Source organism: Dipodomys merriami, unplaced genomic scaffold (assembly GCF_024711535.1).
Source record: "Dipodomys merriami isolate MVZ:Mamm:240054 unplaced genomic scaffold, mDipMer1.0.p SCAF_141, whole genome shotgun sequence".
In the NCBI taxonomy this organism is placed as follows: Eukaryota; Metazoa; Chordata; class Mammalia; order Rodentia; family Heteromyidae; genus Dipodomys; species Dipodomys merriami.
In genome coordinates, this window is record NW_027202727.1 from 2,807,165 (window position 1) to 2,879,253 (window position 72,089).

The 72,089-nt window shown below is 50.0% G+C and overlaps 1 non-coding gene and 1 pseudogene across 1 annotated transcript; both read right to left on the minus strand.

Annotated features, from left to right (window-relative positions):
• Positions 1 to 14,610: 14,610 nt before the first annotated feature.
• On the minus strand, positions 14,611 to 14,717 carry LOC138826316 (U6 spliceosomal RNA). Its single transcript, XR_011371652.1, has one exon. It is a non-coding gene; the product is annotated as a U6 spliceosomal RNA (small nuclear RNA).
• A 22,707-nt stretch (positions 14,718 to 37,424) lies between these two features.
• LOC138826296 (arylsulfatase L-like) lies at positions 37,425 to 44,879 on the minus strand (annotated as a pseudogene).
• Positions 44,880 to 72,089: the final 27,210 nt, after the last annotated feature.

The following is a 72,089-nucleotide window of genomic DNA, read 5'->3' on the forward strand; positions in this document are numbered from 1 at the left end:
AATCCTAATCACAGTCTGATTTAACACCAAATGGTTAATGTAAGGAAAATTGTCTAGATTCTATTCAATCACACATTTTTTTTGCTTCTACTTCTTAGTGGAAAACTAAAAGTTACCTTAAAGCTTATCCTTCCCTAACCCTAATTAGAACAAAAAAGTATCTCACACTTTATCTGAATGTTTAAAGTAACATAAACACTGGTTTACATTCATTCTAACTTTGATACCATTCATTCTTCTTAAAATATGTGGCAGTTTTACACAATATCTTACATCTTTTTCTCATCCTAACCCCAGCTCTAACTGGAACACCTTGCCTAAGCCTAAGCCTACATATAACTGAATCATCATGTTAATAGCAAGCCTCTTTTTTCACATTTATCCTAACTCTTGCTCAGCGTGTATGTCTAATTATTACTTGCATTTTGAACCTAAATTTCTAAGTGTTTTCATATTTCCTAACAGGTTTTATTTTTCATTATTTTTTGAAAATTTTATTTTGTTGTAAGGATGCTTTAAAGAGTGAATAACTATATCTGTAATATAAAGAGTACATTTCTTGTTGAGCATTGTTACCCCCTTCTGTCTTGTTCTCCTACTATCCCATCCCTCCCCACTTCCCTTACTCCTCCCTCCCCATGGTGTAAACTTCATTTACAACATAGTGTCTTTTGAGTATCATTGTTGCAATGGGTCACCCTGTGTTGAAGCTAAAATTTCTATTTCTCTAATTCTAATTCTAATTCTGCCTGGGGTCCCAACCCTAGCCATAATAATAATGATAACTCAATTCAGAAGTTAACAAAAAATATTCAAGTTTTTATTCATCTTATTAATCCACTGTACATCTTGAATTAAGTTGCAGTGTAGCTTAAATCTTCCAAATTAGTTTATATGCACACATACAAAGATGTAATTTTATGTGAAAAACAGAAGATCTTTGGAGAAAGGAGTAATGAAAAAGAAATAGAGGGAGTATAATCAAATGCTTTAAATATGTTATAGAATTGCCACTTCTGATAATTAATAACCATTAAGAAAATAACTAAAAATTAATAAAGAACACACTGCATTCTAGTGTTCTTTAAGAGAGCCATGATATGTCTTGTGAAAGAAATACTTGTGTTAGATAAACTTTGTTCATGCATAATTTATATTGTTATTGGCCAATTACTTAACTTAATGAATAAAAAAGTCAAATAAGATTCCATGACAAAAAATATAAAACAATTATTTAGCAATTGTTTGAGAAAAAGTTATAGTCATGAGTTTTAGGAAACTGAATTTCTATTTCCCAGAAAGCAATGAATTAGGTTTACTAATCTAGTATTTGTAGTAAGTTTAGAGAACACAATTGGCATGAAAAACAAGTAACTGTACATCTTCTTTCTTGAATGAGTGATATTTTAAACATTATCTTTTATTCAAATGAATACTTAGGTTTACATTTCAAAATATATGTAATTTTATCTCCTTTCAGAACAAGTACTTACCCTGCAAATAAATGTACTAGCATATTCAGGTATTTAAAAGCTAAATTTTCTGTTTGAAATGTAGCTCTACATATTCAGAATGACATGATTTTTTATTTATAAATGTCTAACCTCGGATTTTTGCTTCATCAATATAAATTGTCTTATGAGGTTGTAGTGAAGGCTCCAGTTACCAGAGTGGTCAAAACCATTTCCTGAATTGTAAATTTTAAATCTAATCATTTTTAGCCTTTGATTATATCATTTATTGTCTCTTCAGAGCAATTAAGCTAAAATAAATACTACTTTTTAAACATTTCACTCACATTGTAAATAATATTAACATAGGTTAAAAAGACACTAATCATTTCAGACTCATATTTGGTGGTCTTAGTGTGAAGAATGTAGAGAGTAGAAGGACTTTACACTCAATAAATATTTTTGGTTAAATTAAATCATATATCTGGATTTCTAATTTGAAAGTTAATCACATGGAAACTGGAAAACAATAAAAAATTACTTTGGGATCATTTTTCTTCTTAAAATTATGAAGCAAAAATGTCTCTAAGAAATATATTTTTCAGGGGCTGGGAAGGTGACTATGTGGTAGAGTGCTTGCCTTGCATGCATGAGGCCCGGGGATCGATTCCTCAGCACCACATAAGCAGAAAAAAATAAGCTGGAAGTGGCACTGTGGCTCAAGTGGTAGAGTAATAGCCTTGAGCTGAAGAGCTGAAGGACAGCGCCCAGGCCCAGAGTTTAGGCCCTACGACCGGACCCACCCCCCAAAATATATATATTTTTTCAATAAAATGTTTCAATCCTTAGTAAAGTACATTATACTTTAATATAAAGTTTTTCTCAAAATAGAAATTCTGCAACTAATCTAATGTATGTATTTATGCACAAAATGCTGTGACTTCTAGTTGTTATGTGATTTTATTTTTATTTTTTAGTTGTGACATGATCCCTACATACTTTTATTACAAACATCTGTAATTATACAAATCAAGCCTATACACACTAATTTATGTAAGATAATATTCAAACAAAATTATCTTTTTCCTGTCTCCAACAGGGAAGGATGATGAGCTGAAGTATATTAAATGAAAGTACTCTAATGAAGAGTCTTTATGGAATGGAAATTTGCAACATGAGGATGGGATAATGAGCATTTCTACTTGGCTGAACAGGAATTCTTGCTTCTACTTTCTTACCATTTAATCACACAAGGAAAGCCACAAAATTTGAAGTTTATATGAAGGAATTGCATTCCTAAATGATGTGGCAACTCTGCTCAAAAGTTTGATCTTATAACTAGTTCTTTGTGCTTGCAGGCTGATCTACTTCTGTATCGTATGTTTCATACTATTAAGCATATTAGTAATTCAGCCATGAGCACATTGCAAGAGACTTCTGAAAATCACAGCTTTTGCTGTGTAATAATCAGAAGAGAGGAAGAAGATTATATTAATCTCCAATTCCTCCTTTTGGCCTTTAATATACCAATTATTTGTCAAAACAATCATGTAAGATGTTAGTTTATTTTTCCCTTTTTAATTAGAGATTAAGCAAGTGCTTTTAGCAGTTAAAAGTGATGACAGTGGTATCAGAGCTCTGATATGAGCACCTTCTTCATAACAAGTAATGCTCTATAGACTGTAAATATGGAAGATACACTAAAATTCTCTCTCTCTCACACACACACACACACACACACACACACACACACACACACACACACACACACACACACACAAAGAGCTGCCAGCAGACACATCAGAGATCAGTTCCATTTGTGATAATAGTTGATTGATGTTTGCTCCATTGTTTTATCTCGGCTTCAAGATCTTGCCTGGACCTTTATCTTTCTCTGAGATCAAGTCCCTAGATCTTAGTATACTGTGTGTCTCTGTATTCAAAATATGTTCCTGGCTGCTTCAGGCCAATTCACAATACCCTGAAAGCAGTATACTCAAACTTGACATTCAAAATAAACTACATGAATTTATACTACTATTCCAAAATACTAAAATTTATTTGATCTAGAAATGAAAATAAAACTCCCACCTTGTTACTTTAGTAGCAATTGACATCATGAAAGTAGAAGAATAATGATCAGAAACTGAGGTAAGAGAATTGGAGTATGTCTAAAATGTAGAATATAGGATCTGTATTACAGATACAAAATCTTGTTCAATACGCTCACGAATTGAAAACCTGTAATCCTATATTGAAAGCAAAATTTACATATACAGTTTTCCAGTTATTTTGCTTACCTATCACTTCTGATCACATATCTTCTTATGAATGTTTATCATATCTTTGAATAAATCACGATTTGCATGTACTTATCACCTTAAGGAAAGACAGTCTGATTTTATATCTTTCATTCTATGTGACAAATCCTTATTTTTTGTTTCCCTGTTTGCTGAAAAAAAATGTATCCCTGGAAACAGGATATTGACAGAAAATCTGGGTGTAATTTTCATTTTTTAAATTTCAAAAATAAACTTGGTTTTGACTAGTCATTTTCTAACAATGAGTGATATTCATGAACACTAATATTTTGGTGCCTTTAAGTAAATTGAGACTTGATGTGGTATGGTAGTTCTTGGGTCTAATTGACTTAATCATTAGACCATTCATGTATAAACATTTGCATTGAACTTTTTTATTTTTATATATAAAATAGTCCCCAAAGTTTTACTTTAAAGTGATAATGGGAGGAAGTGTCTTCATGTTCAAAACTTTATATTTATTTCAATTAAAGTACTGAAAGTACACGATGTTCACTGGAGCAATATGATGAGAAACATGAGAAAGATGAGAAAAATATTTCTAGAAAAAGATGAGAACGTATTTCTAAAGAGAATGGATATATTGATTAAAACATAGAAAAGAGTAAAATAGGATTCTTGCTTGAGACTGCATAAATTTCATATGAATGTAGCTCAAGATGAGACTGAGAGATAAATTCATACTTATATTACTGAGATTTACATCACAATATAAGAAATATAGGTATTTTAAGGAATTGGTCATTCAAAGCACTAGATACCTAATGGATGAAGAATGGAATTGAAAATTTCAGATGAAAACAAATCAACATGCAGGTATTATGATTTTATAATATTATATGAAAGAACTGAAGCTTTTATCTTCTGAAAAAGAATGTTTAGCCTGTAATTTCAATGTAAATGTAATGAGTCTAATATGTTTCCTCCAAGATATCCAAGAGTACTATGCTCATTCTCTAAAGAGTAAATAAGTAATTATTTTCATTAGTTTTGCTTAATATTTATTTACTTGTAGCAAAAGGTTAAAATGTCTGCTCTCTTTCTTTCAATGTAATAACATATATTTCATATTATTACTGTCTCTTCAGAGAAGCCTGAAATCACTATTTCAAAGTAACACAAACAGAAAAACAAAAATAACCAGATACAACCATCACAAATGCTAAATTATGTGAAAAAATCCACAATATCAAAAATAAACCTGAGGAAGTAGAAAGACAATGGCAGAATAAGAACAGAAAATTACCCTAGCTCTAGCTAATGAAACAGAGATTTAGAGTCCTAGCAGGTATTCCACTTCTAGCAGGTCAAACAAGTCAGTTATAATTATATATAAATATATAATTCAAAAGAACATTTTATTCTGTCTTTACAAGAAAACAAAAATCTATGAAAAGTTACCCAGCCTGGCAGGTGACTGTTGTGACTGTGTTGGACAACATACTCAAAAGCACAGCTGCACTGTGGAAACAAAAGGGCTACATGGGAAAAAAGCAGGAACAGAGAAAGCCACATCCAAACACAGACACTATTCACCTTACCACTGGACAGTTCGAATTGTCATTGGAACCATCAGTACTAACATGACAACATCTCACCACAAATGATCTCTAATCCTACACTTAATCGTCTAGACAAAAACCAAATTCCAGAAAAACAAATAACAACAGAAGACCTGAAAAATCAACCAAGAACATAGAGAGTCACCTATTAAGATCATAGATTCCCCAAATGAAAGCCAAGAAATCCACCAAATGGACAGAACAAATAAGAAAAATACAAGAAAACTGATGCCAAGGTAGTATAATTCACACAGGAACTGACCAGACATTAGAACAGACAATTAAGGAGCTAGAAGAGAGAATTCAAAATACATCACAAATACTGCTGAAAAATGTGATTAACGAAAAGATACAAAATCTTTACAAGGAAATTTGTCAAAAAAGATGAAACCAATCAAAGATTAGCAAAATAATTCATGAAGACTACAAACAGAAAGATAAATAAAGTCTGAGAAGGCAAAGGAGTCCAAGGAAAAAATAGTTAAGTAATTAAATAGTTAAAAGGTATGAGAAGACACAGCTAAAAAAACAGCCCCTCCAACTCCCTTACCCAAAGAAAAGATGTAAAGAAAGTCCACACAAGACCTAAAATAAAGCTTTAGTTAAGATAGAAGCCCTAAAAAAAATGACCAATTAGAAGACAGAGAAATCAAAACCAAAGTAGAAAGTCTCCACAGCTAATAGATGACATAGAAGATAATGTTAGGCATCAAAGACAGACTAGGTCTAATAGAAAAGAGGAGTTAATCATGTAGAACAATTCCAAGAAATAAGAAACGATCTCGCTGGAAGTTCAAGATTCAGTTAGAAGATCAAACTTGGGGGAGATAGGTATCAAGAAGGAGAAGAGCAAGAAACAAAATGGATGGGAAACATATTACAAAATTCTAGCAGAGAACATGCCAAACATCCAAACACATAGGCTCATTCAGAGAAGAGAAGCCTTTAGAACACCAAACGGAGAATACCAGAACAGAACAACCCACCACCACATCATAATCCATTAGAGGATCATTAGAGATCAAGGAAAGGATTCTTAAGCTGTCAGGAGAAAAGACCGATTATTTATAAAGGATATACAGTCAGAAAAAATAATGATTTCTTAGCTGATATGGTAAAAAGGAGAGCCTGGCATGATATATGGCAAACATTAAAGACAAACAACTACCAACTGTGAATACTCTCCCAAGCCAAACTCTCCTTTATATTTAAAGGATATATAAAAATATTTCATGACAAAGAGAACTTGAAAATTTTATCTCCACCAAATCAACAAGATAGAAATTAATCAAATATATCCTACATAGAGAAGGTCAAAAAGAACAGGAAATGGTTATATAAAATGCTCCCTACCAGAGAACAATGTAAATATATTAAGAATAGATGAGGGGCTGGGAAGGTGGCTCAGTGGTAGAGCACTTGCCTTGCATGCATGAGGCTCTGGGTTCGATTCCTCAGCACCACATAAGCAAAAAGAAAAAAGCCAGAAGTGGCACTGTGGCTCAAGTGGTAGAGTGCTAGCCTTGAGCTGAAGAGCTGAGGGACAGCACCCAGGCCCAGAGTTCAGGCCCCACGACTGGACCCCCCCCAAAAAAAAAAAAAGAATAGATGAGGCACAGCTCCTAACAGCAGGTGTATAACAGCAGGAATTATTAAATATTTCCCAGCCGTAACTCTCAATATCAATGGACTTAAATTTCCAATTAGAAAACACAGGTTAGATAGTATTATGAAAAAACAAGACACATCCATCCAGTGTCCACTAGAGATACATTTCATTGACCAAAACAAACACATACTCGAACTGAAAGGCTGGAAGGAAATTTTTCAAGTAAATGGATACCATAAACAGGCCACAGTAGAATTACTAACATAAAATATTAGAGAATTAAAATTAAAATTAGTAGGAAGGGATATTATATATTGATAAAGGCAGTTCTCCATTAGGAGGATACAACAAGTGTAAATATCAATGCCGTGAATCTTGGACCACCCCACATCATCAACCAAATTCTACATAACCTAAAAATACATCTCAACCCATAATTGTCACGCATGGATTGGTTATCCAGGAAAAACTCAACCAAGAAACTGAAGACCTAAATAAATAACTGCATTGACCATCTTGCCCTAACAGACATCTACAGAATATACATTCAGTGTCAGTATATACATTCTTTGCAGCAGGTCATGGAAAATTCTCCAAAACAGAACCCATCCTATGTCATACAGAAATTCTGTCCAAATCAAAAGAAAAATTAATTGAATTCCCATAGCTTGTCAGACCACAGCAGAATAAACTTACAATTAAACAGCTAAAGCAAAAAAAATTGTCAAACCTATGAAGACTGAACAACACATTGCTGAATGACCAGTGGGGCACTGAAGAGATTAGAATGGAAATCTGAAAGTTTCTGGTATTCAACAAAAATGAACACACAAAATACCAGCTCCTCTGGGACACATTAAATGCAGTACTTACAGGAAAATTTATAGCTTTGAATGCCTACATCAAGCAATTGGGGAAATCTCAAATCAGTATTTTTATCATGTACCTAAAGCTCCTTGAAGAGAGGAACAAGTCCAAATGTAAGTAGGCTGAAACATATAAAACATTAAATCAGAAATAACTAAATAAAGACAAAATAAAACATAGAAAGATCAACAAAACAGAGCTGGTTCTTTCAATAAATTAACAGACTTGACAGACCCTTACCAAATCTGACTAAAAAGAGAACTTATATAGATAGAAAGACAAGTAGAAAACTAACAGAGTGGGAGAAGGTCTTTATTTGCTCTGCAACATACAATGTCCTCATATCGCAAATATTCTTAGAGCCCCAAAATTAACGCCCCCCCAAAAAACAAATCCTCATAGAAACAACAACCCTCATAATATAATTGAACTTAAGATTTAAGGACAGACCTCTCTGAAGAAGAAATATGAATGGCCAATAGACACATGAAGAAATATGCAACATTTCTGGCCATAAAAGAAATGCAAATCAAAGCAAAATTGAGATTCCACCTAACCCCAGTTTGAATGCAGAAAACTAATAATAACAGATGCTGGGCTGGTGGGGATGTGGCCAAAAAGGAACATTACTACACTACTGGTGGAAATGTAAACTTGTTCAAATACTCTGTAAAGAAGTATAGAGGTTCCTCACTAGAGCTCCCCTATGACCCAGCAACGATGGATCAAGAAAATGTTGTATATATTCACAACAAAATTCTATGCTTCCATCAGAATGATTGACATTGTCCCATTTGTAAGAAAATGGAATCATTTGGGAACATAATAATTCAAACAAGCCAGACCCAAAGAATCAGAGGCTACATGTTTTCACTCATTTGGAAAAACTAGAATATTTCTAGGATATTCACAGTAGCTCAATAGCAATACACATATCACCATAAAATGATGCTTATCAAAATGAGCTCCAAGAAATGGATAGAAGATTATTGTATAGTGAATTGTTTTTAGTTATTTCTATTTAGTTTTTCCCCTTTGGTTTATTCCCTGTACTCACTGTTTTTGATTTCTGTACCCTTTGTCTTATTCATAAGTTAATCTGACTTGGGGAAAGGAAGGGAAATCACAGAAATGGTGGGACAAAGATTAACCAAAGCAAGAGTGATATTCACTAGACACTATGTTAGAAATAAACTTTACAACTTTGTGGGAGTGGGATGTCAGTGTTGGGGGAAGAAGAAAAAAATGTACTCATTATTTATGTAACTGTAACCCACCTCTCTGTATATCACCTCATAATAAAAAAGACAAAACAATAAGAGAACTCATGCAAATACAGAAAATTAGAGACAAAAATGAGACCACAACAGATATAAGCAAAATTGAGAATGTTATAAGACAGCACTTTGAAAATCTGATGCCAATCACCTGAAGAATCCTGGAGAAATTGATGCGTTCCTATACTGGATCTGAAGCAAGAAGTAACACATAAGAAGAAATGAAAATGAAATGTCAATAAACCACTTCCCATTTCAGAAAAATCTATGACTCAATAAATTTACCATGAAATTAAGGCCTGCAAAGAACTTACAATATATAGATGTAACTCTTCAATGGAATAGAAAGGGAAATGGAATTATCGAACACATTGTATGATGCAGAATTAGACTCTTCCCCAAATTATATAGGGACTCTCCAAAGAAAGAGAACTATGAACCCAATTCTTTGATAAGCAATGATGCAGAACTTCTTAATAAAATTCTCACCAACTAATTTCAGCAACAAAAAATAATATTGTATGATCAAATAGGATTCATCTTAGGATACAATTGGATTCAATATTCTTGTCAATAATCATAATACAAAACATCAGCAGAAGCAGGTAAAAGAAAAACATGATTGTCTATAGGGATGTAATAATAGCTTTTAACAAGCTCCAATACCCCTTTATGATTGTCTGAGAAGCTAGAAATGCATGGAACATACCTCAATATAATTCAGAGTATATATATGACAGATAATTAGCATTTACCCAGTGGAAGCATGAAGACATTAAAATCAGGAATGAGACAATGATGTTCACTCTCTCTACTACTCTTCAATAAGGTAGTGGACTTTCTAGCAAGAGCAATAAGCAAGAGAAAAACATAAAGGGGATCCAAATAGGGAAGACATAAAACTATCCCTTTTTACAGATGAAATGATCCTGTATTTAAAGGACCCTATAGCTTCCTCCTTCAAGTTACTAAAGGTGATGCTAACCTTCAGCAATGTAGCAGGGTATAAAAACCACAAGAATCAGTAGTTTTTGTGTTACCAAGAATGGAAATATCCAGGCTGAAATTCAGAAAACAACTTCATATGGATTAGCCTCTAAACCAAATCAAATCTAAACTAAACAACAACAACAAAACTAGGAATTAATGTAACTAAAAATGTGAAGGACCTCTACTGTGAAAACTTTAAAAATCTAAAAAGGGAAATTGAAGGAGACTCAAGAAAATGGAAAATATTTTAATGCTCCTGGTTGGAAGAATTTACATGATGAAACTGCAATATGGCCGACAAAAAATTGACAATGCAATACTCATCAAAATCCCAACTATATTTTTCAATGCAGTAGAGAAAGCAATCCAAATTTAATATGGAATTACAAAATTACAGATGAAACAGAAGGCTTATGGGCCTATCATGATCTTACACACACACACACACACACACAAACAAACACAGTGGAATTCTATTCACCCATCAGAGAGGATGACTTTTCACCAGTATTAATGAAAATGAAAGGCTTGGTAAAATTATACTAAGAGCAAAGAGAACAGAATGCAGACTCAGAGCAATATAAGTTTCATGGATTCATTCATTTATGGTAGCTAGAAGGTGCCCACAAATCTACAAGTAAACAAGACTGATTCTACCTCATCCGTTAGAATGGTCATTATCAAGAAGACTAACAATAGCAAATGCTGACATGGATGTAGCCAATTGGGAACTCTATTACACTGTTGGTGGGACTTAAAGAAACATAGCTCCCATGGTTTCCCTTATTTGTAATAATTAGTTCACACCAAGGATAATCTCATGTATTTTAATTTGATATTTTGTCCTATGTTGAGCATACAATATTATTGCTATATTGTTTGTTATTATTTCTGCTAACAGGCAGATATATTTAAAGAATTATGTTCATCTTATCCATTACTGGAGGAAGAGCATCCAAAAGAGCAACATTTACTAGGAAGAACAACTCCTACTTATTTAGCTTCATTCCTATGTAAGGCCAGTGTTGTCCCCTGTATCCTCATGTTGTACATTGTAACTCTATACCAGTTCATCCTGTATATCTACTATCTTCTACATTGTGACCTAAATGCCCCAGCAATTCCACTTTGCTTTACTTTTCAAAAAATTTCACTCTTAATGTTTGAGGTTGGTGTGTGTGTGTGTGTGTGTGTGTGTGTGTGTGTGTGTGTGTGTGTGTGTGTGTGTGTGTGTGTTTACAAATATCAGAAGTAAACATTTTTCCTCATTTAGAATACATCTTTCAAGTGATTGTAAGTTGTGGCTAATGGGAGAAATCTCTTGCTATTTTAAGGATGAAACAGAAAAATATATTTGTGCATGCACCACAGTTGTTTAATAGTCTGTAGTTGAACACTGAACTTCGATTTATATCTTGGCTGTTGTTGTGAATAATGTGAATAACAATGAACTACAGATATATTTATGAGTTACTCAGAGAGAAATAATCACATGATTGGTGGGTCAGTTGATATTTCATCTTTGAATTTCTTTAGAAAACTGCATACTACTTTCTACAATGAGAGTACTAACCTTTATTTTGACCAAGAGTGAAGAAATTTTCCTTTTCTCCACACTCTCACCAGCCAACATTATTACTTTTTTTTAAAGTTTTTTTAAAGGGCAGTTTTTTACTGTGTGCAATACCCAAGATGACCTCAGACCCAAATCCTTTTACTCCAACCTCCTAAAAGCTTCGAATTACAAGCCTTTACCATCACACCTGGTTCCTTTGATTTTTTTGATAAGAGTTATAGTAGTTATGAAGTAGTATCATAGTAATTTTGAATTGCATTTCTCTAATGACTTTTTCTTACAAAACATTAAACCAGTATAGAAGTTGTATTAAACACAACTTTGTAAACCCACTGGCAATTTTCAGGGCTTTTTGGAAAACATGTCTATTCAGAAATTTTGTCCATTTTTAATCAAGTTTCTTGTTAATCTCATCTTTAATCTCTCTATACAAAAGCAATAATTTATTCAAGGTAGTAGAAAGGAAAAAATTAAGCAACTCCTAACATTTTTTAGTTTTCAATAACATGATATTGATTAAATCATTTTCTGTTAATGCTTGAGACTATATAACTCAATTTAGTTAGACCTTATACAAGACTATATGTATTTTATTTTACGTTGATTTTTCTTTCCAAAGCCTGTGTGACTAATTTCCCTTCGTTTCTTTCTGTCTCATGTAGTTCAGATTTCAAACAAAAGAATAAATGGAAGGAAGCGAACAAAAAAAAAATACATTTCCTCTCATCTGATGATGCCTCTACAAGAATGAGGAAAGACCTATGATAAAATATCAAAAAGACAATTTATTCTTCTGGGTTTTCCTTATCTTTGTTATTTAACTTAAATGATGTAAAACACACTATACTGCTCAGATACTTTTATGTTTTCTCAGTTTTGTACATTTTCTTTTTTTTGGGGGGGGGATCCGGTCAAGGGGCCTGAACTCTGGGCCTGGGCGCTGTCCCTCAGCTCTTCAGCTCAAGGCTAGTGCTCTACCACTTGAGCCACAGCACCACTTCCGGCTTTTTTTTCTTTTTGCTTATGTGGTACTGGGGAATAGAACCCAGGGCCTCAGACATGCAAGGCAAGTGGTCTACCACTGAGCTACCTTCCCAGCCCTGTACATTTTCTTTTGGACTTCATCTCAGTCTACAACATTCCTTCATTATTATGTCCCTGATATTTTTACACTAACAAGACTGAAGATAACCAGTTTGATTTACAGCATGAGAAGTTATCCACCTGGCTTCCCTGGAAGCAGAGCATGATCAATAGATAACATTACTTCTGGTTGCTCACTACATGTAATGGTTTCCGTAATACTTATGACATTCTATTTAGTATTTTAAAAAAAACTTCTGGCTAAACTCAAAGCTCATTCATGGAAGTTTATGTTAAGTATTTTACAAGTTTTATTTCTCTTAATTCTTAAGATAACATTTGCAATAATGCTAATGTTATTACCATTTTAGTGTTGGGAAAAATTGTAATTAAAGGCACTAAGTGCATGGCCCAAAGACACACAGTGAGGAAGGAAATGAGTCAAAGTTTCCAAAAGTCTTTCCGCAATACACAAAAGGTAGGTAAATTCTCTCCATTCTCTTACACTCTCAATTCAATATTCATATTTTCCAAGAAATAATAGCATAGCAAATATTGCCCATGGTGATTGTTTTCTGTCACATTTTGTCTTCAACACAGACTGTGTTGGTGACATTGGGTTATCATGCACAGAGCTGAGCTTCTAAATTGAGGTCCAAAGAGAGGCAAATTTCTTCTGTCCCACAGTTCCAGTTTTTGTAAAAAGTACCAAAACTTTTAAATATCACTTACTCTCTTTTAAGAATCCAAAAATGAAATAAATTCACATTTAATCAATGCAAAATATTTTAAAAGTAGGAGACAATAAAACAGGCCCCCATGAAGTAAATTTTCTTCTACTTTTAAAATTATTCTGAAAGCCTTGTATTGGTTAGTCACACTTATAATCCTATCTACTTGGGATATCTACTCAGGAGCCTGAGATCTGTGGATAACCATTGGAACCCAATCAGGGCTTCCAAAACAAACAAAAAAATTCATGAAATTATTTTTCAAAATTTTTAATGAACTAGCAAAGACCCAGGAAAGAAAATGTAGTTCATATAGTACCTCACCAACCTAGAGAGGAAAGACCTAGCATGGCCTTTAAGCCCTGATTTCAAACTCTGAGCACGCCAACACACATGCATGCACATGCGTTTGCATGCATGCATCTTTTCCCTTCCCCTCCCCAAATTAGAGAAGCGTACATACAAGAGGCACATGCACCAACTTCAAATACAGTGAAAACAAGGGTTATAGCATGGGGGAGGAACATACAAAGAAACAAAAATTCACATCACACATTATAAGTACGTTAGAAACAATAGCAAGAAACAAACAAAAAAATACTTGTTTCCCTATCTTGGAGTTCAATTCCCTTAACATCATCATATCTGTTCATATGAACATAGTTTTTGACATTGTCTGCTTGCCCTAGACATATATTCGTTATTGAAAATAAGGGAAACCATGGGACCTGTTTCTTTGGACTTGGCTTACTTCACATAATAAATTTTTTCCCAAGTCTTTCCATTTCCTAACAAATTGGGTGATGTCATTCTTTCTGATGGAGGCATAGAATTCCCTTGTGTATATACACCACATTTTCTTGATCCATTCATGTAGTGGGGATAGCTGGGTTGGTTCCATATCTTAGCTATGGTAAATAATGCTGCAATAAACATAGTTGAGCTGGTAGTTTTAGTATGGTCTTTTTGTGATCATTTAGTAAATCCCCAAAAGTGGGGTTGCTGGGTCAAAGGGGAGCTTTATGTGGAATCGTTTGAGGAACCTCCATAATGCTTTCCAAAGTGGTTGAACAAGTTTACACTCCCACCAAGAATGCTGTATGGTTCCCTTGTGGCCACATCCCCTCCAGCATCTGTTGTTGTAAAAATATGGAACGCTCCACGAATTTGCATGTCGTCCTTGCACAGGTGCCATGCTAATCTTCTCTGTATCGTTCCAATGTTAGTGTATGTGATTCTGAATTGAGCACAAAATATTTTTATATCAAAAGTGCAATTGGATTTTATTAAACTAGACGATTCAACAAAAAGGAAGTTCAAAAGAATTGTCATGAAATTTTACAACCATATATTTCTTACATAAGCACACATTTAAGAATAAAGTCAAGATTGACATGTCAAAAACAAAATAATTCCAGATATTTGTTGTTCAAGAAATGTGTAGGAGGAGGAATTCAATTATTCTATACAAGGCACCTGTCATAATGAACACTGCAGCAAGTGTTAAGGTTCGTTCAAAGTTTTAATGTTTTAAATATATTCAATTTTGGGAATTGTTTCAATTTTGGGAACACAAGCCTCAACAATATGTCAATACTATCCTCTTATTTATCTCTAAAGGTTTATGCTTCTGGTCTTTTAATATTAAAACTTCAAAAAAATTATCTTTAGCAAGTTGTGCAAAGGGGTTTTGCTTCATCATGTCAGTGTTGAATAGAGTGTATGTGCATTTCAATGTTCAGTGCATCTGGATCATTGTCAAATTTTCCTTTTTTCTTCCTTCCCTTACCCCAACCCCACCTATCCCTTCAAGTTTCCTACTTATATTCTCACATATGTACATTGAGTGTTATGACTGTATTAGTCCACCATTTCCCTCTCCATCCTTCTGCCCTATTTCCTCTAAGCCTAGCTCCCCTTTTAAGACTTGTTTCAAATTCATGGTGTTTTGTTAAATATCTCTACCTTTGGCATTTGGCTATGGGCTTGCCACATCCTCTCTTCCATGTTTGACCACATAAATGAATATATTTCTCCACATTTCTAATCTCTGAATGGCTGAGATAGGTCTATTTTACTATTCACCTTCTGTCCTAAATTTAGAATTGCACCTTCAGGACCATCCTATAGAGCTTTTTTCTTCTCTACACACTGAAGATGGAAAGGAAATAATTTCCATGCTCTCAGCATTATGCTATCCATCATGAATTTCCATCGCTTATCACTTCAGCAGTCTATGTTTAGGGACAATCTTCAATTTCTGATGATAGGAGCACGAGTCAGTTTTACCTATGCAGATTCCACTATGTAGTGAGCCCTGTAGTCTTAAAATTTCAATAAGTTTCGAGTAACTTTTTATTAATAATTTAAAAAGTTTTATTTCAGTATTTGAAATACTGCCCCAATTATTTTAAAAGTTTCACAATAAGTTAGACTGAACTTTTCCCCCCATTTTCCCCATTAGTTCAGGTTAAGTCTCCATTGGCTTTATTGTTTGAGAGGCCAAGGGATGAGGTTAAACTGAGAGATGATCATTACTCAGATATCTCCTTCCTCTTCTGGTTTTGCTATTCTTGTTGAGAGGAAGACTGTAGCAGGGAAAAGAGTGATGCTTGACTTCACCATACAAGGGAACATTCTTAGTATGTCAATTATTGTTTCTCAGAATAACTTAAACTGCTTACTCTTGCCTTATCTGTAACAGTAACCTAACTGTGGCTTCCTTGGTGCAGGAGGAAGCACACTAACAGGTTACTACCTGTAAATTGGTATTTTATATATCAACTTACTACCAAAAATATAAAGCTTTGGCTACATAAATGCAACGGCATTGATTGTCCAACAATACCTTAGTGAGCAGTAGACAATTCTACCCAGCTACCCTCTCCTCTCATATCCTCCCTTTCACTCCCCTCCACTCATTTACCCTCCCATCCCTTCTTTCTTTGTGTCTCTCTCCTCCATATTAATCTCTATCTTCTCTCTTTTTCTTTTCCAGTAGCAAGTGATTTGGCTTATCAGTCAACACATACATAATTGAACAAATATTTATTGCACCTCTTTTTGTGATTATTTATTCTTAAGAAGTGAGTTCTAGCACAGCACCAGTGGCTTACACCTAGATACTCAGTAGGTTCAAATTTGACAATTGCAACTCCAAGCTATTTTAAGTAGATAAACCTAAGAGATTCTTTTCTGCACTTGTGGTAAAAGGAAGAAGTGAAGGTGTGGCTCAGGTGGTATAGAGCAAACATTGAGAATTAAAGCCCAGATAGAGCTCAAGGCCAGGAGTTCAAACCCCAGTACCAGCACAATATAAAAAAAAACTGAGTCCTTTGTCTTAGAAGGGATATTTCTCCAAAAATTCATACCCAGGGCAATTTTCAAGGTCCAAGACTCTTTGTAAGGTTCTTTCACATCTTAAATTGATTCCTCTGCTTGATTCACATTATGGAAAATAGGAGTCACACTTCACATTAAAAAGTATGCACATTGCTGTACAGTTCTTACCATTTTTAAAGTAAAGGAAGCATGACAGAGGAATTCACCTCACTTGGGTGAGTTAGGTTTGACTCACTGACAGACTTTTGCAAGTAAATGAGGGTCTGTTTACATGTAAAGAAGTCTATGCAGATGGTTTTCTAGGAGAGAGAACAAGGTAGCTGTTGTCCAAGTTTGAATCAGAGTAAGTTTATTCCTATGATATGGTAAAGAGAAGCTCATCTCATAGAACACTATGCAGACAGTAATTTCAAGGATTAAAAACTCATGTCTATATAGTGAACAGCTATGTTTTCACAAACAAAAAACAGTTTCCTAAGCCATGAAAATATAAGTTAGAGCAAAAGGAACTATGTTAAATATAGTTAATGGCTGAGTGACATGTATAAAAGAGTTCTATAATCACAATTAAACTATAAATTTTTCATCATGTCCCTAACAAGAATCTCTAAGATAGAACTGGCTAAATCTGTCATAGAGGACTGGGTTCATGCAATTGTCAGTTTTGTTTAGGGTGCAATATCTTCTACAGTCGCTTGGGTTGCAAAGAGCTCACACCACATGCAGTGTCTGGAAAAACGTACTGTCTTGTTAGGCACCTAAGGGATTTTTGTGCCACTGTGAATATTTATCGTTTTTCTTCTTATAATTATACCTGTAAGTGTGAAGTCATTTTGTGATAAGAATAATAGTTTCTGTACCCTTTATTCCACTAACTAATCTCGGATGTAAATATAGCCCGGAGCCCTTGGCTCATGCCTATAATCCTAGCTACTCAGGAGGCTGAGATCTGAGGGTCACAGTTCAATGCCAGCCCAGGCAGGAAATTCCAAAGATTCTTATCTCCAATAAACCACCAGAAAACTGTAACTGGCAAAATGTCTCAAGTGGTAGAGCTCTTGCCTTGAGCTGAAGAGCACAGGGACAGCACTCAAGCCCAGAGTTCAAGACCCACAACTGACCAAAAAAAAAGTATGCATATATATATATATATATATATATATATATATATATGTATAAATGATGAGATGAATTACATTTAAATATAAGTCAATATTTATGGTACACATTTAAAATATAACAATATATGATATATTTATAATATATACATATATTTATGTATAAGATCATATTATATCAATGTTTATAAATACATTTGTAATTAATATCCAAAGAGTACATCTGAAGATTTGGGGGAAAATGTAGAGTGTCTAAAGGCTTACTATTGACCCATCATACTTTCAATCATTTTTTCCACTTATGACAATGTCTGGAATACTAAGACAATGATTATTTTATTCCTTAAGATTTGGGGTTAGAAACATCTACTTACTTGGTATGAAATCTACCAAAATGTGATCTTGAAATCACACACCACAAACTGGACATATACATCAATTTAGCAACTTACAGGTCTCAAACTTTTATTTGAATCCTGTATCTCACATACATTGTTTCCTTTGAGTCAGCTACGTATACAAACATTCCTAGATTTTCATCTTCACATACATCCCCATACTCACATGACATAGTAAACATAACATTATAATAAAAATATTATAGGTACTGAAAAAAACATCTTTGCAAAAGTAGATAAATTTTATTCTTTTAATTCAATTCACTATTAAAATACTGATGAAAGAGTAGCTGAGAGGATGTTTCAAATATGAGAGTGCCTGCTTAAAGAGAATGTTTCTCATTCCAAGCATCATTATATGCATCCTTCCTTCTCTCACATAAAAAAATAAGTAACTACAGAATCAACCTACATTTTCCCTAATCACTCATTGAAGAAAGAAATTGTAATACATATATGCATATACACAATGATATACTATTTAGCCACACATAATTATGAAATAATATCATCTTCAAGAAAATAGATAGAACTTTGGAAAGTAGTATGGAAGTTCCTCAAAAGACTCCACATAGAGCTCCCCTATGACACAGCAATCCCACTTTTGGGTATTTACCCAAATGTTTACCAATAAGACCACACTAAAGCTACCAGCACGATTATATTTATTGCAGCATTAATTACTATAGCTAAGATATGGAACTAACCCAGGTGCCCCTCAGTAGATGAATGCATCAAGAAAATGTGGTATATATACACAATGAAATTCTATGCATCCATCAGAAAGAATGACATTGCCCCATTTGTTAGGAAATGGAAAGGCTTGGAAAAAATTATATTAAGTGAAGTAAGCCAGGCCCAAAGAAACATAGGTCCCATGCAATATCTAGTATATGTCTGAGTCAAGCAGAAAAGGTCAGATAAGGTGATGTTAGGGAAATGAACCCTAAGATATGTATTCAAATGTTTTTTTTTTCTTTCATGCGATTGTTTCTTACACATTTATAAGATTATTTCTTTGTTGCTTTGTATGTCCCTCCCCCACAGTATAACCCCTGCTTTCACTGTATCTGATGTCGGTATAATTTGTGGAGGGGAAGGGGAAAAACAAATCGTTTAAATAGGGATACAGGGGGACCCATTGCAACAATGAGATGTACAAGTCGTTATGTCGAAAACGAACTTTACAACTTTCGTGCGGGAAAGGGGGGCGGGGAGGATTGGGTGGGGGGGTGGGGGAAGGATGGGAAGGGATGGGAAGGGGAAACAAAGGAGGAGGGTACAATGCTTGATAAGAAATATACTCATTATCTTGTCCATGTAAATTGAACCCCTCTGTACAGTATTTTCAAAATAAAAAAATAGAACTGGAAACATTCATATTAAAGAAATTATCCATACTGTAAAAAACAAATACTAGATTTCTCATATGAAAATATGAATAACCCAGAAAATAAAATGAATAACCCAGGTGTAAAAGATAGAGCTGATTTAATTTGGAAAAAAGTAAGAGAGGAGATGAATAGAAATACTGTGCAGTAAATATGTTCAAATATTCAATATGTTGGTATGACATAATAAAACATAAGTATAAAAATAGGCTAATGAAATTAATAAAAGGAATAAAATTTAGCAAGCTACATTATATGGACATATGTGTATAACACAATAAAATACTGTGTAAAGTTAATGTTTGCTAATAAAAAGGCAAAAATTCATTCCAGTTGTTATAGAGTCATATGTTTATTTCCATTTTTTGCTCAGATATTTCCCTGATAAAGTAAAAGGAGAAATAGGTTTTGTTTATTTAGAAAGACAAACTTGTCCAATTAGCATTAAATTATTCTAGTTAATTACTGTCAATGTGAAATTGCTCAACTTAATTATTATATTTAGAATATTTCCAATGCACTCTTCAAAATATTACCCTATAGGCATATACTTTTTGCTGGGGCCAGCTGCTCCATGTCCCGGTGGAAGACGTTGGGAGGGTTGCTGATAACCGGGCCCAGGGGTGCCCATGGCAGAAGGAGTATCCAGCTCCCCTCTGTCAAAGGAGACACAAAGCATGGATGGACCTACTGAGAGCTTCAGGGCATAGCCATCCAACTGTCACAAAGGTCCCTGGGAGAACTGTTTTATGGTGACAGCCCTAGGGCCTGACATCAGGGCCCCAGCGCTGTCCCCGACTTTCTTTGTCTCTAGGGGAGCACTCTTTCACCTGAGCCATGGTGCCACGTCCACCTTTTTCTGTGTATGCAAGACCTAGGAATCCAACCCATGCTTTCTTGCATGCTAGGTGAGCCCTCTACCTCTAAGACACAATCTCAGCCCTGGATAGCTGTTCTTCTATGACCCCTCAGGCTGTCTCAGGACAGTCTCCAACATCTATACCAAGTCACACATCTATACCGAGTCTCTCAACAGCAGCCCTGGCTAGAAATGAACATACTCTGCTGTGTTGCCCATCATATTCAGCACCTTTGTACTCTGTGCTTCCTGTCAGATACTCCTTGTTAAGCAAGACCCCCTTTTCAAGTGCTGCCTCCAAGAAGACCATTCCGATCACCTTGGCAGAGCAGGAGCCTCTCCACTCTGCAGGCTGCTGGCTTGTCAGGCTCTGCATTCCAGCCAGTGTGGGTTGAGAGTGCATGAAGGGAAAGGCCTGGATTCCACCACCAGATCTCTGGAGGCCCTGATACACCACCCAGGGACAGGTGTTGTATCACACCCCATGAGAGGGGGCTTGAGGCCCTGGCAATGTGTGGGCAACAAGATGGGGCCATTTCTTTGTGTGGGCTTGAACTGAGGATCTGGGAGCTGCTCTCTGAGTTTTATTGCTCAAGGCTGGTGCTCTACCACTTGAGCCACAGCTCCACTTCTAGCTTTTTGGTGGTTCCATGGAGAGTAGTCTCCTCACGGGCTGTCCAGCTTATAGCTGGCTTCAAACTGTGATCCTCAGATCTCAGCATCTGGAGTAGCCAGTATGACAGGCATGAGCCTGAGCACCAGGTGATGGGCACCAAATGTTGTTTTTTTTTTTTTTTTTTGCTCCTGTTTATCTCCTGTCATCTAGCAAGCCCAAGTTAAAATAATCAATTACAGGGGATCAAAATTCTCTCTTAGGTCAGTTAATCCAAGGAGATAAAGTGTCTTTGGAAAAGGCTAGTCTGAGTTGGCTTAGGGGTATTTGTGTTTGTGTGTGTGTGTGTGTGTGTGTGTGTGTGTGTGAGAGAGAGAGAGAGAGAGAGAGAGAGAGAGAGAGAGAGAGAGAGAGAGAGAGAGAGTGTTGGGGATACCTACCCTCATCTCTGCAGTGCCTCATCCTCCCAGCAGGGAGTGTATCCAGGATCCTGACCCCAAGGAAGGTGTTTGGGGAAGGGTAGCTAAGGTCACATCCAGGGGGATGATCCGAATTCTGTCCTGCAACCTAAGCCTGGACATATAAAGAAGAAGAGAGGTTTAGGGGAACATCAAGGGGAGCCCCTTACCTTTGGCTACAAGTACAGAAGAAAACTGTATCCATCTTTCTTGGTAGTCAGATAAAAGTTGTACACTGTTCATTTATTTTATGATTGTGTTAGTCTTAGGACTTGGATTCAGGGTCTGGGTGTTATCCCTGAGATTCTTTTTTCAAGGCTGTGGCTCTACCACTTGAGCCACAGCACATCTGGCTTGTGTGTGGGTTTGGGGAGGGAGGTAGTTTATGGGAGATAAGAATCTCCTGGACTTTCCTGCCCGGCCTGGCTCTGAGTCATGACCATCAAACCTCAGCCTCCCGAACAGCCAGGATGATGGGTGGGAGCCATGAGCTTCTGACCACCACCATGCGGCTTCCTCCTTATCCATAGCAATGACTTGGCTCTGTCACAAGAACAAATGTCCTCCGGGAGGTGTCAGGTCTGGGCACTTTCCTCTGCACCCCACTCGCCTAACCAAAACTACACTCGCCAGCAAAGGGTAGTAGACAAGGAGTGTTTTCATTGTCTTATAGCCAGGCCCTGACCAGATAGGTGGGGGTATGGGTCAGAGTCCCGGGATCGTGCTGGGCAGGGGGACAAGGCAACATCTCCTCATCCACTTTCCTTCAACGGTGTAGCAGAGGGATGTGAGGAAGGAATCAAGGGATGGACAATGAATAGCCATCAAAGTCTAGCCGGGGTACAGAGGGGCTTACCTCATGAAGCTAGTTCAACAGGCTGAGCAAAACAGCTCCTGACCCTCAGCCCACCTCCAGAATCAGAGGGACACCTTGGGTTCCAGCCACATGGGGATGCTGGGCCACCTCCTCCAGCACCTATTCAACCAGTTCCTGAAAGAGAAAGAGAGAGGGATAGAGAGAGAGGGAAAGAGTGGGGAGAGAAAAAGAGAGGGAGAGAGGAGAGGGGGAGGAGGGGGTGAGAGAGAAAGAAAGAGGAAGAGAGGGCCAGAATTACACTTAAGCCAGGTGCTGGTGGCTCAGACCTATAATCGTAACTACAAAGGAGGCTGAGATATGAAGATCATGGTTCACAGCTATCCCAGACCGGAATGTCTGTGAGACTCTTATACTCAAAGAACCAACAGAAAACCGGAAGTGATGCTGTGGCTCATGTGGTAGAGCGCTAGCCTTGATCTAAGGAGCTCAGGCACAGCATCCAGGCCTCAAATTCAAGCCTCAAAAATGAAAAAGTGGAAGTCCCACCACAAGAAGTGGACTGAATAACACCCACTGTCCTAGGAAGTATGGCAGAGAAGTCAGGCTGAGCTTCCTGTCAGCTGGAAGTCAAGAGTAGGTCACTTGGCTTCTCAATGCCTCATTTTCCCCAGCTGCAAGACTGAATACAGTGAAGGATCCCCTTCCTCATGGGGATAGGTTAATGATGAAAGAAAGCCTTGTTTTGTTTCATAATCCTACACTTGTTGCACGATTTCTTCATGTGCTGTGGAACCAGCACTGGAACCTTTCATCGTGTATGACCCCCTCCTCTTCCCCCACCAAGACCTGGCACACACTGTAACGGTTTGTTGGATAAACGAATGAGCATCTGTCTATGACAATACTACAGAAAAGTCCCATCCAATTCAGGTAAGCATCCTGGGTGAGGGCAAAGCCTGATGTAGCTCTCCAACAGTTCTACCTCCTCCCTCTTCCCACCCTCCTGGTGCCACCGCACTTAACTGTTTTGGTTCCAAGGATGTGAGCCATGATGTTCTCACTGTATTTTGGGGCCTCTGGGATGCCTATCTTCTCAAAGATCTCTGTCCGGCCACTGACCAGCTGTGTGGCACTCAATTCCCCACTCAGCTGTGAACAAGGTTGCCCTGAGGTGAAAGCCTGGCTCAAGGGGCCTCCTCTCCACTCCCTGGGGCCAGACAGGATGGTCCACCATATCTGGCCCCCAAGTTTCATGTTCCAGAGATAGGACCCCTGAGGCATCCCAGGTCTCTGAATCTCCCAGAGTCCAGTACAGTTCCTGGGAATTGTCTCTACTCACAGCTAGTAGGCTGCAGATAACAAGGTCACAATCTCTGCTCCCCATGACATCCTCGACTGTAGTGATCACCCTAGAGAGAGGTTGAGAAGTATCGGCAGCTGTCAGAGAAAGGCAGTCAAGGCACGACGTTCATAGCAGGAGACCATCTGGCTTGGGAACTCTGCTTGTGCTGCTTTGAACGTCATTGTTTGGTGGCTGAAATGGTCCATCTAATTTGACCCAGAATCCCAAGCATTAGTAGAAATTGCCAGCTTCAAGGAAAAACCCTGGAAAACCTGGCATTTCACATGTCCCAATCAAACTTAAAGGGTTCCAAAGTCAGTGGTCCCCTTTTCCTTCCAGACAGCCTACAGCAGGTTATAGAAAATGGCATTCAGAGAGCCTCAGGTAACTGCCATGTCCTGATCCCAAGTAGGCTCCAGCAGAGGGAACACACTTGCCTACCATTGCGCAGCTGGAAACAGCCCAGGAGGGACACAGATTGGAGTCTGCAGAACTCCAGGGAGGACTGCCCACCAGTGCACTGCCCCTGGAGGGAATCCATGCCACCATTGGGGGCCTGGAGCCCCCTGCCAAGATGTACACCGCCAATACCCTGGGTAAGATTCCCCTCTCATCCTTGGTCGTGGTGAACCATCTGCCATGTCACACCGATCGTCACTTCCCAGACCCTCCTAGATTCACAGCCCCTGCCCTACTATCCCCATCTCGTTCCCTATTTATGTTTGGCAGACTCATTCCCAACCTTGAATTAGCTCCAACTATACACACCAGAGCAGACTGTCTGGCTGGAAGAGTGCGGCTGTTGTCACAGTAGCCTCATGAGCCTTCTGGCTGAAGACAGAAGAGCAGGTGTCCACACTGGTCTGGTTCACACAGGCCTCCTAGGGGAGACCCATTCAGGCCCAGGAGTTACTGTGGGCTGCAGGAAAGGGGAAGAAAGAGGTGGAAAGGAACATCTACTGAAACCTTCCCTAAAGGAGCCATGAAACGGTGAAAGAGAAAACAAAAATTGTGGCTGGTCTCCTAATGGGCATTAATGAAAAAAGAACAACAAATAAAATGCTTTTGCTCTTTCTAGACCCAGTGACTTAAATATATTTTCATTGTTCTCATCCTCCCTGCTCTCCCAACAAACACACACACACACACACACACACACACACACACACACACACACACTCACACACACACACACACAGAAACACAAACACAAATCTAAATCAGTGACAGAAGACTCATCTCTCTCTCTTACACACACACACACACACACACACACACACACACACACACACACACACACACACAAACACATAAACACAGACTCAGAGCAGTGCCTTTCTGGAGTTTGTTACTTTCTCATCTGAGCAATGTACCAGCTTGAGCAGAGGGGTTCCCTTGTCAGAACCAGGGGCAACCACCCAAGGGGAACAATGCTCTAATTATGCAGAACCATCCTGCCTCCCCCTTTCTCCATTGCCAGACCCTTCCTCTTGGGAACATCCAGCTTTGACTCCTCATTCACCAAAACCCTAGGCCAGGACGCTGGGTGAAGGAGTCCCGAGACACATGGCTCCTCAGAGCCTGGACAGAATACAAAGCAGGGGGTCATGGTGCCTCCAGAGTGGTGTATGACCTGGGGTGGGGGCGTTGTTGGGGACTTTGATGGGGTCCTAAAGTCTATATACATGGATAGAGTCCCTACTTTCAGCCTACATACTTTGGGGCGACTTGGCAGATTCTTGGGGAGGACAAGGAGACCAGATGGACTGGGAGCACTACCAGAAGCTGGCAGAGCTGGGAAATGTGATCACCCAGTCAGAACTGTTGACAGCTGGGGTTGGGGGTACAGGCTGGTGTATGTCTCTCAGAGGGGGTGTGTGTTTCTCCCAAATATCCACTTTCTATCTGACCCCAGTGCCCTCACCTCTCTAGTGGGCTCTTCTGGGAATGTCCTCAGGTGAAAGGGTGACTGAGCACAGAAAACAAGGGCTCACACAGCAAGGGGGCCTATCTTCTGTATCCAACACCCCCCTCCCCAGCAAAAAGGAAAAGATCTAAGAAGGCAGGTGTGGAGGTGCTACTCCCCATCTCTGACTAAAGGCAGCAGGTTCCCACCAGGGAGAGGAAGGGTGCAGATGCATGGCTGTGTGGCTCCCACTGCTCCAGACCAGGGGCTCTGTGGTGCCCCTGGATGGGTGCTCCTCACCCATCCCTGCAGCTCCCATTTTCCTGGGACACTGGATGCTAGGGATGGGGTTGGGATCCCCAGGTCAACACCCAGCTCCAACCCCCACCCCTGGGGTGCATTTGTGGCAGAGCCAGGGCGGACTGTGGGGTGCTGGGGAGATGCAGGTAGGACAGGAGAGGGGAGGCGAGAGGTAAGGTTCAGGGTCCGCGGGGATGGGGTGGAAGGGGTAGAGTGGTGGAGTCACAAGGTGCAGGGGTCACGCCAGGTGCTGGCCTGCAGGGCGGCCACTCACGTGAGCTGCTGGGAGAAGCTGTAGGCTGCGACTCTGGGTGCGCGACCTGAGTCTGAGGACCCGGGGCGGGGACCAAGTCAAGGCCACAAGCCCCACAGGGGTGCGCCATCTCCGCCAGGTGACTGCAAGAGGCTCCACCAGTCTGAGCCTGCAGCACCATGTTTGAAAGGCAGCGCTGTTGGGAAGGAGCGGGGGTGTCCGCTGGTGCATGGCCGGGCAGCGCTCAGCCTCTTCTCCTTCTCCTCAGCCGCTGTCGCCCCCTCAATGGCCTCCTCCCCTGTGGCCGCCGTCTCTGCCTCAGCAGCTGCTCACTCTCCCGTGCTCCCCTAACCGGGACCTCAGACTCAAGGCTGCCATGGCTGCTATGTCTCCGAGGGGCTACACGCGGCCATAGCCTGCCATGCAGGCTCTGCATGCTCTATGCAACCAGCCAGGACCCACGCTATGATCGGAGCAGCCGCCAGCCACTGAAGCCGTTTCCACTGGTGCTTGTGCTCATGCTCGCTCTTCTCCCAGCTCTGTTTCTGCCCCACACTCCTCTCCTGGGCCAACCCGCCCCTGCTGCGCACACACCCCTACCCCCTTGGGCCCCTGGCCATTGCTGCCACCAAAGTGTGCCCCTGGGCCCTGCCCCTCCTCCCCTGGGCCCAGCCCCCCAGCCCTGGCCACAAGTGCAGCCCTGACTGGGCCCTGAGGCTTCCAGACCATGGCAATTGCAGCCTTACCTCAGCTCAGCACTACACCCCACCCCCAGTACTGGTCCGGGAGATCGAATCTCCCCTCAGCCCCACCCCTGGAGGAGACTCTCCTCCATCCCCCTCCACTCCACACGCCAAGCAGGTGCATAGTGAAACTTGTGTGTGTATGTGTGTTTGTGTGTGTGTGTGTGTGAGTGTTGGGGATAACTACCTCTCAAGGACTCAGAAAATAGCACCCTTTGGGATGACTCAACACACAGCACACTTCCAAAAACAGCACAAAGCACCCTGTGTAAAGGACTCAGCACACAGCTCCCTTTGAGGACTCAGCATGTAGTATGCTGGGTAGAGTACTCGGCAAACAGCACCCTTTGAAGGGCTGAGTATAAAGCACCCTGTGTAAAACATCCAGTGCACAGCACCCTTCGAAAAAATCAGCACATAGAACAATTTTGAAGGGCTCAGCACATACCATACTGTGGAAGCAATCAGCAAACAGCACCATTTGAAGTACAGTACACAGCCCCCTGTGTAAAGGACTCGGCGCACAGCACTCAAAAAACTCACCTCATCCCTCTCTTCGCAAGGGCTCAGCACATAGCAGGACCCTTTGGGATGCAGTAGCTCACCACACCTTTTGAGGGACTCAGCATACAGTACGTTGTGTAATGGACTCAGCACACAGCACCCTTTGAAAAACCCAGGATGGCCCACTCTTCTCAGGGACTCAGCACATAGCACCCTTTGGGATGACTCACCAAACAGCACCTTTTTGAGGACTCCGCACAAAACCCCCATGTGGGAAGGACCCAGCAAATAGTGCCTTGTGAAGGACTCAGCACATAGCTGTATGTCACAAGTTCAGCTGTCATTAGAATTAGGGTGCTTTCTTCAGTATCACCATTCTTCAGAAATACTGCACAAATCATACTAATTCACATTTAGACAACCTGTGTTTTATGGGGGAAGGTCAGCTTGGGTCTTGAACTCAAAGCTTGGGGGCCCTGTCCCTGAGCTCTTTGGTTCAATGCTAGAGCTCTACCACTTGGAGGCACAGCTCCAATTTTGTTTTTTTGGGTTGTTCTTTGGCAGGTCTTATGGTGATAAGTAAGGCCAAGTTGGGGTATCCGTGGGCAAAGGCTCTTAGCTCAGCCTGGAGCTGACCTCTCCCTTTTTTGTGCCCGTGGTAAGCCAGGCTTCCAGGAGCTCTCTTGGCCTAGGGTGGAACAGACCTGCTCTGGCATCAGCAATCAGGGTGAGCAAAAGTCAGCTTGGCTCTGGTCACTTCCCCAAATTGAACTCTAGAGGATGATGGCACAGGGCCGCATGTTTCACATCTGGCCCCCAGGGTGCAGGAGTAGCCCACCATAGGGATAGTACTTGAGAGTTGTGTTTACTCTTGCTTCCTTGGGGCCCCCATCATGATTCAAAGCCACCCTGGACAGGAAAGCCCTTGAGACTCTTACCTACAATTAACCATCCAAAAGCAAGTGGGGCTGTGGTTCAAGTGGTAGAGCACTAGCCTTGAGCAAGAAAACTCTGGGATAGAGCCTATGCCCTGAGTTCACACACACACACACACACACACACACACACACACACACACACACACACACACACACACACACAGAGACACCACGTGCATGCAAAATCAGAGATTTCTACACTACAATCTTTTCCCACTAAGCCTGATGGCTGCTGGCCTAGGTATTTGATGCATACACCACCACCTACTTCCTATTTATCTGAGGAATGGCCATATGGGTTTGGGAGGGGGGAGAATCATCCTAGCTGAGAATGTGGCTCAGTGGTAGAGTGGTCACCTAGCATGCCTGAAGCCCTGGGTTCTATTCCACACAGAAAAGGCTGGAAAGGGAGGTGGGGCTCAACTGGTAGAGTGCCAGTCTTGATCAAAAAGAGCTCAGGACAATGGCCAACCCCTGAGTTCAAGCCCCAGGACTGGAAGAACAAATCTTTGTTGGAGGCTTTTTATTTTGCTTTGAAAACAATTTATTCTTTGTGATAAGCATAACATGGGCCTCTTTCCTGGCCACCAATGGGCCATTAGATAACCCTTGAGTTTGGGCCACCTCCTGGCAGCCTCTGCCCTACCCGACCCCCAGTTTAACCTTCCCATCACCCGGCTGATGGAGGCCTGAGAGAAAGCCACCTGGCCACCTACTTCTGGTGGCTGCCAAGGCTTATGAGAGTCAGTATGTCACATAGAGAGTCATCATCCACATCAGATTACAGGAGAAAGTGGGGGAGCACTCCTTCTCTGAGCCTGGGAGCTGTGGGCAGATCTGGATGTGGGGCATCTGGGGCAGGACATACTCCTTGGGGGAGTCCACTATGGGGTCGGGAACCCTGACCTCTCCTCTGGCAGTTTCCATGCTGTCTTCAAGTTGCAATTCTTCAAAACCTTTCTGCTCCTCCCTCATTTCACCTACCACAGGCCCTGAGGCATCTGAAGCAGTGCTGGTGGTGGGGAGCTCAGCCTGTGCTGGCATCTGGAGACTGCTGTCTGTGCCTTCCCCTGTGAGGAGCAACAGCAGCTCCCACAGCACTGTCCTCTTCTCCATGTTCTCCTGGGACAGCCAGTGCATGCACTGGGCTTTCTCCCAACACAGCTCACTCAAGACCAACCTCTACTCTTTACACACCATGAGGGACTCCTCGATGGTTCGGATGTGTGCCGAAAGCTGGCTGCATCAATGGTGGAGCTCACCTGTTGGACTCTGGAAGTCCACCTCATCAGGTAGGTCATGGAGGAAGCAGATTTTCTTTTCAGATGCCCATGTGTCCCTCTTCCCATCCCCATGCATGCTGTGGTGGCAGCTCATGGGGCAGAGGGCCTGTGGCTCCAGCTCAGTCTGTCACTGAGCTGCCTGGTGGCCCGGGTGCCTGCAGCGGGCCCATGCTCCTGTGGCAGGATTTTCCCCCTGTGGATCTCAGCCTCCGAGTGTTCTAATAGAGCCTAGTCCATCTACCAGGCAGCATGGAATGTGGGCATGACCACTATTCTTGTATCCCATTGGTCAAAAAGAACCATGAAATAATGGGGGTGTGGCCGGAATCCTGTGATGCATGCAGAATGGGCAGAGTCAAGATGACAGTGGCTCCCCCAGCCCCTTTCCCAGGGAACTCTGTCCAATTCATTTGGGGACAAGAGGGTGACGTGCTTTAGCTGGATGGCTGCACAGATTGTTGTGTATGTCTGTTTGTTGGCAGTCCCAGACCTTGAACTCAGGATCTGGGCACAGTCCATGAACTGCTTTTCTCAAGGCTAGCCTCAACTAGTGAAGCCACACGGCTCTACTTCTGGCTTTGTTGGCACTGAATTTGGACAGGGGTTTCAAGGACTTTCCTGCTTAGGGTGACTTTGACCATAGCCTTGTAAGTTTCAAGGAGGACCTGTGCTGCTGCTGCTGCTGCTGCTGGCCGCCCTGTTCTGCGGCCTGGGCCCAGGAGGCCGGGGTGAGGCCTTGGTGGTTTCTAGTTCCCCCACTCTCTTTGGTGGTTTCTTGTTCTCCCCCCTTGGTGGTTTCTATTTCTTCCCTTGGTGATTTCTAGTTCTCTCCTTTTTGGTGGTTTCTAGTTCCCCCACCTTGGTGGTTTCTAGTTCCCTCCCCAGTTTGGTGGTTTCCAGTTGTCCCTCTTTGGTGGTTTCTAGTTTCCCCCCCTCTCCTGGTGGTTTCGGGTCCCCCCCCTCAGGGCGTGGGGCTGGGCTGGGGTTGTGGGGTGGGGAGGTGGCAGTGGATTTTCAGGTCGGGCCAGGTTGTTGGAGGCCAGGGCCTGGTCCTGTTGGCCTGTCTGTCTCTGTGTCTGTTTGTCTGTCTGTCTGTCCATCTGTGTCTCAGTCTGTCTGTCTGTGTCTCTGTCCATCTGCTTCTGTCAGTCTGTCCATCTCCTCTCGGTCTGTCTGGCTGTCTGTCTCCTCGCAGTCTGTCTGTCTGCCTCTTGGTCTTTCTGTCCACCTGGCTGCCCATCTGCTTCTCCTGTCTGTCTGTCCGTCCATCTATTCGTTCTGTCTTGGTCATCCATCCCTTCTCTGTCTGTCTGTCTGTCTGTCTGTCCGTCTGTCTGTCCCTCGGTCTCTGCATCTGTCTGTCTCTGTCTGTCTGCAGGTCCATCTGTGTCTGGGCCCCTATCTGTCCATGTGTCTGTCCGTCTCCTCTCTGTCTGTCTCATTGTCTGTCTGTCTGTCCATCTGCCTCTGGCTCTGTCTGTCTGTCTGTCCATGTGTCATCCTCTTGGTCTGTCTGTCTGTCCATCTCTGTGTCTGTCTGTCTGTCTGTCTGCCTGCCTCTCAGTCTCTCTGTCTGGGTCTATCTGTCCTGTGTCTGTCTGTCTGTCTCCTCTCTGTCCATGTCTTCCTCTCTGTCTGTCTGCCTCTTGTTCTGTCCACCTGGCTGTCCATCTGCTTCTTCTGTCTGTCATCTGTCTGTCCTGTCTTGATCATCTGTCCATCCCTTGTCTGTCTGTCCGTGTGTCATCCTCTCGGTCTGTCTGTCTGTTCGTCTCTGTGTCTGTCTGTCTCCCCATCCGTCCGTCCGTCCCCAGCACCCATCCTCTTCCCCCCTCAGGCCAGGCTGACTTTGACCTCGCCGACGCCCTGGATGACCCAGTGAGTCCTGACCTCTCACCTTTCCCCCCCATGGCTTCACCCTGGCCGCTAGGCCTCATGTGGGGCCTTGATCCAGGTGTGGGCCTGAATCCCATGTGACCCTTTGCCACCCACTGAGGCCTTGGGTTCAGGGGTCAGGGGGGGTCAGGGAGGGGTCAGGGGAGGTCACGGGTCACCACCCTCTCTCTCTTTGCCCGCAGATCCCACCCCAAAGCCCAGCTCAGGTGAGTGGGGTCCTCCCCCCTTCCCCACACCAGGCCCACTCAGGGTGGGGAAGCTGAGGCATGGCCCACTCCTGGCACACAGGGCTGTACCCGCAGCTGCTCAACCCGCCCAGGTCGCGACCCCCGGGTCGGGATGGAGGTGGGCGGGTCAGGAGGAGTCAGGGGAGTCAGGGATCAGGGGAAGGAAGGGGGTAAGGGGGGGAGGCCGGCCTCCATCTTCCCTTGCTCTCTCCCCGCAGACGTCACCTCCCGCCCCGATGCCGGCCTCCACCCCAGCCCCGACCCCCGCCAGGCGCAGGAGATGAGGACATGGAAGGGGGGGAGGCCCGGATGTGGAGGCTGGGGATGGAGCGGCCCGGATGTAGAGGCCCAGATTTAGGGACCCCAGTGTGGAGGCCCGGATTTAGGGACCCGGATGTAGGGACCCAGACATGGAAACCCAGATGTAGGGACCTGGATATGAAAGCCTGGATGTAGAGACCCCAGTGTGGAGACCCAGATGTAGAGGCCCGGATGTAGGGACCCCAGTGTGGAGACCCGGATGTAGAGACCCTAGTATGGAGACCCGGATGTGCAGACTCCAGTGTAGAGACGCGGATGTAGAGACCCCAGTGAGGAGGCCCAGATGTAGAGATCCGGATGTAGGGACCCGGATGTAGAAGCCTGGATGTAGAGACCCGGATGTAGGGACCCCAGTGTGGAGACCTGGATGAGGAGACCCGGATGTGGAGACCCCAGTATGGAGACCCGGATGTAGAGACCCGGATGTGGAGACCCCAGTGTGGAGACCCGGATGTAGAGGCCCAGATGTAGGGACCCAGACATGGGATCACGGATGTAGGGACCCGGATGTGAGTACCCCGATGTAAGGACCCAGATGTAGGGAACCCGGGCTGACCCCGCCCCCTCTGTTCACAGGTGGCGGTGGAGGCTATGGAGGCTCACACGGTAAGACGGGGAAACCAAGGCAGGGGGAGGAGACCCGGATGTAGAAGATGCGAATGAGGAGGAAGGGATGTAGGGACCTGGATGTAGGGACTTGGATGTAGGGAACCTGGATGTAAGGACCCGGATGTAGGGACCCAGAAGTAGGGACCCGGATGTAAGGAACCCGGATGTAGGGACCTGGATGTAGAGACCGGATGTAAGGACCCAGATGTAAGGACCTGCATGGAAGGACCCGGATGTAGGAATTCAGATGTGGGGACCCGGATGTAGGGAACCTGGATGTAGGGAACCCGGATGTAGGGACCCAGATGTGGAGGCCGAGCTCCCAGGGCCGCGTCTCTCCTCCCCCTCTCCCCCAGGTGCTGGCAATGAACATGTGATCCACGGAGAACCCCCCCAAGGTAAGTCCCGCCCCCTCGACCGCCCCACTTCCGTTCCCTCGTGATCTGGGCCCGGGTGTGACCCACAGCCTTCCGGACCGCTGCCGCCTCCACTTCCGGTCTCAGTGCGAACTTCCGGTCCGGAGAGAAAAGGAACTTCCGGTCTCTGAGTTCCTGGGGACTTCCAGTACAGATTGTCTTGGGACTTCCAGCCTGCATGAGAACTTCCACTCCTGACAGTATGTGAACTTCCGGTCCAGAGTATTGGAACCTCCAGTCCTGATTGGGAACTTCCGGTCCCTAGTATATAACAACTTCCAGTTCTGACTAGGGACTTAGTCCCTAGTGTATAGGAACTTGCGGTCCTGATTGGAAAGGCACTTCCGGTCCCTAGTATATACGAACTTCCGGTCTTGACTGGGCACTTCTGGTCCCTAGTATATAGGAAATTCCGGTCCTGACTATGGGCACTTCCGGCCCTGATGATGGGGAGTTCCAGTCCCTAGTGTATAAGAACTTCCGGTGTTCACTGTGGAGACTTCTGGTCCCTAGTATATAACAACTTCTGGTCTTGATTATGGGGACTTCTGGTCCAAGTGTACAGGAACTTCCAGTCCTGATTGGAAGGGCACTTCCGGTCCCTAGTGTATAGGAACTTCTGGTCCTGATTGGAAGGGCACTTTCAGTCCCTAGTGTAGAGGAACTTCCGGTCCCTAGTGTATAAGAACTTCTGGTATTGACTATGGGAACTTCTGGTCCCTAGTGTATAGGAACTTCCGGCTTAGACTGTGGAGATTTCCAGTCCCTAGTACATAGGAACTTTCCATCCTGACTGGTGATTTCCGGTCCCTAGTGTATAGAAACTTCCGGTCCTGATGGGAAAGGCACTTCCGGTCCTGATTGGAAGGGCACTTCCAGTCCCTAGTGTGTAGGAACTTCCGGTCTTGACTGTGGAGAATTCCGGTCCCTAGTATATAACAACTTCTGGTCTTGACTATGGGCACTTCCGGTCCCTGTTCATGGACACTTCCAGTAAAGGCTGTGATAGCACTTCCGGTCAGGCACCCTTGTCCCCCCCCTTCACCTTGGCTCGCTTCCTGTTTCTGGGCACTTCCCGACCGGAAGTTGCAGGGAGACGCCCCACCGCCCTTCCCGGGTGTGTTCTCCCCCGCACTTCCGGATCCAGTCCCGCCCCCTCCAGGCAGCGCGCTGGCCCATGTCGTGTCCCCCATCGTGTCCGTGGTGGTCGTGGCCCTGGTGGGTGCCGCCATCACCTACTTCTAGTCTGGAGGTCGCAGACGCTGCTTCCGGGGCGCGGGCCAGGATGCAGGTGGGAACCGCCCCCTCCCAGGGTGCTCGGATGAGGAGAGGCGCGGGGCGGGGCCTCACATGATCCCCCGCGGGTGGCAGCAGCTTGTGCCTCCCCTCCCCCACCAGGCCCCTCCCCGGTGTGAGGCTGGATTCGAACCTGGGGCCTCAAGCAGCAGGTGGAATCAGAAGTGGACGAAGGAGCCTGGAGGGGGAAGGACGAATAAAATCAACATAAAGTGTGCATGCACGCTGTCAGGCCTGTCTGCCCAACCCATCTTTCCATTGTGCATGCGTAGGCTCCACCCCTTTGGAGCCACTCCCTGCACATGCGCGGTGCGCACGCCCAGGCAGCGTTTCCTTCCCCTCTGGCGTCTGTGCAGTGTGGAGACAGGCGCTGGGTGGGACAGGATTGTGATGGACAGCTAGAGCGTCCCGTCAGTCACTTGTGGGCGGGGCCTCGGCTTGACATGACGTAAGATGGCGTAGGAGGCGTGGCCTGGAGGTGAATGACAGCCCGTGTGGCCATCTAATTGCAAGGGGGCGTGGCCTGAAGGTTACAGACAGGACAAATGTCCACACAACAACCAGAGGGTGGGACCTGGAGGAGACAAACAGCCCCTGTGGTCTTTCAACAGCCAGGGGGCGGGGCCTGGAGGTGACAGACAGCCCCTATGGCCTTCCAACAGCCAGGGGCAGGACCTGGAAGAGACAGACAGCCCCTGTGGCCTTCCAACAGCCAGGAGGCGGGACCTGGAAGTGAAGGACAGCCCCTACGCCCATACATTCACTAGTGGGCGGGACCTCTGGGTGATGGGCATAAACAGAGTCCACAGAACTAGCCACGAAGGGGCGTGGCTTCACACAGATCGAGTCTCCAGCTATTGGCTTGGCAGGGGATGGGGCCCAGAGATGATGGACAGCACCCCCTGCCTTTTAACCTCACCCAAGGAAGAGGCCGAACTGGACCCGCAGCTTCCCTGGGTGGGAGACAGGCGTGTCAGCCAATCAGAGCAGGGGGTGCGGCTGGAGGAGTCCCCGGGGAAGCCAATGGGGCCCTCCCTCCAGAGAAGACCTGGATATCATGCAGGTGCAATGCATCCTAGGCCTAGGGAGACACAGACCTCCGACCTCGACTTATCCTACTGCAATAAGGAGCTATAGGCCCACCTGGGTCAATCCCTGGAGAGGTCATTGGGGTCCCCTGGGACAGGCACAGAAGGGGAAGAGTTTGCAGGCCTGGTCATCCACCCATCCATCCACCCAACCACCCCCCCCAGAGTGGTCCAACATCCAGGTACCCCACATCTCCAATCCCGCTGGGCCAATCTGAATCCGAGTTCACGTAGTTAGGAGCAGGACTGTGGTGTGAGGTCCAATCAGCAGCGAGTTGGATTTGTGGGGGGGCTAAGGGGCGTGTCTTACAGCTGGATCAATGACAAGGGAATTAGGAAAGTGAGGGAGGGCCTTTCATGGAATAAGCCAATCAGGTGTGAATCTAGGTGGTGGGACGTCCTGGAGGAGGGCGGGACCAAGCTTGTATCCTAGCAACCCACCGGAAATGGCCTGAAATGGAAGGCAGGACTAGTTCTATACCCTAGCAACCACCAGAAATGATCTGAAATGGAAGGTGGGACTAGTCCTATACCCTAGCAACGACTGGAAGTGACCGGAAATGGAAGGTGGGTCTAGTCCTATACCCTAGCAATGACCGGAAGTGGCCTGAAATGGAAGGTGGGAGCAGTCCTATACCCTAGCAACGACCGGAAATGACCTGAAATGGAAGGTGGGACTAGTCCTATACCCTAGCAACTACTGGAAGTGGCCTGAAATGGAAGGCGGGACCAGTCCTATACCATAGCAATGACCGGAAATGGCCTCAAATGGAAGGCAGGACCAGCCCTGTATGCTAGCAACAACTGGAAATGACCTGAAATGGAAGGCAGGACCAGTGCCCGGCCTCTGACCCCCGTGACCGCTGACCCTGCCGTGCGGTACGGTGCTCACAAGGTTTTATTGTGTGGGAAGCTAGAGGAGAGAGGCCCGGATGTGACAGGGCTCCGGATGGGAGGCTGGGGAAAGGCCCTGGATGGGAGGCCCGAGGTGGAGTTCAAGGATGAGAGGCTCAGGATGTGAGAGTCCCAGGATATGTGAAGCCCTGGGTCTGAGAATCCCATGATGTGAGACTCTCTGAATGTGAAAATCCCCGGATGTGGGAATCCCCAGATGTAGGAGTTCCCAGATGTGAGAGTCCCCACATGTGAGAGTCTCTGGATGTAAAAGTCCCCGGATGTGACAATCCCGGGATGTAGGAATCTCTAGATGTGGGAATCCCTGGATGTGAGAATCCCTGGCTGTGGGAATCCCCGGATGTGAGAATCCCTGGATCTGAGAATTCCCGGATGTGAAAATCCAAAAATGTGAGAATCCCCGGATGTGAGAGTCCCTGGATGTGAGATTTCCCCAGATGTGGGAATTCCCTGGTCTGAGCATCCCTGGAAGTGGGAATCCCCGGATATGAGAATCCCCGGATGTGGAAATCTCTGGATGTGAGAATCTCTGGATGTGAGAATCTCCGGATGTGAGAATCACCGTATGTGAGAGTCTGTATGTGGGAATCCCCGGATGTGAGAGTCTCTGGATGTGAGACTCTCCGGGTGTAAAAGTCCCCGGATGTAGGATTCTCCGGATGTGTGAATACATCCCCGGGAATCCCCGGATGTGAGTCCCCAGAAGTGAGAATCCCCGGATGTGAGAATCCCCAGATGTAGGAATCCCCGGATGTGCAGAGTCTGTATGTGGGAATCCCCGGATGTGGGAATCTCTGTATTTGAGTATACCTGGATGTTTAATACTCGGATGTGAGTCCCCGGATGTGAGAGGCGCAGGCCAGGATCTGCCATAGCCCCGGGCAGTTGGGGGTTGGGGGTCGGGTCGGGGTCAGAGGTCGGGGATCAGGTGGTCGCAGGCGCAGAGCGGTCCGGGCACGCAGCAGGGCTGCAGGCGCAGGCTCCAGGTGTTGTGTGCAGGGCGAGGGGCGGGGCCGCGCGGGGGTGGCGCGTGCGCAGCATCCAGGCCACTGCGGCCTCCACGCGCCTGCGCGTCGCCAACGGGCCCCGCAGCGGGCGGGTCTCCCCCGGGTCCGCCGTCAGGTCAAAGAGCAGTGGCCGCCGGTGGCGGGTCATGCGCCGCCCGGAGCAGGTGCAGGCAGGGAAACCGAGGCAGGCGCCCGAGCCCGGCGGGTGGAAGCAGGGAGTGGCGAAGTGCAGCTTCCACACCGTGCAGCCTGCGGGGGGTGGGGAGAAAGGAGTAACATCCGGGGCCTCACATCCGGGGATTCCCATCCGGGAATTCACATCCAGGACATCACATCTGGGGATTCACATCAGGGCATTCACACGCAAGACCTTACATCCGGGATTCCCATCCAGGACCTCACATCTGGGTATTCACATCCGGGGATTCCCATCTAGGACCTCACATCCAGGGATTCACATCCAGGCCCTCACATCCGGGGATTCACATGTGGTACTTCACATCCGGGGATTCACATGCAGGGCCTCACATCCGGGACCTCACAGCCAGGGATTCCCATCTGGGACCTCACATCCGGGGCCTCACATCTGGGGATTCCCATCCGAGGCCTCACATCCGGGATCTCACATCCGGGGCCTCACATCCAGGGATTCTCATCCACTACCTCACATCTGGAGTCTCACATCTGGGAATTCCCATCGGGGACTTCACATCCGGGACCTTACATCCGGGGATTCCCATCTCATGCCTTCCATCCAGGTCCTCACATCCCTGGATTCCCACATCCGAGGATTCCCACATCCAGGTCTCCCACCCCAGGCCTTGCATCCGGGTCCCTGCGCGCTCGCATGCAGCTCCCTCCCCCGCCCTGGGGCCCGGCGGAGGTTGAGGCACTCACTTGGGCGGTTGAACCAGCGCACGGCGTGCAGCCGGGCCTCGCAGTAGTGCAGCAGGAAGTTGTGGCCTGCGGCCTGCGCTGTCCTCAGCAGCGCGGGCATCAGGTCCTCGCCGTCCACCTCCCTGCGGGACCCGGATGTGCAGGCTTCTGAGCGCTCAGAGACTCGGATGTGCAGGCCAGAGCCCCCAGAGACCCGGATGTCAAGGCTTGAGCCTGTAGAGACCCGGATGTGCAGGCTTCTGAGTGCTCAGAGGCCCGGATGTGCAGGCCAGAGATCCCAGAGACCCAGATGTCCAGGTTTCTGAGCCCTCAGAGACCCGGATGTGCAGGTCTAAGACCCAGGCCTCTGGTCTTAGAGACCTGGATGTGTAGGCCTGAGGCCTCAGAGAGCCGAATATCCAAGCTTCTGAGCGCTCAGAGACCCGGATGTCCATGCTTCTGAGCCCCCAGAGACCCGGATGTGCAGGCCTGAGATCCCAGAGACCCGGATGTGCAGGCTTCTGAGCCCTCAGAGACCCAGATGTGCAGTCCTGAGCCCTCAGAGACCCGGATGTCCAGGACTGAGACCTGGGCCTAGGTACTCAGAGACCTGGATGTGCAGCCCTGATGCCTTAGAGACCCCGATATGAAGGCCTGAGTCCTCAGAGACCCAGATATCCAGGCTTCTGAGTGCTCAGAGGCCCGGATTTGCAGGCCTGAGCCCTTAGTTACCCGGATGTAAAGGCTTCTGAGACCTCAGAGACCCGGATGTCCATGCCTGAGCCCCGGGTCTTGGGTCTTAGAGACCCGGATGTGCTGGCTCCTGAGCCCCCAGAGACCCGGATGTGCAGGTCTGAGCCCTCAGAGACCCGGATGTGTAGGCTTCTGAGCCCCCAGAGACCCGGATGTGCAGGCCTCAGCCTCCCCCCCTCAGGATCCCTGAGGCCCCGGATGACCTCCCTTCCCCCCCACCCCGTGGGGACCCAGGCCGGCGAACGACTACCTGTCCGCCGGAACCCAGCCCCGGCCAGGCGCACCACGGTGGGGAACAGGTCCATGAGGCTGGTGGGCTCAGGCACCAGGCGCCCTGCAGGCAGCGTCCCAGGCCAGCACGCCAGCCCGGGAACCCGGATGCCACCCTCCCAGCCACCCATGCCTTTGCCACCTGCAAGGGGGGAGCGAAGGGCAAAGGTCAATGGCGGGGTCGGGCCTCGTGGGAGGCCCCGCCCATCCTGCCTCAGTTTCCCCCTCGCCCTGGTGCACGCCGTTGGAACCCCCAAGGCGGGCGCCCCAGGCCCGGGCCTCCAGCGAGGCACAGTGATCCGACGTGAAGTAGACAAGGGTGCGGCGCCCCAGCCCTGCACTGTCCAGCGCCGCCAGCAGTCGCCCTGTGGGGGGGGCAATGGATCCGTGCCTCAGTTTACCCCCAGCGTCCACCGTGCCTCGGTTTACCCCCAACATGCACCATGCCTCAGTTTACCCAACATGCATCGTGACTCAGTTTACAAATTTCCATCGTGCTTCAGTTTATCCCCAATGCCCAGTGACTCAGTTTACCCAACAGGCACCGTGCCTCAGTTTACACCCAATGCTCACTGGGCCTCAGTTTACCCCCATCCCAGTGCCTCAGTTTACTCAACCCACTCACCTCGTCCCCGTGCCTCAGTTTACCCAACATGCACCATGCCTCAGTTTACACAATATGCCCAGTGCCTCAGTTTACCCAACATGCCCAGTGACTCAGTTTACCCAAATACACCGTGCCTCAGTTTACCCCAATACCCAGTGACTCAGTTTACCCAAATGCACCGTGCATCAGTTCACCCTGAACATGCACCGTGCTTCAGTTTACCCAACATGCACCATGCCTCAGTTTACCCAAGTGCACCATGCCTCAGTTTACCCCCAACATGCCCAGTGACTCAGTTTATCCAAGTGCACCGTGCCTCCATTTACCCCAACCCATTGACCCCGTTCCCATGCCTCAGTTTCCCCCATCCCACTCACCCCATCTCCGTGCCTCAGTTTCCCCCAACCCACTCACCCCACCCCCGCGCCTCAGTTTCCCCATCCCGCTCACCCCGACCCTGTGCCTCAGTTTCCCCATCCCGCTCACCCCACCCCCGTGCTCAGTTTCCCCCATCCCACGCACCGTGCCTCAGTTCCCCCCCTGCACTCACCCACCATCCAGTCAAGCTCCTCCACGTTGTCGCCGTAGGCGCTGTGCGAGCTGCAGCCCCAGAAGGCGGGTGAGGTGACCAGCGGGACGTGGACGTGGAGGAAGGAGACAAGGAGGAAGAAGGGGCGGGCCTGGTGCCTGCGGACCCACGTCAGACCCCGCCCCCATCATCAATAACCTCACCAATAACCGACCTGATCAGGTATTGCCAATAATCGATCAGATGATTGATAATCGATCCTGATCTAATCGAAAATACCAATAATCGATCCTGATCTGATCGAAAATACCAATAATCAATCGTGATGTGATCGATAATACCAATAATCGATCATGATCTGATCAATAATACCAATAATCAATAGTGATCTGATTGAAAATACCAATAATCGATCGTGATCTGATCAGTTATTACCAATAATCAAACATCATCTGATCGATATGACCAATAATAGAACATGAGCTGATCAGATATTACTAATAATCGAACAGGATCTGATCAATAATACCAATATTCGATCGTGATGTGATCGATAATACCAATAATCGAACATCATCTGATCGATAATACCAATAATTGAACATGAGCTGATCAGTTATTACCAATAATCGAACATCATCTGAACAGTTATTACCAATAATCGATCATGATCTGATCAATACTACCAATGATTGATCGTGGTCTGATCTGAGGTCTACCAGATGTCTCTACAGATCTACTAGATGGAACATCCAAGGACCTGAGGTCTACCAGATGTCTATAGAGATCTACTGGATGTAACATCCTGGGATTTGACGTCTACCAGATGTCTCTGCAGATCTACTGATGGAACATCCGGGAACCTGAGTTCTACCAGATGTCTATAGAGATGTACTAGATGTAACATTCAGGGATTTGAGGACTACCAGATGTCTATAGAGATCCATTGATGGAACATCCGGGGATTTGAGGTTGACAGTTGACTATAGAGATCTACTGGATATACATCTGGGCACCTGAGGTCTACCAGTTGACCATAGAGATCTAGTAGATGTACATCAGGGGATCTGAGGTCTACCAGATGTCTATAGAGATCTATTGATGGAACATCCAGGGATTTGAGATTGACCAGTTGACTACAGAGATCTACTGGATGTACATCCGGGGATCTGAGGTCTACCAGATGCCTATAGAGATCTCCTAGTGGAACATTCGGGGATTTGAGGTTGACAGTTGACTATAGAGATCTACTGGATGTACATCCGGGGATCTAAGGTCTACCAGTTGACTATAGAGAACTAGTAGATGGCATCTGTCCCCCTCCCCGGCCCCAGGCTGACCTGTGGATGAAGGCCTCAGCCTCCCGCAAGAACAGCCCCGCGCTGGCCTCGAACCTCAGAGGCTGCTGGACGACCTGGTGATCCCTCATCAGGAAGCAGTCGGCGTGGACGATGAAGACACCTAGGAGGCAGGAGGTGCAGGCCAGGAGCAAGGCCCCACATCCGGGGCCCAGCACCCTGGGCACCCAGCGCAGGCCCAGCAGGCCCGTGAGCTTCCCAGCGGCCAGGCAGAGCAGGGAAAGCAGCAGCAGCTGCGCCCCCAGGTCCAGGGGCCCTTGCAGACGCACTCGCTTCTCCGAGGGCTCCGCTTGCAGGCTGTCCCCCATCAGGGTGAAGGGGACCCCGAAGAAGGAGTCGAACCTATGGTTCAGGGGGTGGTGGCAGTGGTGAGTGGGGGACTCACAGTTGAGGCCCAGGTGCCATTTGCCTGGAGGGGAAGAGATGGATGGATGAGTGAATGGATGGGTGGATGGGTGGATGGATGGGTGGATGGGTGGATGGGTGGATGGATGGGTGGATGGATGGGTGGGTGGATGGATGGGTGGATGGATGGATGGATGGATGGATGGATGGATGGGTGGGTGGATGGATGGATGGATGAATAGGTGGATGGGTGGATGGATGGATGGATGAGTGGATGGATGGATGGATGGGTGGATGGGTGGATGGATGGATGGATGGAGGGGTGGATGGATGGATGGATGGGTGGATGGATGGATGGATGAGTGGATGGATGGATGGATGGGGGATGGGTGGATAGATGGATGGGTGGATGGATGACTTCTCTCTTTCCTATGAGGCCAGTGGCATATCCCTGCTGCTGCAGGATCTTGGCGAAGGTGATCTCGGAAGTGGGCAGCCCGCCAGACACGGCTGCCCACTGCAGCACGCGCGCCCCGTTGGTGGTCACCATGCCTTCCAAGAGAGAGGAGAAGGACCCTAGGTCAGTGATGATGGCGTCCTGGGTAAGGAGGGGGCATCTAGCACCTTCAGGGGGAAGGCCTGCTGTGTCTGGGATAGCCTGGGACCTGCCCACCCGGGGTGGAAAGGACCCCAGCCCTGGGAGCCCTCGGGGGAAACCAATATGGCATCACTTCCGGTTTCCTGGTGGTTCAGGGGGGAAGTCCCAGAGTCTCAGGGATTTGAACCTGAGATCCTCAGAGAAGTCCTCCCCTCCCTCTGGTTGACCTCCGTGCCCTAGATGTTGGGCCTCAGTTCCCCGGATGTTGGATGTTAGTATCCCGGATGTTGGCCCTCATCCCCGGATGATGGAGTTCAGTGCCCTGTATGGTGGATATCAGGACCCCAGATGTTGGACTTCAGTTACCCGAATGTTGTAGCTCAGTTCCCTGGATGTTGGATCTTACTACCCCGTATATTGGAGCTCAGATTCGGGTATGTTGGCCCTCAGATCCCCAGATGTTGGAGCTCAGTTCCCCGGATGTTGGGGCTCAGGTTCCCGGTTGTTGGATCTTAGTATACCGGATGGTGGATGTCAGATCCTCGGATGTTGGAGTTCAATTCCCAGAATGTTAGGCCTCAGATCCCCGGATGTTGGATCTTAGTACAATGGATGTTAGAGATAAGGTCCCCGGATGTTAGAGTTCAGTGCCCTGGATGTTGGTGCTCAGATCCCCGGATGTTGGATCTTAGTAACCCGGATGTTAGAGATGAAGTCCCTGGATGTTAGAGCTCAGTACCCCGATGTTGGTGCTCAGTTCCCCGGATGTTGGGCTTTAGATCCCCGGATGTTGGGTCTCAGATCCCCAGATGTTGGATATCAGGTCCACGGATGTTGGATCTTAGTACCCTGGATGTTGGCTCTCAGATCCCCGGATGTCCCGACCCCGCCTCCCCCCCACCGCTCCTTCCATTCCCCGGATGTCCCACCCCCCCATACTGACCCAGGCGCACAGGGTAGCGTCCCGTCAGGAAGGTTGCGTGGCTTGGGCTGCAGACGGACGCTGCTGCCAGGTGCTGGGTCAGCCGCACGCCATCGCGGGCCAGGCCGTCCAGGTGCAGGATGCTGTGTGGGGAGAGGGAAACTGAGTCACAGCCAAGAACATACGGGGACCTGGGGTCTAACATCCGGGGATCTAATGCCCAAAATCCCAGGAGCTAAACTCCAACATCTGGGGCCCTGAGATCCCACATCCGGGGATCTAAGATCCAACATCCGGGGACCTGAGATCCCACATCCGGGGTACTAAGATCCAACATCTGGGGACCTGAGGTCCAACATTTGGGGACCTGGCATCCAACATCTGGGAACCTGAGGGCCAACATCTGGAGATCTAAGATCCAACATCTGGGGCCCTGAGATCCCACATCCAGGGTACTAAGATCTATATCTGTGGACTGGGCTCCTACATCCGGGGTCTAAGGCCCAACATCCGGGGACCTGAGGGCCAAACATCTGGGTATCTGATCTCAAACATCCAGGGACCTGACATCCAACATCCGAGGTACTAAGATCCAAGATCCGGGGAATTGAATTCCAACATCCGGGGACCTAACATCCAACATCCAGGGATCTGAGGTCCAACATCCGGGGGCCTGATCTCCAACATCTGGGGTACTAACATGTAACATCCGGGAACCTGATTTCCCACATCTGGGGTATACTAAGATTTAACATCCGAGGACCTGATCTCCAACATCCGGGGCACTAACATCCCACATCCAGGGATCTGATATCCAACATCCGGGGACCTGATCTTCAACATCCAGGGAACTGAGATCCAACATCCTGGGAATTGAACTCCAACATCCGGAGACCTACCATCCAACATCCGGGGATGTGAGGTCCACTAGATGTCTATACAGATCTCCTGGTGGAACATCCGGGGAACTGAGCTCGAACATCCGGGATACTAACATGTAACATCCGGGGACCTGATATCCAACATCCGGGGCAGTAAGATTCAACATCCGGGGACCTGATCTCCAACATCCGGGGACCTGATCTTCAACATCCGAGCACCTGACATCTAACATCCGGGGTACTAACATCTAACATCTAGGGACCTGATCTCCAACATCCGGAGCACTAACCTAACATCCGAGAACCTGATTTCCCACATCTGGGGCATTAAGATCTAACATCCTTGGACCTGTCCTCCAACATCCAGGGCACTAACATCCCACATCCGGGGACCTGAGCTCCCACATTCGGGGCACTAACCTCCAACATCTGGGGACCTGAGCTCCTACATCCGGGGCACTTAAGTCCAATATCTGAGGACATGATCTCCCACATCCGGGGTACTAAGATTTAACATCCCGGGACATGATATCCAACATCCGGGGCACTAACATCCAACATCTGGGGAACTGAGTTACTAGATGTCTATACAGTTCTCCTGGTGGAACATCCAGGGATCTGAGCTCCCACATCCGGGTAACTAAGGCCCCACATCCGGGCCTCCCCCTCTGCTCACCGCAGGCTGCGGTTCCCGAAGCTGTCCAGGTCGCCCAGGCCCAGGTCATCGGCCAAGAGCAGCAGGAAGTTGGGGCGCGAGGGGGTGGGGCCTGCGCAAGGGCCAGGGGGGAGGAGGAGGAGGAGGAGGAAGGCGAGGGGTGGGGCTGCGCAGCCGCTGTGCAACCTGAGGAGGAGAGAGAGGAGGAGGAGGGGTGGATGGGTGGATGGATGGGTGGATGGATGGATGGATAGGTGGATGGGTGGATGGATGGATGGATGGGTGAATGGATGGGTGGATGGATGGATGGTTGGATGGATGAATGGATGGGGAATGGGTGGATGAATGGATGGGTGGATGGATGGATGGATGGGTGGATGGATGGGTGGATGGGTGGATGTATGTATGTATGGATGGATGGATGGATGGATGGATGGATAGGTGGATGGGTGGATGGATGGATGGGTGGATGGATGGATGCACAGTGGATGGATGGATGGGTGGATGGATGGATGGGTGGGTGGATGGGTGGATGGATGGGTGGTTGGGTGTATGGATGGATGGGTGGATGGATGGGTGGATGGATGAATGGTTGGATGGATGGGTGGATGGATGGATGGGTGGGTGGATGGATGGGTGGGTGGATGGATGGATGAATAGGTGGATGGATGAATAGGTGGATGGGTAGATGAATAGGTGGGTGGGTGGATGGATGGATGGGGATATGGATTGATGGATGGATGGGTGGATGGATGGAGGGATGGATGGATGAATGGATGGGTGGGTGAGTGGATGGATGGTTGGGTGGATGGATGGATGGGTGGATGGATGGATGGGTGAATGGGAAGAGGGATGGAAGGACTCCCCCTCCCTCCAGGCCCTCTCCTGACCAACTTGGCATCCAGGATCCCGTCCTTCCCATGATGCTCCCCGTTTCATGGAAGAGAATGCTGGAAGCAGGAAGTGGGGAAGAGCTGAGTAACATCCGGCCACCCCAGGGCCAGGTTGCTGTTGCCCCCACCAGTACATCAGCCCCTCACCTCGTCTTTCCAGGCCTGTGGCGGGGCCCTGCAACCCCCACCCCGGGGCATGGTGGAACATCGGGGGGGGGGCTTCATAGAACAATCGAAGCCCTCCCACCCCCGGTCCCCACACCTCTCCCCGTGTTCCCCAGAGGACGAACTCACATCCACAGTTATCTGCCATCAGCGCCTGGGCCTGCTGCTCTCCCTGCCAGCCAGGAAGCTAGCAGGGCTCAAATGTCCATGTCACTCCAGCAGCCAGAACTCCACAACATCCCTCCAAAATAAAAGTCCCCTTGTTCCTTGGAAAGCACAACATTCCCCCCCCTCCAAAATAAAAGTCCCCTTTGTTCCTTAGAAAGGAACAGGATGTGGTGCTGAAGGGGAAGGCGGGGAAGGAAGGGAAAACCCCGGAGTTTCTGGGCTGGGCGCCAAGAAATATCCAGGCCTGGCAGAGGCAGGAGGAAGGGGAGGCGGGAAACCTCGAGAACTACATGGAAGGCTGCAATAATAGTCAGGACCGTCAGGGAGGGTGGCCTGTGCCCAGGGGGCATGGCCTGCGCTCAGTAGGCCGTGGCCAGAGCTCAGGAGGGCGTGGCCTGGGCTGGGGAGGAAGTGAGGGACTCAGGAGGGCTTGGCCTGTGCTGGGAATGTAGTGAGGGTCTCAGGGGGCGTGGCCTGTGGTCAGGAGGGCGTGGCCTATGCTGGGGAGAAAATGAGGGTCTCAGGAGGGCGTGGCCTGTGCTCAGGAGGGCGTGGCCTGTGCTGGGGAGGAAGTGAGGGACTCAGGAGGGCGTGGCCTGTGCTGGAGCTAAACTGAGGGTCTCAGGAGGGCGTGGCCTGCAATGAGGCAGAAGTGAGGGTCTCAGGAGGGTGTGGCCTGCAATGAGGCGGAAGTGAGGGACCTATGTGGGCGTGGCCTGCCCTGGGGCGGAAGTGAGGGTCTCAGGAGGGCGTGGCCTGTGCTGGGAAGGAAGTGAGGGTCTCAGGAGGGCGTGGCCTGTGCTGGGAATGTATGAGGGCCCCAGGAGGGCGTGGCCTGTGCTGGGAGCGGAAATGAGAGTGTGGCCTGTGCTGGGCAGAAATGAGGGGTCTCAGGAGGGTGTGGCCTGTGCTGGGGCAGAAGTGAGGGTTTCAGGAGGGCGTGGCCTGCGCTGGGGCGGAAGTGAGGAAGAATTCCATCCAGAAGCAGCACGGCTGCTTTATTGCCTCCGATTCTGGGAAAGGACCCCAACGGCCCAAAGCGCAGCTGGAGCCCGGAGCCAAGGTGTGGAGCGCCTGCTCCGCCCACATCTGGGTTCCACCTCTCACATCTGGGTCTCAACCCCTCACATGTGGGTCCCAACCCTCACATCCGGGTCCAAACCCCTCACATCCAGGTCCTGGCGCCTCCCAGTGGGCCTGGAGATAAGTGACATCCTGGTACTCGCCTCCACGTCTGGGTTCCCGGACCTGGAGATCCCTAACATCCGGGTACCCACCCCATATCTGGGTTCACGGACCTGGAGGTCCCTAACATCCGGGTACCCAGCCCACATCCGGGTTCATGGACCTGGAGGTCCCTAACATCCGGGTAGTTCCCATTCCACATCTCGTTCCTGGACCATCAGTGGATGTGGTGGGACCTGACATCCGGGATCCCCACACCACATCCGGGTCCTAGACCCTGTCAGTAGAAGGAGAGGAGCGTGACATCTGGGACTCAACACGCCACAGCTATGCCCATGGATGTGATATCCGGGTCCCATCCAGCATATATCCGGGTCCGTGCCACAGTCCACATCCGGGTTAATGGACGTGGACTTACATAACATCCGGGTTCCCCACGCAACATCCGGGTCCTGGCCCCTGAGTGGACCTGCAGATAGGTTATATCCGGGTCCCACAGTCCACATCCGGGTCCTGGCCCCTCAGTGGACCTGGACATAAGTGACATCCGGGTCCCTGACGCCACCTTCAGGTGAGTGGACATGGAGGAGGGTGACATCCGGGTCCCCCAGTCCACATCCGGGTCCTGGCCCTTCAGTGGACCTGGAGATAAGTGACATCTGGGTTCCCCAGGCCACATCTGGGTCAGTGGACACAAATGAGGGTGACATCCGGGCCCCTCCCAGTCCACATCCGTGTACTGGCCCCTCAGTGGACATGAAGGAAGGTGACATCCGGGTCCCTCCTAGTCCACATCCGCGTCCTGACCCATCAGTGCATCTGGAGGAAAGTGACATCCGGTTCCTCCATGCCACATCCGGGTCAGTGGACATGGAAGAAAGTGACATCCGGGTCCCTTCTAGTCCCCACATCCGGATCCTGGCCCCTCAGTGGACCCAGAGATAGGTGACATCCGGGTCTTTCCCAGTCCACATCTGGGTCCCTCCCAGTCCACATCTGGGTCCTAGCCTCTCCATGGTCTCTGGTCGGACCGCAGCTTCTGTACAGCGCGCGCAGGTTCGGAACCCCACATCCAGGCATCTTCCGGCTGGGGCCCAGGAGTCTTGCTGGAGCTGGACATCTGGTTCTCACGCGCTTTCCTGGCAACCGAACGCCGCGGCCTAGCGGCGGGAATGAAGCCCCACATCCGGGTCTCCTCAGTCCGTTGCCCTGCCATGGCACCCAGCGGCTTAGTGGCGGGAATGAAGCTGAACATCCGGGTCTCCAGCACGCGGGGGGCGTGTCCGGGCGGCGCCCCGGGGTGGGAGTGGCAGACGTAGGCGCCGCGGTCCCGCTCTGAGGCGGCGCGCACCTCCAGGCTGCCGTCGGCGCCCAGCGTGAAGCGGCCTCGCCTCTGCAGCCCATACAGCACCAGCCCGCCGGGCAGGCGCCAGGACACCGGAAGCGTGGAGGTGGGGCAGCGCAGCCGGAAGCTGCCGCCCAGCGCCACACGCAGCGCCGCTCCCGACACTTCCCCAGGGGGCGGAGTCAGTGCCTCAGAGGGCGGAGTCGGCGCATCAGGGGGCGCAGTCAGCGCCCAAGTTGGCGGGGCAGGCGGGCCAGGGGGCGGAGCTGCCTCAGAGGGCGGAGCCAGCACACCAGGGGGCGGAGCCAGCGCCCAAGATGGCAGGGCAGGCGTGTGATGGGGCGGAGCTGGCGCGCCAGGGGGCGGAGTAAACGCCTCAGAGGGTGGAGCCGACGCCACAGTGGGCAGAGCCCGCGCCCACCATGGCGGCAGCCGCACCCACATCCGGGCTTCGCCCGCCGGGTTGCGCGCCACACACGCCACGGCGTTGCTGCCACCGCTGCGCAGCACATGCACATCCGGGATTTCCAATGTCCCGCGCGCATCCACGCTGATCCCTCCCCCCCATGCGACTGCGATACGGGACTGGAAGTACCAGCCCGCCCGGAAGTTCCCACAGCAGGTGGGGCTCGGGGATGCCATCCGCCTGGCAGCGCATGCGCAGACGCACCACGGGGGAGACCCGGATGTCGTCGTTCACGTCGTCATGGACGTCAGGCGTGACCCGGATGCGCGGCGCCCGCAGCTGCACGTGTAGGCGCACGGTGGCGCGCCGGCCCTGCCCCGCCACGCACGTGTACGTGCCTGCGTCGGCCCGCCGTGCTCCCCGCAGGCGCAGACGCCCATCTGGCAGCACCCGGAAGTGGGCGTCCTCCAGGCCGGAAGTGAAGGCCACGGGCTGCGAGGCCGGCGTCAGCCAGGTCACTGCGCGCGACCCCTGGGTCACGGGGCACGTGAGGGTCACGGGGGCGCCGTAGGGGACAGAGAGTTCGGGGGTAGCGGGGCGGAAGTGGGAGACGAAGAGGAAGCAGGAAGTGAAGGGGAAGTCTGAAGTGAAGCAGGAAGCGAAGGGGAAGCAGGAAGTGAAGAGAAACCAGGAAGTGAAGAGGAAGAGGAAACAGGAAATGAAGAGAAAGAAGGAAGAGTCTGAGAGGAAGAGGAAGAAGAAGAAGGAGGAAAGGAAGAGGAAGAAGAGGAAGCAGGAAGAGATGGAGAAGAGGAAGAAGAAGGAAAAGAAGAGGAAGCAGGAAAAGAATGTGAAGAAGAAGGAAGAGACTGAGAAGAGGAAGAGGAAGGAAAGGAAGAAGAGGAAGAAGGAAGAGACTGAGAAGAGGAAGAGGAAGGAAAGGAAGAAGAGGGAGAAGGAAGAGACTGAGAAGAGGAAGAGGAAGGAAAGGAAGAAGAGGAAGAAGGAAGAGATTGAGAGGAAGAGAACAGGAAGGGATGAGAGGAAGAGGAAGAAGGAAAGGAAGAGGAAGAAGGAAAAGAAGCAGAGGAGGAAGCAGAGGAAGAGGAAGAAGAGGAAGGATGGTGAGAGGAAGAGGAAGTAAGAGATGGAAAGGAAGAGGAAACAGGAAAGGAAGAGGAAGAGGGAAAGGAAGAGGAAGAAGTTGAATGATGTTGAGAGGAAGAGGAAGAAGAAGGAAGTGATTGAGAGGAAGAGGAAGGAAAGGAAGAGGAAACAGGAAATGAAGAGGAAGAGGAAGAAGGAAGTGACTGAGAGGAAGAGGAAGAACCCGCCCCAGGCTCCGCCCCCCCATCCGTGGTCACACATCCAAGGTCTAACCCAGGCCCCAGGTCCCAGATCCCCACACTCCCATCAGGCCTCGCGACCCGAACATCCAGGTCTCCCAGGACACCGGATGGGACATGGAGGAAGTGGTGGGCAGTGCAGTCCTCCCTGGGGTCGGCGTCCTGGGTCACGGGGGTCACGGTGGTCACGGGAAGCTGGGGTTGCAGATAGGAGGCGCCTGACCCAGCCGCCAACTCCACGCGCAGCCGTGCAGGCGCATCGCCTGCCGCGTTGCGCGCCACGCACACATACTCCCCCACGTCGCGTGACGTCACCGGACGCACGGAGAGCGTGCCGTTGGGAAAGGCGCGGACCCGGATGTCAGAGCTGGGGAGGGGAGAGGGAGGGAGGGCAGGAAGGAAGGAAGGAGGGAAGGGTGAAGGAAGGATTGGAGGGAAGGAAGGAGAGAATTTAGGGAAGGAAGGAGGGAAGGAAGGATTGGAGGGAAGGATTGGAAGGAAGGATTGGAGGGTAGGAAGGATGGAAGGATGGAAGGATCGGAGGGAAGGAAGGATTGGACGGAAGGAAGGAAGGATTGGACGGAAGGAAAGATGGAAGGATTGGAGGGAAGTAAGGAAGGATTGGAGGGAAGGAAGGATGGAAGGATTGGAGGGAAGGAAGGAAGGATTGGAGGGAAGGAAGAAAGGAAGGAAGGAAAGATTGGAGGGAAGGAAGGATGGAAGGATTGGAGGGAAGGAAGGAAGGATTGGAGGGAAGGAAGTATAGAAGGATTGGAGGGAAGGAAGGAAGGAATGTAGGGAAGGAAGGATGGAAGGAAGGAAGGATTGGAGGGAAGGAAGGAAGGATTGGAGGGAAGGAAGGAAGGATTGGAGGGAAGGAAGGAAGGATCGGAGGGAAGGAAGGAAGAAGGGAAGGAGGGAAGGAAGGAAGAAGGGAAGGAAGAAAGGAGGGAGGGAAGGAGGGAAGGAAGGAGGGAAGGAGGGAAGGAAGGAGGGAAGGAGGGAAGGAAGGAGGGAATTAAGTAATAGGAGGAAAGACCATAAGGAAGGGAAGACAAATTTGAAGCCAATGTTAGTTATTCGCACATGTGACATATGCATCCAATACTCATCTTGTATCGATCCCTGATCGATCATAGATGATCTACCTTGCGATCTGGCAAGCCAGGACCTATCAATTACCTATTCACTGCTAATGGATCTACCATCCCCACCTCATCTCTATCAATATTTAATCGATAATCGATTTGTTATCTATGGTCTACTGTGTCTATGTCATCTGTCTAATCCATCCTCTATCAATTAACTATCTATCAAGGGGTATCATCTTTATCCCAACTATGGGTGGATAGATGGATGGGTGGATGGATGAGTGGATGGATAGGTGGATGGATGGATGGGTGGATGGATGGGTGGATGGATGGGTAGATGGATGGGTGGATGGATGGGTAGATGGATGGGTGGATGGATGGGTAGATGGATGGATGGATGGGTGGATGGATGGGTGGGTGGATGGGTGGGTGGATGGATGAGTGGATGGATGGGTGGATGGATGGATGGGTGGATGGATGGGTAGATGGATGGGTGGATGGATGGGTGGATGGATGGATGGGTGGGTGGATGAATGGATCGATGGGTGGATGGATGGGTGGATGGATGAGTGGATGGATGGATGTGTGGATGGGTAGATGCACGGGTGGATGGATGGATGCCCCCCACTTCCCACACTCACCTGCTCCCAGCATCCACCAGTCGCCCATCTGGCAGCCTCCAGAACACGCGTGGGGCGGGGTCCCCGTGCGCATGGCAGTGCAGCGTGAGGTCAGCGCCGTGGGGCATGCGCGTGGCGAGCGGGCCTCGGGGTCGGACGCTGGGAGGGAGACGCGCGTGCGCGGGCGTGACTTCGACGTGCACAGTGCGTTTCGCGATGCTCAGCGTGTTGACGGCCACGCACTCGTACTCACCAGCATGGCGCGGGGCCTGCAGGCAGCGCAGCACCAGCGTGCCATTGGGGAGGACGTAGATGTCGCTGAGTCGAGGGTGCGTGTGCACATGCACGGGTCTCGCGTGGGTCCCTTCAGGCAGACGCCAGTGTAGGGCCGCAGGGGGCCAGGCCTGGGCTGTGCAGGGCAGGTGCAGGGTGAGGCCCGCGTGGGCCGACACCAACTCCGTGGGCGCCTCATGCAGCACGGGGGGAGCGGGGGAGGCGTGCATGACATTTCCACGTGTGTCAGAGCCACGCATGCGCGCTTCATGTGTATCAGGTGAGTGTGGAAGGGATGTGATCGTGTCCCTTTCACGAGTGATATTTCCACGTGTGACCATTGTGTGAGTGTCAGATTCATGCGTGACATTTACACGCGTGTCAGATCCATGCATGTGCGGTCCAAGAGTATCAGGGCTATGCAGAAGAGACCTGATCGCATCCATTCCATGCGTCCCTCTATCTGTCTGCTCTATGTCTGTCTGCCTGTCTGTCCGTGCGTGTGTGTTTGTCTCCCCAGTCATCCTGTGCCCCACATGGCCAGGAACACAGACAACAGACAGACAGAGTGAAGGACTTCGCCCCATGCCCTCTGACCTGTCCATGCCCTCTGCCCTCCCAGTGACCCCTGACCTCCCTGTGACCTCTCCATGACCTCTGACTACTCTGTGACCTCTGACCTCCTGTGACTCCTGGCTTGCCCATGACCTCTGACCTCCCAGTGACCCTCCCGAGACCTCCCCGTGACCTCTCCATGACCCCTGAGTTCCCCATGACCTTTGACCTCCCATCCACTTCTCACCTGCCCAAGGCCTCTCACCTCCCCGTGACCTCTTCATGACCTCTGACCTCTCTGCAACCACTGACCCGACTGTGACCCCTGACTTCCCTGTGACCTCTGACCCCCCATGACCCCTAACCTCCCCGTGACCTCTGACTGTCTTGTATCCTCCCTGTGACCGCTAACCTCCACCTCCTATCTGGCTCCCCTCAGTCCCCTGCCCCCACGCCAAGAGCCTGCAGGAAACAGATGGGTAAACTGAGGCTCACCCGTGTCCAGCTCGTTCCAGGTGCCACAAGGCGGGGTCACAGCGGGCGGGGCCGGGGGTCGCAGGTCAAAGGTCCCAGGATCACTGTCAGGGGAAGTCGCAGGACAGGAAGGGAGGGCATCCGGGCCACGGCTGTGCAGGGTTATAACCACGGGGTCACGGGGGTTCGCCGTGGGGCCCAGCCAGGCGCGGTGGGATTTGTGCTGTCGTCCCCGCCTGCGGCCGCCACCAGGCCTCCTGGGGGCCGGAAGTAAGGAGGCTGGAAGTGAGGAGGACAGAAGTGAGGAGGACGGGAGTGCAGAGGTCGGAGCAGCGGATGCTCTAGGGGTGGAGGACGGAAGTGGGGATGTCAGTGTCAAAACCAGAAGTGGAGAGGTCCGTGGGGAGACCGGAAGTGTGGAAGTCGGAAGTGGGGATCTCCGAGTGGTAACCGGAAGACGGGTGGTCCGACTGGAGACCGGAAGTGGGGAGGTCCGTGGGGAAACCGGAGGTGTGGAAGCCGGAAGTGGGGATCTCTCAGTCGAAAATGGAAGTGGGTAGGCCGAAGTAGTGGAGGCCGGAAGTGGGGATTTCCGAGTGGAAACCGGAAGTGGGGAAACAGGAAGTGGGGTGGTCCGAATGGAGATCGGAAGTGGGGATATCCGCGTGGAGAACGGAAGTGTAGATTTGCGAGTGGAGCCCAAAAGTGGGGATGTTCGAGACAAAACCGGAAGTGTGGAAGCCGGAAGTGGGGTGGTCCGAGAGGAGACCGGAAGTAGGAATTTTCAAGTGGAAACTGGAAGTGTGGAAGCAGGAAGTGCAGGGGTCCGAGTGGAGACTGGAAGTGGGGAGGTCCGTGGGGAGAGCGGAAGTGGGTAGGCGGAAGTAGTGAAGACAGGAAGTCGTGATGTTCGAGTGGAAACCGGCAGTGTGGAGACCGGAAGTGGGGTGGTCTGAGTGGAGACCGGAAGTGGTGAGGTCCGAGTAGAGACTGGAAGTGGGTCGACAGAAGACACAGAGACCGGAAGTGGGGATATTTGCGTCGAAACCGGAAGTGTGGAAACCGGAAGTGTGGACGCCGGAAGCGGGGAGGTCTCCATGGAGACCGGAAGCAGGGTGGGCGGGGCCCGGATGTGCTCGGCAGCCACTGGTGGGCGCGGGCGGCGCGGTAAGGCGGGCTGGAACCTGCGGCTGGCGGGGGCGGCGCGTGGGGCGGGAGGGGGAGGCGGAGGCGGCGGACGCCGCTGCCGCCCACGCCCAGGGGCGCCCGCAAGACGCCGACGCCACAGCCGTGCTTCTCCGGTGCCCAGGCCCGAGCTTGGTGCATCAACAACGACGTCAGCGCCGCGCGACGCCCCCGCGGCCGCTTCCGCAGCGGCGCTCACCATCATGGAATCCGCCATTTTTGAATCCGCCATCTTGGCCTCCACCATCTTGGAATCCGCCATCTTAATTCCCTCCATCTTGGATTCCTCCATCTGGGATTCCGCCATGCTGGTTCCCTCCATCTTTGATTCCACCACCTTGTTTTCGGCCATCTTTATTCCTTCCATCTTGTTTTCTGCCATCTTGATTCCTTCCATCTTGGATTCCGCCATGTTGCTTTCCACGATCTTGTTTCCATCCATTTTGGATTTAGCCATCTTGGCGTCCACCATCTTGGAATCCGCCATCTTGGTGTCGGCCATGTTGTATTCGGCCATCTTGGTTCCCTCCATCTTGGATTCCTCCATCTTGTTTCTCTCCATGTTTGATTCTGCCATCTTGGTGTCCACCATCTTGTTTTTGGCCATCTTGGAATCCGCCATGTTGCCGTCGGGCATGTTAGATTCTGTCATGTTTTCGGTCATCTTGCTCCCCTCCATTTTGGATTCCGCCATCTTGGTGTCCACCATCTTGGAATCCGCCATCTTAATTCCCTCCATCTTGTTTTCCGCCATCTTGTTGCCTTTCATCTTTGTTTCCGCCATCTTGGCTTCCGCCATCTTGTCCCCCGCTGCCCCACCCACGCTGACGTCCGCATCCCAGCGCGCCATCCCCAGCGCGTTGGCGGCCACGCACACATAGCGTCCACTGTGCTGCGGACCCAGCGCGGGCAGCGTCAGTGTCCCGTCCGCCCCGTCCCCGACGCCGTCCATCCCCAGCTCCGTCCCCGCCCAGGCCCAGCGCCCACCGGGCAGCAGCCAGCCAACGCGCGCCGCCGGCTCCGCCTCTGCCCGGCAGCCCAGCTGCAGCGCGGCGCCCACAGGCAGCGCCAGAGCCGTGGCCGCTGGCGCCCCCGACGCCACCACGAACACACGCTGCGCCCGGCCTGCCATGGCGGCCTCAAAGCCACCGTAGGCCACAGGGCCCGGGGCTGAAGCTGGGGCATAGGCCGTGGGGGCTGTGGCTTCAGAGGCATCAAAGGCTGCGGGGCCTGGGGCTGCAGACAGAGCGTAGGCCGAGGGGGCTGTGGCTTCAGAGGCATCAAAGGTGGCGGGGCCTGGGGCTGCAGACGGGGCTGCGGGGCCTTTGGCTTCAGAGGTGTCAAAGGCTGCATGGCCTGTGGCTTCAGACACGGTGTAGGCTGCGGGGCCTATGGCTTTCTCCACTGTGTAGGCCTCAGATCCTATGGCTTTTTCCTCAGTGAAAGCCTCGAATTCTATGGCTTCATTTGCACCATAGGCCTCGGATTCTATGGCTTCATTCACAGCGTAAGCCTTGGACTCTATGGCTATTTCTTCACCATAGGTCTGAGATTTTGTGGCTTTTTCCTCAGTGTAGGCCTCGGATCTCATGGCTTCATCTGAGCCATAGGCACTGGATCCTTTGGCTTTCTCCTCAGTGTAGGCCTCAGATCCTATGGCTTCATTCATGTCATAGGCCTCAGATTTGATGGCTATCTCCTCAGCATAGGCCTGGGATCCTATGGCTTTCTCCTCAGGGTAGGCCTCGGATCTTGTGGCTTTCTCCTCAGGGTAGACCTCGGATCTTGTGGCTTTTTCCTCAGCGTAGGCCTCAGATCTCGTGGCTTTCTCCTCAGCGTAGGCCTTGGATCCTATGGCTTCATTCACACCATAGGCCTCAGATTCCATGGCTTCCTCCTCCATGTAGGCCCCCGGACCCCGTGGCTCCGTCCCCGCCGTAGGCCACGTGCCGTGCCTCGGTTTCCCCGCGGCGCCCCACTCGGGCCTCGCAGCGGTACCATCCAGCATCATCCTGGTGCACCCCGCGGATCTCCAGCGTTGTCCCCCCGTCATGGCCGCTGTCCTCATCGCCCAGCAGGACGGAGCCGTCGGGCCGCGTCCAGGCCACGCATGGCGTTTCCGAGCCCTGCGCCGCACAGTGCAGCCGCAGAGTCTGCCCCGGGGTCACCACATGCACGTCATCGGGGTCATTACGGGGGTCGAGGGTCACCCAGGGCGCGTCCTCCGGGTCCTCGGGGCCACGCACGCACACCGTCCACGTCAGATGTATGTGTGGCCCGCGCAGCCCGGCCCAGCGCAGCGTCAGCTCGGGCTGCAGAAGTCAGGCAGGCCGCGCCCACAGCTGGGCCACCACGCCCGGAAGTGACATCGGCGACGATGACGACGCACCAAGGCCACGAACCAGGCGGTAGGCCTTGCCCACATCCGGGTCATGGACATCCAGGAAACTGGCCTCAGGCTGGGCGTGGCCTCCATCCTGGTCATACCCGGGGCCTACATCCGGGTCTCTGTCCTCAGAGTGGGCGGGGCCCTCATCCGGGTCATTGACATCAGGGTCTCTGTCCTGAGGGTGGGCGGGGCCTATGTCCTGATCATATTCATGGCCTACATCCGGGTGTCTGTCCTGCTGGCGGGAGGGCCCTACATCCGGGTCTCGGGCTTGATACATATAGCCTACATCCGGGTATTTGTCCTGCAGATGGGTGTGGCCTACAACCGGGTCTCTGTCCTGAGCATGGGCAGGGCCTACATCAGGGTCTCTGGCTCCCTGGTGGACGTGGCCTATATCAGGGTTCCTGGTTCGATGGTGGGCCTGGCCTACATCTGAGTCTGTGGCCTGATACATATGGTCCACATCCGGGTCTCCGCCCTGACGGTGGGCGTGGCCTACATCCGGGTGCCTGTCCTGATACAGCTCATCCCCATCAGGGTCTCCGCCCGAGGGTTGGGCGTGGCGTTCCCCAGATCCATCTCCCAGGTCCCCATCCAGGTGGGCATGGCGCGGCGCCTCCGGGTCCAAGCGCAGCATCAGCGCGACATCATCAGTGTCATCGCCTCCCACCAGGCGGCGGGCATGTGCGAGGTGGGCAGGGTCGGCATAGCAGACGAGGGCGGCACTGAGCATCAGGTGCACTTGCGCAGGGGTGTCGGGGACGAGGCCGGGCCGCACGTCGAGGTCGCGCACGACGGGCGCACGCCGCAGGCGGCAGGCAAGGTGGGCAGTGCGGCCACGGGCGTCTGTCAGCCTCAGCCGCACCTCGCCCACATCCTCCCCGTCCTCCACTTCCTCTTCCTCTGCCTCCACTTCCGCTTCTGGCGGCTCCTCGCCATCCGCCGGGTCAGTGAGGATGCGCGGCGACCGACAGCGCATGCGTGGCGGCAGGCGACGCAGGTCCAGGCCGCGGCGGTCAGTGGGGCTGGCGTAGGCCGCGCACGCCTGTTCCTTCCCACAGCGCAGCATGCCTGCAGGGGGGGACGGGAGAGGGGCCGGCTGACATGGGACACGCCTCACTGGGGAGCCTCGGCCACGCTCCCGCCGCGCCTGACTGGCTGGAGCTCAGCCACGCCCTTCCTAGGGGTTCTCAGGCACGCCCCCGCCATGCCTGACTGGCTGGAGATTGGCCACACCCCCTGCCGAGCCTCAGCCACACCCCTGCCCTGCCTGACTGGCTGGAGCTCAGCCATGCCCCAGTGTCACCTCAGCCACGTCCTCATCTCACCTGACTGGCTGGACCTCGGCCACGCCCCCGTGGAGTCTTAGCCACACCCTCCCCCTGCCTGAGTGGCTGAAGCTGGGCCACACCCTCCCTGTGGAGCCTCAGCAACGTCCCCGCCCCGCCTTAGTGGCTAGACCTTGGCCACGCCCCCTGCAGCTCCTCACTAATGCCCAGCCACGCCCAGCCACACTGCTGCCGTTTTTTACTGGCTGGAGCTCGGCCACGCCCCCCTGGGCACCTCAGCCACGCCTCTGCCCCACGTGACTCGGGGAGCTCGGCTACTCACTTACGCCCAGCCACGACCCCGTCCTTTTTCACTGGCTGTATCTTGGTCACGCTCCCTCTCTGCATCGCCTCAGCCCCGCCCTGCCCTCTCATTGGCCTGCACATGACCACGCCCCCTCTGCTCACCTCGGCCCCGCCCCTGCAGGCCCTCCATCCAGTGCGCGTGGCAGCCGCAGGCCCAGGGGTTATCCTGCAGATGCAGCGCGCGCAGCGCGGGTGCGCGGACCAGGGTGCCGGCAGGCAGCGCTGCCAGGCGGTTCCCAGCCAGGTGCAGCATGCCCAGCGTGCAGGCCGGGACCCCGCGCACATGCAGCGTGGCCAGCCCCTCAGGCGCCAGCGCCGCCAGCCGGTTCCCATCCAGACGCAGCAGCCGCAACGATGCCAGCCCCAGCAGTGCCCATGGGTGCACCGACCCCAGCCGGTTGTGGTCCAGGTACAGCCGGGCAGGCGCCGCAGGCCCCGCAGGGAGCCCGTGTGCAGTGCTCGAAGCTGGTTGTAGCTCAGCTTCAGCACCTGCGTGGGTCAAAGAGGGCATTTCTGGGATCCGAAGGGCCACTTCGGGGTCACTTCCGCCCCATTTCCGGTCTCTTTCACCCCCTTCCGGTCTCACTTCTGCCCTATTTCCGTACCACTTCCTGTCACACTTCTGCTCCACATCCGGCTTCTGCCGAATTCTGCCTCTACTTCCTCCCACTTCCGAGTACATTTCCTCACTTCTTCCATTCCCACTTCTGCCCCAGTCTCACTTCCTCCTTACTTCCGCCCCAGTTCCGGGTCACTTCCTCCCCACTGCCAGCTGACTTCCGCCTCTACTTCCTCCAAGTTATGGCCCTACTTCCTGTCACTTCTGGATCCATATCCTCACCACTTCTGCCCCACTTCTGGCTCACTTCCGCCTCACTTCAGCCCCGACTTCCTCCCACTTCCTATCCATTTCCTTCCTTATTTCTGCCCCACTTCCAATCCTACCCATGGTCCTATTTCCACTTTCTTCCACTCTTCCGGCTATATATCATTCCCCACTTCTGGGTCACTTCCGCCCCCACTTCCTCCCCACTTCCTTCCCTATTTTCACTCCACTTCCGGATCCATATCCTCACCACTTCCGTCCCACTTCCGCCTTACTTCCGCCCCTACTTCGTCCTGCTTCCTCCCCACTTCCTTCCCTATTTCCAACCCACTTCTCACTTCCGGAACCCTATCCTAACCACTTCCGACCCACTTCCACCCCTAGTTCCTCCCACTTCCTCCCCACTTCCGGCTTATTTTCGTCCCTACTTCCTCACACTTCCTCCCTACTTCCCGATTTCCACCCCACTTCCGGCCCTACTTCCACTTCCAGATCCATATCCTCACTACTTCCGACCCACTTCTGCTCCACTTCCTTCCCTATTTCCACTCAACATCCGGCTACACTTCCGGCCCTACTTCTTCCCAGGTCCTTATCCATTTCCGTCTCACTTCTGCCCCACTTCCGCCTCCCTTCTGCCTCGACTTCCTTCCATGTCCGTCTCTACTTCCTCCATTGATTCCCTCCTTCCTCCCCACTTCCTTTGCTATTTGATCCCCATTTCTGCCTGTCTTCCTCCGCATTTCCCCCCTCCTTCCTCCCTACTCTTTTCCCACTTCCTTCTTCCTCCAACTTCCTTCCCACTTCCAGCCCTACTTCCTCCCACTTCCGTATCTATTTCCCCAAACTTCCACCCCACTTCCTCCCCTACTTTGTCCCACTTCACTGCGTATTTCTGCCCCACTTCCTGCCAAACTTCCTTCCACTTCCTTCCAATTCCGCCCGCTCCCTGCGCACCTGCAGTGCACCCAGGTCGCTCAGGGCGCCCTCGGTGATGTCCGCGATCTCGTTTCCGTGCAGCAGCAGCAGCTGAAGTCTCGCGAGACTGGAGAAGGAAGCGTGCGTCAGGACCCGGATGTGGTTGAACCTAATTCAACAGATGAGAGGACAGGAAGAGGAAATCAGGAAACCAGCCTGAAAACCAGCGCTGGGAGGGCAGGACTTTTGTTTCCGGGTCAGGGTCAAGAATAATGAATCATTACTCATCATCATCTTCCTTCCTTCCTTCTTTCCTTCCTTTCCTCCCTCGCTTCCTTCCTTCCTTCCCTCCCTCCTTCCTTCCTTCCCTCCCTCCTTCCCTCCTTCCTTCCTTCCTTCCTTCTTTCCTTCCCTCCTTCCCTCCTTCCTTCCTTCCTTCCTTCCTTCCTTCCTTCCTTCCTTCCTTCCTTCCTTCTCTCCCTCCTACCTTCCTTCCATCCTTCCCTCCTTCCTTCCTTCCTTCCCTCCCTCCCTCCTTCCTTCCCTCCCTCCTTCCTTCCCTCCTTCCTTCTTTCCTTTCCTCCTTCCTTCCTTCCTTCTATCCTCCCTTCCTTCCCTCCATCTTCCTTCCTTCCCTCCTTCTCTCCTTCCTTCTTTCCCTCCTTCCCTCCTTCCCTCCTTCTTTCCTTCCTTCCTTCCTTCCTTCCTTCCTTCCTTCCTCTTCCTTCCCTTCCTTCCCCCCTTCCCCCCCCAGGCCTCACCCCAGGTTCACGCTCTCTATCTTGGGGTCCAGCACGTGGGGCACGGCCCTGAGGCTGCGGAAGGTGCAGTGGAGCTCGGTGGGGACGTAGCAGGCGCAGGTCCTGGGGCAGCGGGTGGCAGGGGCTGGGTGGGGGCCACACAGGAGCAGCAGCAGCAGCGAGGCCCAGGGGCGGGGGCCCCCCATCCTGGGGCTGGGATGGAGGGGGGGAGGCTGGGGATGGAGGCCCAGGGGTGGAGGCCCAGGGAAATGGAGGCTGGAAGTTGGAGGCCCAGGGAAGGAGGCCTAGGGATTAGAGGCCAGGGTGGAGACTGGGGATGGAGGTCCAACAGGGTGGAGGATGGGGTGGAGGCTGAGGAAGGAGACTGGAAGTTGGAGGCCCAGGGGCTGGAGGCCCAGGGATGGAGGCCTAAGGAAAGTGGAGGTCCAGGGATGGGGGCCTCAGGGTTAGAGGCCAGGTATGGAGACTGGGGATGGAGGTCCAGGAAGGTGGAGGCCAGAGGTAGATGCTGAGGATGGAGACTGGAAGTTGGAGGCCAGAGAAGGAGGCCCAGAGGTATTGGAGGCTGGGGATGGAGGCCCAGGGATGGAGGCCTAATGGGGTGGAGGCTGGGGATGGAGACTGGAAGTTGGAGGCCCAGGGAAGGAGGCCCAGGAGGGTGGAGGCTAGGGATGGAGGCCCTGTGGATAGAGGAAAGTAGGCCAAATGGGGTGGAGGCTGGGGATGGAGGCCAGGAGTGGAGGCTGGAGATGGAGGTCCAAGGGGGTGGAGGCCCAAGGATGGAGGCCAGGGATGGAGGCTGGAAGTTGGAGGCCCGGGGATGGAGGTTCAAGGATGTGAGGCGACCTGTGGGGGTCAGGGAGACAACGGGGAGGAAGAGGAAGGAGAATGGGAAGAGGAAGGAGATGTATCAGAAGAACAGGAAGAGGAAGAAGGACATGGACACGAGGAAGAGGAAGGGGAAGAGGAAGAGGAGATGGAAGAGGAAGAGGAGATGAAAGAGGAGATGGAAGAGGAAGAGGAGACGGAAAAGGAGACAGAAGAGGAGATGGAAGAGGAAAAGGAGATGGAAGAGGAGACGGAAGAGGAGATGGAAAAGGAAGAGGAGACGGAAGAGGAAGAGGAGATGGAAGAGGAGACGGGAGAGGAAGAGGAGACGGAAGAGGAGACGGAAGAGGAGATGGAAGAGGAGACGGAAGAGGAGATGGAAGAGGAGACAGGAGAGGAAGAGGAGATGGAAGAGGAGACGGAAGAGATGGAAGAGGAGATGGAAGAGGAGATGGGAGAGGAAGAGGAGATGGAAGAGGAGAAGGAAGAGGAGATGGAAAAGGAGATGGAAGAGGAGAAGGAAGAGGAGATGGAAGAGTAAAAGGAGATGGAAGAGGAAGAGGAGATGGAAGAAGAAGAGGAGATGGAAGAGGAAAAGGAGATGGAAGAGGAGGCCGGAGAGGAGATAGAAGAGGAGATGGAAGAGGAAGAGAACATGGAAGAGGACACAGAAGAGGAGATGGAAGAGGAAAAGGAGATGGAAGAGGAGATGGAAGAGGAGACGGAAGAGGAGATGGAAGAGAAGATGGAAGAGGAGATGGAAGAGGAGACAGAAGAGGAAGAGGAGACAGAAGAGGAGATGGAAGAGGAAGAGGAGACGGAAGGGCAGATGGAAGAGGAGACGGAAGAGGAGATGGAAGAGGAAGAGGAGACAGAAGGGGAGACGGAAGAGGAAGAGGAGACGGAAGAGGAAGAGGAGATGGAAGAGGAGACGGAAGAGGAAGAGGAGAGGAAGAGGAGATGGAAGAGGAAGAGGAGATCGAAGAGGAGATGGAAGAGGAAGAGGAGAGGAAGAGGAGATGGAAGAGGAAGAGGAGAGGAAGAGGAGATGGAAGAGGAGAGGAAGAGGAGATGGAAGAGGAAGAGGAGATGGAAGAGGAGATGGAAGAGGAGACGGAAGAAGAAGAGAAGAGGGAAGAGGAGACGGAAGAGGAGACGGAAGAGGACATGGAAGAGGAGACAGAAGAGGAGACGGAAGAGGAAGAGGAGATGGAAGAGAAAGAGGAGACAGAAGAGAAGATGGAAGAGGAGACGGAAGAAGAAGAGAAGAGGGAAGAGGAGACGGAAGAGGAGATGGAAGAGGAGATGGAAGAGGAGACGGAAGAGGAGATGGAAGAGGAAGAGGAAATGGAAGAAGAAGAGGAGATGGAAGAGAAGATGGAATAGGAAGAGGAGACAGAAGAGGAAGAAGGAAAACACCAACCAACAGGAATATGATCAGGAAGTCGAGAGACACAAGGAAAAAGAGACCGGGAAGACCTGCTCTGTCTGTCTGTCTCTGTCCATCTGTCTCTCCATGTCTATCTCTCTGTCTTTGTCTGTGTCTGTCTGTCTCTGTGTTGACATCTGTCTGTCTGTCTCTTATCTGTCTGTCTGTCTGCCTTTCTGTCTCTGTCTGTTATCTGTCCATTGGTCTCATGTCTGTCTGTCTGGTCTGTCACTCCCTGTCTGCCTCTGTGTCTGTCTGTCTGTGTCTGTCTCTTATGTCTGTCTCCCTCTGTCTGTCTCTTATCTCTGTCTGTCTGTATCTGTCTGTCTGTGTCCCTGTCTGTCTGTCTGTCTGTGTCTGTCTGTCTGTGTCTCTGTCTGTCTCTGTGTCTGTCTCTGTCTCTTATCTCTGTCTGTCTGTTCTGTCTGTGTTGACATCTGCCTGTCTCTGTCCATCTACCTCTGTCAGTCTCTCCCTGTCTCTGTGTCTCTGTCTGTCTGTCTGTCTGTCTCTGTCTGTGTCTCTCTGTCTCTGTCTGTTATCTGTCCATTGGTCTCATGTCTCTCTGTCTGTCTGTTCTGTCTTTCCCTGTCTATCTCTGTGTCTCCATCTGTCTGTACATCTCCGTCTGTCTGTCTGGGTTTCTCTATCTCTGTCTCTTGTCTGTCCATCGATCTTGTCTGTCTGTCTGTTCCATCACTGTCTGTGTTGACATCTGTCTGTCTCCACATCTCTGTTTGTCTCTGTCTTTTGTCTCTGTCTGTCTGTGTTGACGTCTGTCTGTCTGTTATCTCTGTCTCTCCCTGTGTCTGTCTACCAGTCTCATGTCTGTCTGTCTCTGTCCATCTGTCTCTTGTCTCTGTCTCTGTCCGACTCTCTTCCTGTCCGTCTGTGTTTGTACATCTGTCTGTCTGGATCTCTTCTGTCTCAGTCTGTCTCTGTGTGTCTTTTGTTTCTGTCTGTCCGTCTGTCTCTGTCTATCTGTCTTGGTGTCTCTTCTGTCTCAGTCTGTCTGTCCCAGTCTGTCTCTTGTCTCTGTCTGTCTGTCTCTCTGTGCCTGTGTCTATCTCTGTTGGTCTGTTCTGTCTGTCTGTCTGTCTTCCTGTCTCTGTCTGTCTGTGTCTCTTCCTGTCTGTCTCTGTCTCTGTCTGTCTGTCTCTCCGTGTCTGTCCATCTCCCTTCCTGCCTGTCTCTGTGTCTGTCTGTCTGTCCATCTGTCTCCTCTGTCTGCCCATCTGTCTGTCTGTGCCTGCGTCTGTCTGTCTGAGTCTGTTTCTTCTCTGTCTCTGTGTCTACATGTCTGTCTCTTCTATCTGTCTGTCTGTCCCTGTCTCTGTCTGTCTGTCCCTGTGTCCGTCTGTCTCTTCCTGTCACTGTCTCTACATCTGTCTGTGTCCTCTGTCTGTCTGTCTTTGTCTTCCTGGCTCCATCTGTCTGTCTCGTCTGTCTCTCTCCATCTGTCACTTGTCTTTGTCTGTGTCTGTCTGTCTGTCTCTTGTCTTTGTCTATCTGTCTCTGTGCATCTGTCTCTCCCTGTCTGTGTCTGTGTGTACATCTGTCTGTCTGTCCCTGTCTGTCTCTTCTGTCTCTTCTCTTTGTCTGTCTGTCTCTCTGTGTCTGTGCCAGTTTCTCTCACATCCATCTCTGTCTGTCTGTCTGTCTGTCTGTCTGTTCTGTCTCTGTCTGTCTGTGCCTGTGTCCGTCCGTCTCTTCCTGTCTCTGTGTCTATGTCTGTCTATCTGTCCTGGCTGAGTTTGTCTGTCTGTGACTGTGCCTGTCTGTCTCTTTGTCTCTTCTGTCTCTGTCCATCTGTCTCTTGTCTCTATGTCTGTCTGTCTATGCCTGTGTCTGTCTCTATCCGTTTCTCTTCCTGTGTGTCTCTGTGTGTACATCTGTCTGTCTGTCTGTCTGGGTCTCTTCTGTCTCAATCTGTGTCTGTCTGTCTGTTTCTGTGTCTACATCTGTGTCCTCTGTCTGTCTGTCTGTCTGTCTGTCTGTCTGTCTGTCTGTCTGTCTGTCTGTTTCTGTCTTCCTGGCTCGTCTGTCTGTCTCTTCTGCCTCTCTCCATCTGTCACTTGTGTCTGTCTGTCTCTGTCTCATGTCTGTCTCTGTGTTGACGTCTGTCTGTCTGTCTGTCTGTATCTGACTCTTCTCTCTGTCGGTCTGTCTGCCCCTGCGTCTATCTGTTCTGTGTCTGTCCATCTGTCTCTCTGTCTCTGTGTCTGCCTGTGTCTGTCTGTCTCCCTGTCTGTCTGTCTCTTATCTCTGTCTGTTTCTGTTCTGTCTCTGTCTGTCTCTTGTGTCTGTCTGTCTATTCTATCTCTGTCTCTTCCTGTCTGTCTCAGTCTGTCTGTCTGTCCGTCTACCTCTGTCGGTCTCTCCCTGTCTACATCTGTCTGTCTGTCTGTTCTGTCTGTCCATCTATCTCTCCCTGTCTGTGTCTGTGTCTCCGTCTGGCTCTGTCTCTCATCTCTGTGTCTGTCTCTTGTCTGTCCATCAGTCTCATGTCTGTCAGTCTGTGTCTGTTCCCTCTGTCCGTCTGTCTCTGTGTCTCCATCTGTCTGCCTGTCTCATGTCTTTGTCTCTGTGTATATGTCTGTCTGTCTGTGTCTCTTCTGTCTCTTGTCTGTCCATTGGCTCTCATGCCTCTGTCTCTCTGTGTCTGTCTGTCTCTTCTCAGTCTGTCTTTCTGTACCTGTGTCGGTTTCTTCTGTCTCAGTCTGTCTGTCTGTCCCCGTCTGTCTTCCTGTCTGTGTCTGTTTGTCTCTTTTCTCTTCTGTCTGTACTTGTCTGTCTTTTGTCTCTGTCTGTCTGTGTGACTCTTGTCTCTGTCCATCTGTCACTTGTCTCTATCTGTGTCTGTTTGTCCATCTGTCTCCTCTGTGTCTGCCCATCTGTCTGTCTGTGCCTGCGTCTGTCTGTTTCTTCTCTATCTCTGTGTCTACATGTCTGTCTCTGACTGTCTGTCTTTTCTTGTCTGTCTCTGTGTCTACATCTGTGTCCTCTGTCTGTCTGTCTGTCTGTCTGAGTCTGTTTCTTCTCTCTGTGTCTACATGTCTGTCTCTCTCTGTCTGTCTCTTCCTGTCTGTCTCTGTGTCTACATCTGTCTGTGTTCTCTGTCTGTCTGTCTGTCTCATCTGTCTCTCTCCATCTGTCACTTGTCTCTCTCTGTCTGTCCGTCTCTCTGTGCCTGTGTCTGTCTGTTCTCTTTGTCTGTCTGTCTCGGTGCATCTGTCTCTCCCTGTATGTCTCTTTGTGTACATCTGTTTGTCTGTCTGTCTGTCTTTTGTCTCTTCTCTTTGTCTGTCTCTCTGTCTGTCTGTACCTGTGTCTGTCTGTCTCTTCCTGTCTCTGTGTCTATGTCTGTCTATCTGTCCTGGCTCAGTTTGTCTGTCTGTGCCTGTCTGTCTCTTCTGATTCTGTCCAACTGTCTCCGTCTGTCTGTCAGTCATGTCTGTGTCTCTGGCTCATGTCTGTCTGTGTCTCTCTGTCTGTGTCTCTTCTGTCTCTGTCCATCTGTCTGTCTCTGTGTCTCTGTGTGTGTGTGTTCTGTGTGTCTCTGTCTGTCTGTACATCTTCGTCTGTCTGTGTGTCTCTCTCTGTCTCATGTCTGTGTCTGTCTTTCCGTCTCTGTAACTACATCTGTCTGCTCTTCTGTTGTCTGTCTGTCTGTTCTATCTCTATCTCTTCCTGTATGTCTCTGTATTCATATGTCTGTCTCTTGTGTCTTTCTGTCCGTCTGTGCCTGTTTCTGTCACATCCGCCTCTGTCTGTCTGTCTGTTCTGTCTGTGTCTGTCTTCCTGTCTCTGTCCATCTGTCTTTTCTCTGTCTCTGTCTCTCTGTCTCTGTCTGTGTCTGTCTGTCTCTATCCATCTGTCTCTCCCTATCTGTCTGTCTGTCCGTCTATCTCTGTTGGTCTCCCCCTGTCTCCATGTCTCTCTCTGTCTGTCTCTGTCTGTCTGCCTCTCTGTCTGTCTGTTATCTGTCCATTGGTCTCTCTGTCTGTCTGTCTCTGTCTTCTTGGTTCTGTCTCTTCTGTCTCTCTCCATCTGTCACTTGTCTCTGTCTCTGTCTGTCTGTCTGTCTCTGTCTCATGTCTGTCTGTATGTTGATGTCTGTCTGTCTCAGTCTGTGTCTGACTCTTCTGTCAGTCAGTCTGCCCCTGTGTCTATCTGTTCTGTCTGTCCATCTGTCTCTCTCTGTCTGTCTCTGAGTCTGTCTGTCTCTTATCTCTGTCTGTCTGTCTGTCTGTCTGTGTCTGTTCTGTCTCTTGTGTCTGTCCTGTCTCTGTCTCTTCCTGTCAGTCTCTGTGTTCACATCTGTGTCTCAGTCTGTCTGTCTGTCTACCTCTGTCGGTCTCTCCCTGTCTCCATCTGTCTGTCTGTCAGTCTGTTCTGTCTCTGTCTGTGTCCGTCTCTGTGTCTGTCTCTTGTCTCTGTCTGTCTCTCTGTGCTTGTGTCTATCTCTGTCTGTTGCTGTCTCTCCATGTCTGTTCATCTCCCTTCCTGTCTCTGTGTCTACAGCTGTCTGTCTGTTTCTTGTCTCTGTCTGTCTGTCTCTTCTACCTCTCTCCATCTGTCACTTCTCTCTGTCTTTTCTGTCTGTCTGTCTCTCTGTGTCTGTCTGTGCCGGTTTCTCTCATGTCCATCTCTGTCTGTCTGTTCTGTCTCTGTCTGTGCCTGTGTCTGTCTGTCTCTTCCTGTCTCTGTGTCTCTGTCTATCTGTCCTGGCTCAGTTTGTCTGTCTGTGCCTGTCTGTCTCTTCTGTTTCTGCCATCTGTCTTTCCCTGTCTGTCTGTCTGTGTCTCTGTCTGTCTGTGTCTCTGTCTGTGTGTCTCTGTCTGTCTGTCCTGTCTCTGTCTGTCTCTCCCTGTCTGTCTGCACATCTTCGTCTGTCTGTGTGTGTCTCTCTCTGTCTGTCCGTCTCTGTGTCTACATCTGTCTGTGTGTCTCTTCTGTCTGTCTGTTCTGTCTCTGTGTCTTCCTGTCTGTCTCTGTTAACATCTGTCTGTCTCTTGTGTCTGTCCATTTACCTCTGTCGGTCTCTCCCTGTCTCCATGTCTACATCTGTCTGTCTCATATTAGTCTGTCTGTGTCTGTCTGTCTGTCTGTCTCTATCTTCCTGTCTCTGTCTGTCTCTTTTGCCTCTCTCCATCTGTCACTTGTCTGTCTGTCTGTGTCTGTCTGCCCGTCTCTCTGTGCCTCTGTATGTCTGTCTCTATGTCTATCTGTCTCGGTGCATCTGTCTCTCCCTGTCTGTCTCTCTTCTGTCTCTTTGTCTGTCTGTCTGTCTGTCTCTCTGTGTCTGTCTGTGCCAGTTTCTCTCACGTCCATCTCTGTCTCTCTGTCTCTGTCTCTGTCTGTGCCTGTGTCCATCTGTCACTTCCTGTCTCTGTGTCTCTGTCTATCTGTCCTGGCTCAGTTTGACTGTCTGTGCCTGTCTGTCTCTTCTGTCTCTGTCTCTCTCTCAGTCTCTGTGTCTCTGTATGTCTGTATGGTTGTCTGTGTGTCTGTCTGTCCTGTCTCTGTCTCTCCCTGTCTGTCTGCACATCTTGGTCTGTCTGTTTGTCTGTGTCTCTCTCTCTCTCTGTGTCATGTCTGTGTCTGTCTGTCTGTCTGTGTGTCTACATCTGTCTGTGTGTCTCTTCTGTCTGTCTGTCTGTTTCTGTCATTGTCCATCCCCCCTCCCCCCTCCCCAGGACTAAGTACTAAGTACTCAGCACCCCATTTCCCCCTGGCTTCCTATCACCCATCACCCTCCTCCTCCTCCTCCTCCTCTTCCTCCCACCTCCATCAGCCCCCCCTCCCCGGGACGCGAACGCGGGACCGGAGCTCCTCACCTACCTTTCCAGGTTGGGGGGTTCACTGGAGATCCGGGTCTCTCGGTTGGTCCTGGGGGGGGTGGGGAGAGGGGGTGGAGGTGGCTTTGAACCACGATCCTCCAGATCTCAGCCTCCTGAGCAACAAGGAAGGCTTGGCGAAGAATATGCCAACGACCGTCACCACCACAGTAACAAGAACAACAATAACAATAACCATTGTGACAATAATAATAACTATAATAACAATAGCAATGACAATAATAACCATGACAACAATAACAACTATAATAACAATAACAATGACAATAATAACAACGATAACAATAATAACCATAATACCCATAATAGTAATAACCATGGCAACAATAATAACTATAATAATAACAATGACAACAACAATAACAATAATAACCATCATGACAACAATAGCAGTAACCATAATAATAACCATCACCATAGTAACAATAACAACAATAACAATCATAACAATAACCCAAACATCATGACAACAATAACAATAATAACCACAACACCCATAATAGTAATAACCATGACAATAATGATGATCATAACCATCATATTAACAATAACAGTAACAACAATGATAGTAAAAACAACAATGTCAATAACAGTAATAATAATAACTATGATGAGAATAATAGTAATAACAATGAGGAGGAAGAAAAGGAGGAGGAGGAGGAAGAAGAGGAGGAAAAGGAGGAAGAGAATGGGTTGGACCAGCCACAGGGGGCGTGGCTTCATGGATGGATGAATGGGTGGATGGATGGGTGGGTGGGTGGATGGATGGATGGGTGGATGGATGGGTGGATGGATGGATGGGTGGATGGATGGGTGGAGGGGCAGATGGATGGATGGATGGATGGGTGGTGGATGGATGGATGGGTGGATGGATGGGTGGATGGGTGGATGGGTGGGTGGATGGGTGGATGGGTGGGTGGGTGGGTGGATGGATGGATGGATGGGTGGATGGGTGGGTGGATGGATGGATGGGTGGATGGATGGATGGATGGATGGGAGGATGGGTGGATGGATGGGTAGATGGATGGATGGGTGGATGGATGGATGGATGGGGAGGAAGAGGAGGAGGAGGAAGAGGAGGAGGAAGAGAGGAAGAGGAGAAGGAAGAAGAGAAAGAGGAGGAGGACAGGAGAAAGAGGAGGAGGAGGAGGAGGAGGACCATGACACCCTGCACCCCTAAGGTGGGTTTTCCATTACCTCTGGGACCTGGGACCCTGGTACCCCAGATTCCTGTGACCTGTGACCCCTGCACCCCCTGAACTCTGCACCCCAGGACCTTTGCTCCCTGGGCTTTTCCCCTCTGAACTTGGGGGAACCTAGGACCCAGGACCCCGTGACAGATGCCCTCCCTCACCCCCCAGATTGGTGACCTCTGATCCCTGCACCCCTGAACTTCCCATTCCCCCTCTTCCTGACTCCCTCACCCCTGAACTTTGCACCCCAGGACCTTGGCTCCCTGATCTTGCCCATGTCCCAGGTGTCCGCCCTCCCCTGACCTGTCTCCCCCCTCCTTGACCTTTGAACTCCTTTGCTGGCTGCACCCCAGGACCTTTGCTCTCTGGGCCTTTGACCCCCTCTTCCCAGGAATCCTTGTGCTTTCCCCCCAATGAACTTTGGGGTCCTGGGAACCCCAGGATTGACCATGTTTCCCCCTGCATCTCCCTGACCCCTAACCTCTCCTCCTTGACCCCCAGAACCCCCAAATCCCTACACCTCCCCCTTTCCCCCCTCCCAGGATCCCCTGTACCCCAAGATCCCCTCACCCCCCTCCACCCCTCGTCCAGGCCCCCTCACCTGGTCTGTCTGTCTGTCTGTCTCTCTGTCCTGTATCTCCAGACAGCACAGCACAGCTTGCGGGCTCCTCTTTTATCCGCCCAGGCCCAGATGTCCCCACCCCGCCATGCTGCGGCCTGAGCCTCAGCTCCGCCCCACACAGCCTGGGCTGAGGGGGGGGTGTCAGTGGGAAAAGGAGGGAGGGGAATCAGGGAAGAAAAAGAGGGGGTGGGGGTCGATGAGAGGGGGATGGGGAGACCATGAATCCCCCCACCAGGCCAGGCGGGGAAGGGGGGGATGCTGGGGAGGGGGAGGGAGAAATGGCCGAAGAGAAAGTTCTGGAAGGAAAGAGAGAGGAGGAGGAGGAAGAGGAGAAGGAGGAGGAAGAGGAGGAGGAGGAGGAGGAGGAGGAGGAGGAGGGGAGAGGAAGGGGAAAAGGCCGGACCTGTGGGCTGGGGGGCACAGAGCTGAGAAAGAGGGGGTGTGGGGGGGCGGGGGAGGAGGGGGGATAGACAGACAGACAGACAGAGAGGAAACGCAGCCAGAAAGACAGAGGAATGGAGTCAGAGACAGACACACAGACAGACACACAGATAGACAGAGAGAGACAGAGAGACAGAGACAGACAGACACACAGACAGGCAGATAAACAGGGACAGA